The following is a 72,089-nucleotide window of genomic DNA, read 5'->3' as shown; positions in this document are numbered from 1 at the left end:
ATGTCTGAATTTGAGACATTGAATAGCATAATAATAGGCTTGGTGCTGTTTTACCAGTTTCCTGAGCTGTGCAGTGTCCAGCATCCATCTTTGAAAGAATAAATCTTGGTGTTTCAAACAAAATATTAGAAAATTAAGATTCTTCTTTCAATGGCCACCTAACATGTACAGACTGAACAATCAGTGAAGTCTCCTGAAGTCAAAATTTACTTATTCAAAGCAACTTTGAAAATAAATACTCTTTCTTTAGTAACCCATGGATATCATAGATAAGTATCTTTTCTAAAAATAATAATTAAAAAAAACCGAAAACTCTTTAGAACAACAGTTTCTACCTACACAGAGTGAGTATTATCATGGCCAAACATGATGAAAGAGCTATGGTTCTTTGCAAATTCCTCGGGCTTATGGCTTTATTGCAAGCAAGAAAGAGGACCCAGTCAGGTGACTGCATAATATGCTGAATTTTTTGAAGTTATTCAGATACAAGAAGTCAAAAAGTGTATGCTGAAATCTAACTTATTTTTATAATGCAAATGAGTGTATGGACTGCCAATGATTTTATTACCTATTGACCTATAATATTATAGTGGCATAAGCAAGATTTTTACTTACTCTAATGTATTTTAAATTAACTTCTTTTTTCTACACTTGCATGTTGATAGACATATTATGACAGACTTCTAAGAATGATGTTCTTAGGTAGGTCACTATTATCAACAATTTTGCAATAGTGAGTATTTAGCTTCCTGTCTGCTCTTTAGAATCTATAGGAACTACACACGTAGCTTTTTGTAGTATGTGTCCCAGGTAACTTTTTATGTAACATATGTCCCAAGCAGACAGTGGTATTGTGTTTGTTAATATACAGATACATAAAAATAGGTACATACTAGCAAGTGCACCCTACCATTAATGGGCAGAGGAGTTTCAGCCTTCATAGAATCACAGAGATGATTAGACAGATTAAGTGCAGGAGTTAATATTTGGCCTGTCAAAGTGACATTTACACATCCATAGAACTACAGAATACTAATTCTACTTCAGAAATGTGGAAAAGCTTTTCTTTAAATAAGATCTGGGAAGAAATATTTTGAGAATAAGATTGGCTATAAAAGTTGGCATGGCTTGTCATGAAGTTCCTTCTGGCTGTTGAAGCCTGGGTCATAAAATCCCAAGAGATTTGACAGACTGCCTGCTGGGAAAGTGCACAATAAGTCAACTTGACAAGGGAAAGGTATGGAACTTGCTTATTAAATTCAATTTAGTCTTAGTATGAGGTTTCTAGATCCTTTATTCCCCCCTTTTGTTGTATTTATATCATTCATTAGATCTAAAGAGGCGCTGTTTTCTGATGGAATTTCATTTCACAGTAACATATCTTGAAGTAAAGGTTATAGTAAAATAAACAGGATAGCAAACCACAAATCATTTTTAGCACAAGATGAGGTGAATCTCTACTAGGTAACTGGGACTATGGAAGACTTTTCCATTTGCCAGAGCATTCACTCAAGTATCCATGTACACAATTAATCTACATGAGAACTGTTATCACAAGAGTTAAAAGAGGAAGAAAAGACTTTTAGTGGCTCTGATGACCATGTGAGCTCTCTTACGTGCAGTAAGTTATTGGGAAATATGCCAGTATCACACCGATCCTCAGGGAGGATGCCACAGCATGAAACGTAACTATCAGCGTACATTCTGAATTTTTAGAAAAGATCAGACTATCTCATGTCCTTACGATGGCCAGAGTTTTACTAATGCTCTAAACATGTTTTAAAACTCTACTATAGCCATAATGACAACAAAACCTTTTGAACTAACCAGATATGATATGGAACATCAGCATTAAGTTATTCAAAAGATTGCCTATTTGCAATAGGCAAAACTGAAACAGACTTACTCAGGTGTAAGAATTAGGCTACATCTGATGTAAGTCTATATGACTATGTATTGATTTACTACTACACAGAACAAAAATTGTTTCAAAAATCATTCAGAGAAAATTTGCAACCCTTAAAACAAAGTATTTGAATACATTTGACAATATTCTAGGACAGAAGGTTCTAGGACAGAAGTCACTTGTAAACTTGTGCACTTTTCAGCCAGTAAATGAGTTACTCAAACTTTGTATCCAAACCTTTCTCAAGCAGCAAGATGAGCTCCATCCTTAGTTATACCGAAAGTAAAATTAAGCTGCTAATATGGTACGCTGTTTTGCCATAGTTTGTGTTTCAAAGATCAAAGGCTGTCTACAATACCTTGCAGAAAACAGTAACTATGATTCCTCCTGGCCAACATTTATACAAACACCAAAGTCTTTATAAACTCTATAGCATCAAACACGAGTCCCCTTTTCTTCTTGGGAAGTGATAGACTGACTTAATTACCTGGCAGGTCTTTTCTAACATTATAAGCCAAGAATAGTGCAATTGCCAATTTTTTTCTGCACAGTCTCATTGAATATGTCAGCTATCTCAATGCAGGCATGAACTCAAATTTATCTCTCTGTGGAAATGGAGACTCCAAAGGTCTCTGGGCAATCTAGCCCATGGTTAAACAATACTCATGGGGAAGAACTTTTTCTCTTAATCTACTTACAACTTTTCTTGCTGCAGCTTCTCTGTGTTATTTCTTACCCTTTTGATGTGAATCTCTGACAAAAGTTTAGCTTCATCTTCTCTATCAATACCTTTTAAGAAATTGAAAGTGACATTTAGATCTCCTTCCGGCCTTATTTTCTTCCATCTGCCACTATAGAGCTCTCTGACATTTCTGTCAGCCTATTTCTCTACCTTACTGAATTCTCTCTGAGTGACAGTCTTACGCTCCAATGTACTGACTGATTCCCTAATGATGTGGTGTCATATACAAGCATGATCAGGATTTATCATTTCTAACATTCAGCTCATTAATAAAGAAAGTAATCACTATTTGCCTCATAATAACTGCTAAGGGACACTGCTATTAAACATCTACCAGTTGAACTTTATGCCACCATAACCTGACCATTACCTGTTGGTAGTTGAGAATGTTTTATACATGTTGAGCCTGTATTTATCACTTGGATAGCAGAAATACTATGGGATACCAAGTCCAAGACTGTCTTGTAGTCAGAGGATACTCTGCTCTCCCCTCATCCATCAAGACAGTCATCTCATCCTTAAAGGCAAACTGGTTGGTCAAAGAAAATCAGCCCTGGCAGAGAAACCATCCCCAGTCGGCTTGTTTTTCATATCCCTAGAAAAGTAAAATCAGTAGAATTAACTCCATAACTTTCAGGTGCATGGGTGGACTGACTGACCTGTCATATAAATATAAATGGATTTGCTATTCTCAAGTCATCAGGGACATTCTCAAATGGCCACAACCTTTCAAAGATGACAGAAGGCAGCTTTCCAATGACATCAGGCAATTCCCACAGAATCTTTAAAAAACATAATATTCAATCCTGTAGGCTTACACTTTTTTGGTTTGTTTAAGCAGTCCCTTGCCTAATCTTCCCTCTACCATGAATAGAGTTCATTACCAGAAACTCTTCCACTGGACATAGGATATGGTAGGGACCTAAAAACTATCATTTCCACAACAGAGGCTGAGCCAAAGAAGGTATTGAGTCTTCTATACTCTTTATCAGTATAATGCCTATTCCAGGTCACCAACCCTTTATCTTACAATTTCAGGATCTCTCCAATTTTCAGCATCTCTCTTATACTATTTACAACTTTATTAGATAACCTCTGCCTACTTGTAATTTAAGAAATATAATCATCTTCAATCCTTTATTTCACATGTTCAGTTTCTCTGCACAAATATTTTATGTTACACATTTACTCTTAAGGTTTAGCTAGAAACAAAAATAAATTGCTCTAAGATTACTTAAACAGAAAATTCTCAAGGTAAAGAGATATATATTGCCAGCAAATCAACTAGTAGTAAAATATTAATTTCTTATTCAGGCAGGGCAGTAATTTCTTGTGTACTGTGAAGATAGGAATAACAGTTTCATATCAGGCATTAACCCTAGGTCAGTTTGCTAAGGGAATTTTCTTCAAAGATCTTGAAGGTGAGCTGTTATCAGGAAGGTGTACTTACACATCAGCACAGATAAAGCTATGCAGAGTGAGATGTCTTCCCCCTGAACCGCATTTAAAGGATGTAAATTTTCAAAACCAAATTTTCGAAAACGAAAACGGGGATCAACTAACAAACAGAGAAAACACCATTTACCCTTGTCCCAGAAACCTTAAATTGTCATGCTACTCCTATGCTTATAGACTGTCTTTAATTCTATGATTTCCTCTTCCCTATCAGTCTTGTGCCATTCAGAGAACACAATAGACACTTCACTCTTCATAACAACTAGTCAATATTTTCTCTACTTTTCCTCAGGAAATGCCCCATTGTTCAGGCTTTATTTACTATGCGCTCTGCTCCGATTAGCATCACACAAGAACTGTGTAAGGAGGGAGAAAGAGAAGTGCAGTCTCTCTGGCACTATTCAATTTCTTTAGAATGTGAGTCCTGCAAATGCAAACCTTTGCACAATATAAGTTCCAAATTATTCACATAAATGGAATACATAATCTTCTCTATATACAACCTTCCCTTCAAAACGACCTTCTTCCCAAAACAACAAGAAAAAAACCCAATACATTTTAATCTCTGAAAGGAGGAGGGTGAATGGGAAGAATCAAACAATACCACAATCATTTCTGCAAGAAGAAAAAGAGGGAAATGGGCAAAACGTATTGTCAAGTGGCTTCAAAGCAGCTATTTTGCTCAGGTCTTCTATCATCTTTCTCCTGTGCCATATCCATTTACCACTGGAAATACAAATGAAAAGATATTTCTAGTTCCTCTGTCTCCTCATCTGCTTTTGGTGTCCCTTCCCTTTAGAGCTGTCAAGGGATGCATTTAGAGCACAGGAAGAATCATTGTCTTCCTCACATTTTTTGTGAGCTGCTCTGGTTGAACACCTATCAGTAACCCAGAGCTGCAATCAGTAACCCTATCTGCAACCCAGGGCAGAGGAAAACGATGAAAGTGAGGCAACAGTTCTTTGCTTAATTATGGCTTCAAAATATGGAACCAGCACTGTTTTTGTTGTTTTTTGTTTGTTTGTTTGTTTGTTTTTCTGCATTTGGTTAATTGTAACCATTTTACAGATGTTTTTTTTCCAAATGCTTAGAAGTCAGCCAGACTTTCCTGAGTCAACAAACACTACCACCAAATACAAAATGTCAAACTCACTCATAATATTTTAAGAGAATGTTAGCCAAAATGACCACATTATATATTTGTTCTGGTCTCTAGACAACAAACTGAATGTTCAGTTATGGAGCAGGTAAAGGATCTTCCATGTTGACAATGTTCGGCATATTCCTTACTATGTATTTATTTCATTTCAATTCATTTTTGCCACAGTTGTCAATTGGAGAAAATCCAGATCCCTCTGAGTGAGAGTTTTGCCACTGACATCAACAAATAAAATAATTTCCTTAGATTAAGGCATAAATTATTTTGACAATGCGACTGTGTAGGATACGCAACTGTCAGGAAAAGAATTTGACATCCTATCTGTTTTGTGATATTTTGAGTGTCACTTCGGCATTAGTAGTGGAAAGTACTGCAACAAATACATTTGGCCTACAGCATATAAGCTTATTTTTTTTCTTATAATTATATACATAAAATACAGCTTATCTAGGCAAAGATTATTATATATAGTGTGTGTAGTCATACATGTAATTATTATACATGCTACATATGTATAACTATATGTGTACTGTTACACCCTCCCAGAATCAGAAAGCACTTTTTATATACTTTTTTTATTTTATATAAATATAAATATATATATTTACATTATATATATTATATTATATATATATATATATAATAAGCATATATATTTTCATATATGCTTTTTTTCTGTCAGTTCTAGTCATGATTTTCTCATTCCTTCATGATCTCTAGAAGTAAGGTAATTCCTGAGCAATTTGAGAGATGACTGAATTTCTGCCCATTTCTTTAAGAGAGAAAAAAAAATCTGTCATGTTATTTCAGCCCAAAACTCTTATGGGAAGTCGTTGATTTAAACATTTGTAACACAAGGCCTTCTTAGTTCATCTTATTGTTGGGGAAGGAAGAATCACACACTGAGATATGTAGTGAAAAATATTCCATTCCTAGAGCAAGAAAATCAAGACATCTTCATACTGTTCAGGAGGGAGCAAACAGATGAAATTTCCCTCTGGCCAATATCACAGAATGAAAGAAAAAAAAAAAAACGAGCCATGTGCTCCTCAGGTACAGTTTGGCAGTCAACCAAAGAGGTGAATTTAGAAGGTATGAATATGCTAAAACAATAGACACTTACTTTCCCTGCAAGAACTGTGGGTGGAACTGATTAATTCCCTCTTCTCTCTGTGTCACCTGGTCTTTGTAACCTGGGTAATTCCAGAAAAGTCCTTTCCCTTTCTTACTATCTATGCTAGATGTAAAATTACCAGTAGAATAATTTTGACACATACCTTCCATTAGAATCAGGAGATATAATGAGAGCATAAGGAGTAACAGAGCACTGTTTACACAAACATACATCCCCTGAGCACTCATTTTCTTCAGCCTGGTTCTTTTTTTGTCATTTAAATTACCCAATTATTACAGCTGAGTTCTCCAAGACATATGGTGAAAAAAGAGGGGAGGGAAAAGAGGGTTTAGGGAAAAAGAGGAAAAGAAGGAAAAATGGAGAGGAAGTCGGGGAAAAGGGGGAAATAGTTTTGTACTAAGAAAAATATATTGTAAGGAATATTTGTGTTAATAAGAAGCACAGGTAGTTTGCAAGCTCATTCATTACTGAAGTGTCAGAGAAATATTTCCCAAATTTTGAGACATTTATCTCCAAGTTCTATGCACTGAAGGAGGTTCGTAACTCCATGTTGATTATGCAGTGCAAATAATGACTCATTGGCATTTCTGAGTTGGAAACGTGATGCATGTCTGACACTTTTTTTTCTGTTCTGGATTTTGTAACAAGCATAATTCCACCTCATTCTTCCTCAGAAGGTCTTGACTGTTGGACTTAGCAGCAGATACAGCATGGCAATTTTCAGAACTATTCCTGTATCTAGTAATGTTTTTATTCCTTCAAGTACTATAAAACATATTACAAGATATTTAATATTATATGACCTTTGTAGACTACAGGGTTTCTTTCATATATCTAATAGCAGATTGTATAAATTAAATATGAGATCTTTATTTCTTATATAGATTAAAGATATAAAAAATATCAGCAAAATTTTAATAAATTCTCAAAATATAAAAAGTTACAATTTTTAAATAGGCGAAGACTTTTCAGGACTGAATTACCCTCTACATTTCTATTATAACAAAGTCAAATTGTAAATGAATGAGAAAAATCAAAACCTATTGTATTTGGAAAACCAAATTGTTACTATTAGTAAATACTAGTTTCATGAGCACTTTGTAAAGGTTATTGACACTAGTAACTATCTCCATAATTATAACAAATTTAAGATTCCAAAATTTTAAGTTCTCCACTGTCATACCTGCACTGTATTCAGTAAATACTAATAATTTATCTTGGTGCTATAAAAGCTTTTTCTTCACATACTTCAGCAGTAAACTGCAAGAACTTTTAAACTGGAAAAACTATCAGCAGATGAACTATTACTTAGATAAAAGAATTATGAACGAAAATGACTGACTTCAGGTATGACATGGATATTGGACACCTGCAAATGAACATGATAGAAGTTTTTATGCAGAAAGTGTTACCTGTAGGAAGTAAAGAAATAAAAAATTCAAGTAGCCTAGACACGACTGGAAAAGAGGGTGAAGATCAAATGAAATGTCATGCTGTCTGCCAGAAATTAGGTCAGAAATATCTGGAGGCTATGAATATTCCTAATGAGGATGGGATGATTTTCCATGTTTAGATACAGTATGATTTTTTTCTGGCATGACTCAAAGATGGCTGTGTCAGGTGATGGATACATTATGGTGGGTATGCAATATTCAATCGTAGTTTAACATTCCTAGAGGATGATCAAGGCATACAAGACAGAAATAATTTAGAATATCTGGGACAGAAGACATGCACAGAAAAAGAATTGTTCAAAGGATGGATTCACTTGAGTACAATTGTACTGTACTGGTATAAGGAATGAGAGTTTCAAAACAAGTCAGAACAGTTTGTGGCATGTACAGGTCAAGTTCTTATATAAGTAGCAATGTGGCATGAGCTGAGGCATTCAGGTTAAAAATAAACAGTAGGACTGATGAAAATGAAATCTAGGATTTTTCTGAGTTCCTATAAGAAAACTGAAATATGGTAGAAGGTTTTTTTTTTATTATTATTGCTATTATTTTTAATTGTTTTTGTTGTTGCTATTTCAAATATAAATCCACAATCACTTGATGCTCCATCTTATTCTTACAGCTCACACTGATGGTCAACTGTCTTCTGACATCATCTGAAGCATCCTAGATAGATTTATGAAGCATCCTCTTATTTGGGAAACATCCTCTTCAGCCTGGTTCTTTTTTTGTCATCTAAATTACCCAATTTGAAGCATCCTCTTATTTGGGAAAAAATACATAATGACATTTGCTTTTGTATAGCAGGCAAGATTTTTTATGTGCTCTGTATTTCACTTCACTGTTTCTGGGCTAGACTTCTGAGACTATTTCTCAGTCCCTCCTTGCTTCCCCTTGGTCTGCAGACCAGCACACTGTTTCCTTCTCCCAGGCGATGGGACTGTGAGGCCCCAGAGTTATTTTTCTTATAGAGAACTCCCTTTTATCTCAGATTATGTTAGCCACTATGTTTTCTCTCCCATTTTGTCTTTCTCTGGCTGCTCAGAAATCCCTACTAACTGCTATTCTCTCCATGCTATTTCCCCAGGTTCTTGCCCTAAACTCACCATATCCAGCTGACTTCCCCTCCTGTTCTTCATCTCCTCTTATGCCAATGTACTAATTCTAGTACCATTCCATACACATCATGTTACAATTGCTAGTAGTAATTTGTACTTTGCTATTATAAATCTATCTAGGAGCTACTTAGTAGAAGACTGAAGGCTCCTAACTTTGTAGATGCAGTTATGAAGAAAGTTGAATATCCTCCACCTGTTCCACTAGTAGAAGTTGCCCTTTTCTATCTGCCAGCTGGCACCTAGAAAGACCAAGAATCCCAAACAGAACAGGGATGCATCCAGCTCTGTGACTGTGATGATGCCTTAACTTGTTATTCTACCTGCATCATCCTGCACTGGGTGTATACAGAGAAAAATGCTCTTGCCCATATACTATACAATCCTGAAAACTGCCAATGCACTCCAGTTCCTAGGTCATAACCTTTATGTCTCCACACTTCCCCACCTCTATTCTTTAGCATGTGCTGTCAAGCTTGAAAAGCCAATGGGCTTCTGCTTATCTTTCTTTCCTCCGTTTGCTTCTTCTCCCTTACCTATATAGGCTTATAAATCTGAAATAGGAATGTGGCTCCACATAAGATTTTGGGAAATCTCATATTTGAGTCATAAGCCTTCTCATTACAAGGTACACAAAGATAGCAACAAAGCTCACAGAGGAGAAGGAAAGTAATTGTAATTCTATCAAGACTTCTAATTCAAGCAAACTGCTTCAAATGTTAATAGATTTCCAATGCAATACCAGCTAATCCTAGGCTGTCAATTTATATAGCAGGAGAATCACCTACTCTGACATGTTTAATGTGCTCTTTGTAGCCAACCACCTTAAGCCATGATCTCGTCGGTTCTCGTTAAGCAAATGAAGTGCAGGTGGGTCAGTGTGTGGACAGGAGGTCTCTGGGGACAGCTGTAGTGTTTCCATGTGGAAGCATGTTAAGTCACTAAGGAAACTGCATGGCAGTACCTCCACCATCCCACCCTGCACCACGTCTTGCCACAGACTGGACAAGTCACTTAGTCAGGCTTGCCCTCCCTCTGCTAGGCAGGCAGCAGTGGTAGCAGCAGGGGTTCATCACAGGAGATTATGTCCTTTCCCGTGGGTCTGTTATACCAACACCACAGCCAGCAGTGGGAGGCACTCTGTTAAGAGAGATTCCCTTCCTCAGGATGGGAAATGAAACATTATCCATCTTGTGGCCATTAAAAATCCCACAGTGCCCTTCATAAAGCTTGAGACTAAAGCTGTCATCCTGATCACATTCCAATGTGGAAAATTGTATTGTACCTACTTAAATCCCCCCTGTGAACTATCTGAATTCTCCTGTTGACTTCCTAAGCCCAAATCACCAGCAACACAAAGATTGCTACTGCACACTGCTAAAGGCTGTTTCAGCAAAGCAGTACACTGCTTCCTACATATACAGCATATCAAATTCTTTGTAGAGCATCTTGATGCATGTGAATGGTGTTATATATACATGCAAAATGATCAGTCAGTAACAGGAAAATCATGCAGCATGAAAAGATTTCAAAACAGATTAGTTTACTCTCCTCACAAATCATTATCTTTAGAAAAAAAAAAAACAAACACAGCATATACAAATTAATATCTTGGTCAGGTGAAGAAGTAAACATCTCTCTAATATAACTGAGAGTGTAGGTATCGATTTCTGAGCAGACAGGGTACTGCAGCCTCTAGCAATCCAATGATTAAATCACTAGCTTCAGCTCTGGCATTAGTGTTTCCTTCAGCTGAAAAAAAATGCCAAAGATATCTCCAGATCCCTAGAGCTGTTCCTCTGAGTAAACTGGCAAAATGTAAATATTTCCCAGAGGGATTTTGATCTAGCACTAGGTTATCTGACTGAAGTTGATCATTTTAGTACTTCTTTGAAGGGAAAATAGGTACTGCCTTCCAGATTTGGTTTGTTAAGGATTTGAATGGAAATAAATTAAGAACTAGCCTCTGACAGGGGTTTCTGAGCACTCTGCAGACATTATCTGGTATCACATGTTCTGACCCCAGTCTCCATGTAATTAATACACCCCTTTCCTGGGTTTTAATTACTTAAATCAGGGCTTCCCACTTGGAGGCAGCAGGTGTTGTGGACACAGTACTCACACTGCCAGAATCTGAGCATTTCATATAATAAGCAGCAATTAGCAACAACTATAAAATGCAAAGACTTGATGTTTGAACTTCATAAACTACCTATAGCAATCTGTGCCATAAAATATGCAAGGAAATTTGGAAATTTGATCCAAAATCTACTGAAATTGCTAAGTTAATTTACAGAAAAACATAGTTTTCTTTGTTAAAACAAAGTTTATTATTGATCATTAGTCTTCTAATAAATCAACATCCAGTTCAAGAAAGCTTATCATCATTTCTCTCATCCACTGTATCTTAAGGAACAACACAGAAACACAAAATGCAACAAAAATATTTCTTTACAACACTATGAAATGGCTCAGACCTTCATGATCTGAAGTGGGATATAAAGGGACATATTTTCCATTTTAATTAAAAGAATGAGAAACTGGAACATTAAACCTGTTGAATTTTTTATATATAAATTAAAAGAGGAACTTAAATGACGAGGCCAAGAATGGAGCACTATTGAAACAGAAGCCCCGAGCAGAATGATCTGTTAAAAGGATTAGAGAAGAAATTCTCTACGTATTAATAAAAAAGAGAAGTTACTGGAAATTACAATTCTTAATTTAATGCCATTTATTCCTTATAAATATTTTCTATTTAAGACCTAATATGCATTAAATATAGATAAAGTCTTTATTAAAATAGTTTCACAGTGGCACAATCATCTTTGAATTCCTGCAACATAAGTCTAAGGAGTCCTCAACTGGCAAGTTTGACTGTAGAGAGTTACCAGTCTGTGGGGAGTCTCTCCAGCTGCACAGACCCACAAAAGCAATAGCTGCCCCACACAGGTGAAGGGCTATGTCCTGTAAGCATTGCAGGCAGTGCCATCTGCCTGATTCCTGCCAAGATATTTTGGTCACTCTAGGTAACAAAAATTGACTGATCCAATTATTATGAACACAGTGCTACAGTAAAAAGACTGTAGAATAAAGAAATGTACACTGCAGGGAGCTTGTGCTACATGAAGATTCATGGCAATAATCTTTTGTCAAGAAAATTTTGTTCATACCACCTCTCACTCATTATTTTATTTAAGGAAGCAGCTGTAATTTTCAAATATGTTTTTTATTTTATATATCATTTTCTTTTTTCCTTCCCTGTTTCCTTCCTCCCAAATGTATTTTTATATCTCTATTATAATAACGATATAAAAATACATGCTCCTTCTGAAAGGAACATGTTTTCCCAGTGTTTGTATGCTATTGCTATCAATATTTTCAGCCCATAATTTAGTGTCAAATCCTTTTATACAACTCAAGGATAATCTGTTTGATAACAACGAGGAAAAATAATCCATTTTTTCCTTATTAGGCATTAAGGTAAAATCATTCTGAAATTATCAGCAACTGTTGTGTTATTTTTCAGAACTCTAGTAATCAACGTTTTAATCATTTTCAAAGCATTCTTGCAAAGGTTCTTAGAGAACTGTGAGCACATCCTGAGCATCTTTCAAGCAAACAGAAAATCATAGCCAACTGACATGATGGTGGGAAACTTAAATTTAGAACTTTGAGATTTTTTAATTATTTTTTTTAATAAACAGAGAAACACAAGTAGAAGAATCTGGCTTAGTATTTATTAGTCTCAGTGTGTTCTTGCTTTGTGAACTGTGTAGCCGAATAATACAACAGATGTCAGTAAAAGCTTAAATCACTTATGCTATTGACCTTGTCTTCCTACCATTCGTCATAGGAAAAGTTTTCTTTTCATGTACATATTATAAGCTTGTCTTCAATTTTCAGTAATATATTGATCAGACGAAGGAAACAGAAGAGTAATAAGAAACACAACAACATATTTCCCCTTCCCTTTTGAAATTTCCTGAATACTCAGCTTTCAAAACAATAAGTTTTCCGGGCATGTCATAGAAAACAAGAGGTTTTATGCTCACAGCTTTAGAAACAGATTTTCCCACTTCATTAGTCACATAAATTTGGTGCCTACGTTTTGTAATCACTCAACAGGAATAATTATTCTATCCCTTATAGTCATATAATGAGCAGAATTGCACTGTTTGAACAGAGTGAATACATCTATATCACCTTACTATATCAGTAGTAAAGCATTTTGCTTTAGTCATTAGATGGAAGAACACTTAAGCCTGCTTAGTTTGCACTGCTCCTCATGTCAGAGCATTTCAGTCTGAGAAAAGGCGAGCCTCATCAACTCAACTGCTATTTCAAATGGTTTCCCCTCTAGGAAAGAAGTAAAAAGAGCACCCACTCAATTCAGCTGTTTGCTAATACCCACGACTAAACTTTCCCCAATACCACCAAACTTTCTGACAGCTCTGACCCAAAGAGTCTCCATACAGAAGGCAAGAATCACGGTTAGTTTTCTGGAGTAGAACCTCAAATTTAAACAAGTTTTTCAGTCTGTAGATTCTCATTGCTATGGCAACCAGGGACACTCAGGAAAATCTTTTGACTATGGAGTAGATGCACACTTCATATATTATTGATAGGATATCTCCTAAAGGAAAGTCTAGATGACTGAATTCCATTTTTTTTTCTTCTGTGTGTAGCTTGGCTTATTTTCTAACATTTTCTTCTGAGTGCCCAGTTATAGTCCAGTTAAATTACAGAACAATTAAAATACAGCCCTCTCTCTTTTCCTTCCCCAAATATACTTCCTTTACTTTGGTCTCAGGTTCAGGACAACCTTAACTGTCCTCCCACATAGTTACACAACTTGTAATCATTTTTGAGCGGTCCCTTCACGTAATCCCACACAACAACATTAAGATCTTGAAAGTTCCTCAAGCACATGGTATTTAAGAAGTTGAGCTGTCTGGAATGAGAGGGGAAACAGGTTTTCATCCAAGTTTCCATTCTGTCATGTCTCAGCTACTGCAGTTTCCACCCCTCTGGCCTGAATACCATATGTCTTCACTTCTATCCATCCAAGTTTTTCTGCCAAAATTATTGTTCTGGCTCATAGATTTCTGGCACCATCCTCCTCATTTATTTCTACAAATTCCTCCCCAAGTATGAGACATAATTTGTGGCTTAGCCATTTAATACCCACTATCACCAGCACTAATGGTGCTGAAGATAGAATGGTAGAAATGAATATTGAATAGCATCAGGAAGAAGCGGGGTATAATTTTGCGATGCTTACAACTCCATTCAGAATTTGTTTTGCTCAGAGTGAAGATGCAGATCCTAATAAGGCAGCATAACTCAGCTGTTTTACCCTCTTTTGCCTTATTACACCTATGAAAACCTCACAGCTGTAGGGCAGTTTTTGTGTTGTCTCCGTGGACTAGAACATTTTTCAGAATTAGTTCACCTTTGACAAGTTGTGTCACATTACAACTAGATTGGAAGAACAGTTATTTTCTTTCTATACTTGTGTGGTATTTGTACAGAAGATGAATCAGCCTCAATGCTTGAATCCTTAGGTTCTACTAGAAGATAAATAGCCATCCATAGCAAAGAGAAAAGGCATATCTGCAACACATGGAGCTTGTGTTCAGGGAATGGAGAAGAATCAGAGTAAAACAACACAGGTGGATCCTGCAAGGCACAAAATGGATCACTTATTCCACTGTGCCTTAACGTTCCACTGATCACAGAAAAATTGTTGGTTTTTAAGTGATGTTGTAATTTTTTAGGCATTTTTTTTTTCCCTCTGCATATTTGATTTTCTTGCTGAGAACAAGGAACTATGCCCAGAAAAGCATATCCTGCTTTTTAACCCATTTATAATACAAAAACTGTGGAGGACGGGTGAAGAAAAAACTACGTAGAGTGAAAGAAGATTATAGGAACTGTGGATCATAAATATTCTACCTTTGCATAATACATTAAACTCAAACTTGTACTGTGGCTCTGTAGTTCTGCTTGGGGCTTTCAGTATTAAGTAATGTTCTATGTGATTATATTAGTTAGCTTAAAAAAAAGTCTAACATTTTTGTATTAGTGTCAGATAGTTAACCTCCAAAAGATATCTTAACTAGTGAACTATAAAATTCTGAGCTCTTTTAAACATTACGTGGAGAACTGGAAGGCATCTTTCTTATTTTTAATTAAAAAAAAAACAACAACCAACCAACCAGAAATTGAATATCCTGCTATACTTGAATAAGCAAATAATGAGTGCTGCTTATGTAGCTAGCTCATCCATGTGGTCACTTCAAGAAAGGGCAAGAATGAAATGAACGAAACAGTATACGTGAGCAAAACACTGGAAAGACATTAATCGAACTTCAAATGCAACATGAAAATCTGTAGTTGTCATACATTTAATAAGAAACCAAAACTATACAGCTGTGCTTTTTTAATTACAATTATTTTTTTGTTTTATCTAAAGTCATAACTGTGTCATCACATTATATTATCACAGTCCACTAATTTGATTTGCTCAGCTGAACATGGATACCTCAAAGAACTCCAGGGAAGCCTGCATTACATTTTATCTCCTAAGTTTACAGTTATCATCATTGGCAATTCTTTTATATCTGTGTATACAGACATAGACACACTCACAGCTCAATGTTGATCACTGCAATGGCCCATTGATAAATATTGAAGAACAAAAGCATTAACAACAAACAGATATAGTTCATTTAATATGGCCTGTTTTAAACAGATGAAACTTCCTCAGGAAAATAGTGTACAATGAAAACTAATTTTCTCTTCCTTGTTAAGTGTAAACTATAGTTTCTGATAAACTACCAAGCATACAGGGTATGTAGTGGTTGAAGAACATATTGCATATTAACATACCCTTGGATATGACTACCATTAAAATACAGAGTAGTGATGTAATTGTAGAAAGTATTAGAGATCTACTGAATTAGAATTGCAAATGTATTAAAAGATGTAGAATAAGTTGTTCCAGAAATGTGTTCACATTTCCTTAATTTGAACTCACGAATTTGTAACTATTTACAGAAATTATTTCTTCATTACAATGGCAAATACATATATTATGGACCAAAAAAAAGAGACAAAATATATTTTCTCACTACCACAAGCCTTTATCACATTGTGCCATCCTTATACAAAGGAGAAAAAGCCTACTTATTTTATCTTCTTAAGCAGAAACAAGGACAGCTATTCTGCCTCTCTTGTTCTTAACCATTCCACTGCATTCTTGTCCTTTTTGCCATTAAATCCCAGATCTCAGATGAAATCTCAACTTATCCTTCATGCTTTTCATGCTTTGCTCTAGATATTATTTCTGTAAGTAAATTAAGGAAATTAGTAAAGCATTTGCAGGGTGAATTCTTACGAAAAGATGACGCAACAAGAAAAAATACATGCTTTAGTGTGTAATCCAGGTTTTCCACAGCTACCTTAATATAAAACATAGATTTAAGTAACTGCAATGCTAGCAGCATAGTTTGATCTCTCATAAAAACAGGATATTTCCCCTCTCCTGTTTTGAACAGAATCATCAGTAACTAGAAATAAATGAGCTAGTTTTTAATGCAAATTTTAAAAACTACATCATTCAGTAAAATAATCTACTCCTTCTTAAAGATCTTTTCTTCTGTGAGTAAATATGGTTTAACAGAAATTTTTCCCACTTCTGCCTCTGGACAGATCCATGCATTCTATGCTTTCCATGCTATGTGACCATAGGCATAAAATGTCTTCAAAAAAATGATGTATTTTAATTCTATGACTTCAGTGCACTAGGATATCTGGCTTTTATCAGCTAAACAAGACATCTCAGTAGCCTACATTTCCGATTCTTGAATCCCAGACTAATATGGATTATCTTATTTAAATATATACACACACATATATATCTTTAAATGCATAAGTATATATCTATAGTTACATATGTATTTATATAAACTTACACTGGAATCCTGGTTATTATGGAATAACCTTGCAGGATGACAACATGTATAAATTGCTAATGGTACTCCAAAACAGTAATAATATACATATCATAGCATATTCTTCTTTCAGCAAGCAAACTTCTAACAGACAGCTGTCCACATGTCAAGGAAATTGCAGATTACATGCCTGAAATTCTGCTTTTTCTTGCAAATCTCATCCTGGTAGTATCCTCTGGTTTTATAAAGTACTTTACACAAATGAAATGTTCACTTGTACAAACCAAGCTTTTGTTGGAAAATTCTATGCATTATTACACCATAAAAGCATTGCATATTGTAGAGACATGAGACCATGGCAGGATCCTCTTTTAAGTTCACTACTGCTATATGTTATTTAAGCTATTGTCCTGAGTTTAAGGTTTTTTTCCCCTCTCAGTTCACATTTTTATGCTTACTACATGAAATAATGTAATTTTGTTAAAGGAATCATCCTAACATGATGGTATACACATTGTTCTCCAACTGAATATACTCGTACTCCACCAAAAGTTTCCACGAACCCCAGTTCACATGTACAGAGCAGCAAACTGTTAGAATTCAAACCATTTCCAACTGTAGAGACCACTCAGATTTTCCATGAAATTAAGCCTTTTAGATATGATGTATCCTTTCCTGCAGTCCAAAAGCAAGAGCACAGACACTGACTATGCAGAAAAGAGAATTACACCATTTATTAGCATATAACAAAGGAAAGTAAGATACTCAAACATAATTCTTCCCTAGATGTCATCCCTTAACACTATCAAGCAAACTTTAAAAGCCATCTCCATTTAATGTCATAAGTAAGCAAATCTTCTGTCATCTGTAGACAATCACTTTGAAACTCTGGACACTGAATTGTATCCTGGAATAAATCAAAATAAATTTCAATTGAGCCCTAATTCTACAGAGTGAGGTCCATGACAGGAAAAAGACAATCTCATATTAACATCAGGTGCAAAGATATCCAGACACACAAAACAGAAACATCAAATACTGATGATTGAACATGTAAATAAAACAAGCAAATATTCATAGAAATTCTCAGAGATGGAAAAAAAAAAAAAAACAACTTCATCTTCTACAAAACATTTACCCCTAAAGATGTTTCACCCCCAAGCATGTAAGATTTTGGCCCACGCTGGGTTTGGCTGGCACTGAATTTCTTAATATACCAAAGATAGCAATGGATTCCAGTTCAGAAGTTGATTCTACTGAAGAGCTGGGAGGATGCACAGAACAACAGCAAATTCAGTATTTTTTCCCTTGTAAAAAACAAGTTCACTTGTTTTACATTATGAGGCAACAGAACAGATGAGTGAGAATTATAGCTGGATGTGTATGAGTCTGCACTTTCAGTACTGACAGTGTTAAAGTAAAAATAAAATAAAACATTCACAAGTTCCAGGATATGTAACTAAAAGAAAAGCAAGTAGTAATCAATTATCTGCATGTTGAAATCTCCATTATCACACATAGCTGTTAGTGAGTACAAATTATAAGTTTCTTCCTAAAATGTAGACTTTGCTCACTACTTAAAATGACTGGCTTTATATTCCACATGACACATGACACAGTGTAGTTAATATATCTCAGTATTTTTCCTGAAGAGGGTTTGAAAGAGACCACAGCACATATTGCAGGGACACGGCAAAGTAGATAGTGTTGAGAGAAAGAGAGGGGAGTGATCCAACCAGTACCCTGACTGAATTTCTTATAAAACTCTGGAGAAATTATGGCTTATGACTTAATCTTTACAATTATACATTAACCTACCAAAGCAAACAAATCTGAAGTTATCACATAAAAAAATATTATTCAGTAGAGAAGAAACAACATATTTAAATACTAGTGTTAAGGTTTTTAAGAAATATATACTGCAATAATTAAAATCAATAAGAATCAAATATATGAATTTATTTTCTTTCCATTTATTTAGTTGTTTTCATCTTCTTCATCTTGATCTTCCTATTAATTATTTTGCCAATTGGTCATAATTAATGATTCCAGCTGTCACAGATTAGATGACTGTTCACATGGAATGAAGGCACGCAGATTTTCTAATGAAGCTATTCTCTACTTTCTTTCACTTGCAGTTCAAAAATTTCCAGAGCAACATAATCTTTAATGACTTAATGTATAAGGAAGTTTCTTGCTAAGAACTCTTTCAAGGTTTTACAATACAAAGAACAAATCTGAATTGAGACATAATAACAGTAGAAAGCAGTTTCCAGCCTCCTGAAGAAAAATGCATTGAGCAGCAAAATATAAGAAATAAAACATAATAAAAATATTTTAAAAAATCCTTTTCACTTCCCAGTATATTCAGCTGCTTTCTCCATATTTGGCTACATGAAGTGACTAAGGCTACAAAAAAGTTTTGCTTGCAAGGATGGACTGAAATTTCTGGTAAAATTCTCTCATATATTGGGTAGCAACAGTTCATCTGCAATGACAGTTAAAGCAACAGGGAAACATTCAATCTGAGATATGACAGTCCTAGTGTGAACTTTCTAGGGAAACTTCTAGGAAAATCCCACATTTCCACAACTGAATTCTGAGAAATAGAATAAACATGTATAATCAATGAGGATAGAGGAAGTCATTTTTATGAATGAATTTTTCCAGAAGGATCAAAATCTGAGAGAGACACATGTGCTAGTCAAAAGATACATCCAGAAATGTACACATACATGCATACACTTCCTTCCTCTCCCCCGCCAGTATATTCATTGGTTGAAGTCCTTGCATGATAAAAAGTCTCTGTTTAGAGGGGTATAAATTATATGGGATAAAGTCCTTGGATGCCACTGAAATCAAAGAGAGCTTTACCTTCAATTCATTTCCAGCCAGAATTTCACTCATAGAAGGCAAAAGGAAGAATTTCCACCAGTCACTCTAAGACATCTAAATTGGGCAGCTGTATTTTCCCAACCCCACCTCTCATTTCTTATATTATCTCTGAAGTTTTCACTATAAGTTTTCTTGAATCAAAGTTTCCTCTAAGAACATGACCCTTTTACTCTACAAAACACATCTAAATAAGATGATGTATTTAGACGGTAGGTAAATCCTTACTGCCAACACAAACAGCTTCAGAGAAGAGAAAATGTCGATTCATTCTTAAAAGGATAGAAAATACCAACTGATAAAATGGTCAAACAGGGCTTGATCACAATTTATTTCTGACCTTTTAATGTCTTCTGTTCGCAGTGATTTTCTGTCATTTCTGCCTAGCTTGGGCCTGGGCCCTGTCCCAGAGGTGTTTAGCTTTATGTTGCCACTTAACTTTCAACCTCTGTTTTTAGAACTGAAAGATAAGTAACTAATTGTCACTGTGATATCTGAGGGTTTATCAGCTTTTCAAATCTACCAGGCTGGAAGAAACCTTACACTTGAAAACTTTGCTGTACTCATTTTATATGAAAGCTAACTTTATATTAACTTTATATTACAACTGCTATGGCAATGTCAGCATTGTTATCTAACACCACAATGATGCTGTTTTGCTAGGTGACAACAGCTTTAATTTTAAGTGTATCACTTCTATCTTGAAGCAAAACAGAATAGACTCCTTTAAAAATGCACTAAGTATGAAAATAAATGAACATATACCTTTTTATTATGACCTTCCTCTTAAAGTGCTACTGGATGCAATGTAAGGCAATATATTCAGATTCTATTTAAATATGCCCACCTAGCACACACAATATTAGTAGTGTAAGGAAAATTTATTTACTGGTGTTTATGCTACAAAGTATTTTGTCTTGCATCATCTTTCTTTTCATTTTTTGCATACAACATCTGAGTGTCAAACAAAATGTTACAGAAAGGTAGGAAGAATGATTTGAAAAAGAATTCTGTGTTTTGCTATTAATTTTAAACAGTTATTTATACAGAAGTATTAAACACTTGAGAAAAATGACAGTTTGGGAGAAAAAAAAAAAGGTACAAGCTCATAAAAGTCTACCTATATACAGAGATTACATCACAATAACAAAATGCTTAGGTATTATGCTCATATTTTATAAAAAGAAAAAAGATCACACATCCATCAAGTATGTTGCTTATCCAAAGCAGTTATTGCCCTTGAGTTACATTTCTAGACCTTATTGAAGAACAAGCGATACATTGTTAACGTCTAGATCAATAAACAATTATTGTTCTTTGTGAGATGCTGAAAGGGGATTTAGAGAGTTTATAGGTAAGAGGCATAATTTACTAGTGGCTGTCAAACAACTGCAATACATTCCTTCTCTACACCACCACCACCCCTTCCATACACACACCTTTTTTATTCTTGTGGGCCTCAGTAGAGACCTGCTCAGCTCTTGTCCTCACTGTGGGGCACACATGTGCTCATCGTGGGTTCTCTCAGCTCCTCACAATAACAACCATGGCACCAGCAGAGATTTTGTATGCTTCTTATCCGACACACCCCAACAGCTATTATTCACCATAATTATTGCTTCATCAACATGTAATGATTTTTTAATTATTATTATTATTTTAATAAATAAAACAAGAAGACCAATTGTCAAATACCATATTCTGGTAAAAGTATAAGCAATACTAGATGATAGAGGTTTTTTTTCCTCCTAAAATGTAAAAACAAAATACCTCCTCTTTCTTCAGGAGTCAAGTAATTAATGTTGCCAACCACAAGTGCTTCGTAAGGAAAGATCAGATTGAAATTTCTCTACAACCATTATATGTCCCCAAACTCTGTGTCTGTTTTTCTTATGCATACCACAATATACCACTTTTACTCTTGGCCTCTTGAAATTGCATAAAAAACTTCTGGATTGGGAAGTTTCAGCTTTCTCTAATAATAAGGATATTGATTGGCTCAGTTTACTAACGCCAGTATTATGTTGTTTTTCTCCTAGCTTTCTTGCTTGCTTAAAGAACACATTCTTCTTATAAAAAAAAACAAAACAAAACAAAACAAAAAAAACCTGTCCCATTCCTCTGCCTTTTTACTGTCTTTACAAGACTTAGTTTAATCAATTTCATCAAGAATTAAGCCTAGATCCATGAGCGTGGTAGAATCTATAAAACAGATCATAAATTGTTTCTGAAAGAGCTTTTAGTAATGGTAGTTTTCTAACACCAGTTACTATTAAATACTCTTCTGATTTTCAGAACTACTACAACTAAATCCCAGAAAATCTTAGTAACGTATCACCAAAAACGTTTACTATGAAGTGTGTAGAATGGGAACTTAATTGATGTTCTCAGTAGGTCACTAATGCAATTAAAATAGCAGCTAACATTCTCAGACCAGATTCTGTCTTCCCTTAGTCTGATACATCTCTGTGAGGTCATGAAATTTGTACTCAGGTTCTTCAGAGCCATTTCCTGAAATTAAATCAGAGTCTTGTAAATATGTAGCAATTTGCACTCAAGCCACAATCTCAGCGTCCTATACAAACATCAAAACTGCAGTTACTTGGTAAAACTAACGTTTTTTAGATAATGGAACATATCAGAAAGAGACTTTGTAAAAGTTCTGGATAAGAATCCAGGAACTCTACCTCATCCAAATGCAATCTCCAAACATGGAATCCACAAAAACATCACACACTGCAGCTAGCTGGGAGTAATCCATCTTCCTCCCATCCTAAACACATTAATGTGTTAATATTTGCACTTCATCTTGCGATTAAATGTATTTTACAAGCACTGTATGCATATATATTTATATGTATATATATATGTGTGTGTAGCCCAGTACTCTTCTGTGTTTATATCACTAGTAAATGTGGACAGTGTGTTATATCAATACTCACTGCCTTCCGTAGAAGCCTTTAAGAAACAGTAAAGAGCAACACATTCTTTGCTAAGCACACAATAAACTTAAGGTAGAAATTATCTCACTTTAATACACATGTATTTTAAAATGTCACAGGTTAGCAGCTTTCTTCACATCTCTTTATGACAGTCCCTCAGCAATCAATAACAGTAATTTAAAAATTAGCAAACTGGAAGATTAAAAAGAGAGGCAATTTTATTTTGAGACTTTAGAACTTTTGGATCATTTGAAAGATTCTGAACAAATAATGAGAACCCAAACTAAACTCATTAAATGATCACATGGGTTACTTGCATTCATGCAATGTGACAAGTGAGAAAAAAGGAAAAAAAAAAGGAAAAAAGATCTGATAACAATAATATTGAGAGTTACAAATGCTACACCAGAGTGTTCTGGAAAAGCAACCTGTTTTATTTTATTTTATTATTTATTTATTTTTATTTTTTAAATAACATTACTGTAGTTTTGAAATAATTTTCTGATAACTGTGAGAACGGACTCAACCTTACTCCTCTGGTCAAACCACACTTCAGATATCTCTATTAAAAGAAATGAGAGCATGCAAAATGCCTGATGAGAGTGGTCAGAGAAAGCAGCTGTGGCTACACAGGCACAACAGGTAGGGGCCAGCAAACCTGCAGAACACAGAGTGCCTTGGAGGAGAACAGCACCTGCACAGCCTGCATCTCCTCTGAGCTCACTCACCTACTCTCAGCCATTTTTTGTTTTGACTCCTTGCTAGTGCCTCACACTCCTTCTAGGCTCCAGACATAGTTACACATACCTTGTCCTTGGCCCTCTTGCACCAACCATCTGTAGGAATGTCCTTCTATAACAAGAAGGCACTACAGAAGAAACCAAAGAGCAGCAGTTGATACTTATTCATACACACTTCAATTGGCTCAGACTGCTTTATCACCTTTCCAATGCACACCTCTTCCATCTCAGTGAAGAATCAAAGGCATTCTAGGAATATCCTTCTGGTGGTTTCAAATATCAGGAGTAAGGATAAAAGCAAGTACCTTCCTTGCGAAGCACTGCAAATACTAACATTTTACATTTATGTAGAAATGTGGAAAATGACTACAGTTTGATAACTTCAACTTCACCTAGAAATAATTCTTACCTATTTGATCTGCAACAGTCATCTCAGATTAACTTGATAGATAAATTAACACTAGCATTAGTGCCTTTGATATATTACTATGGAGTTTTGAGACACTCTGAAATATGAAAATAACACATACTGTTAATTGGTCAGTGATTCTTGAGAAGCAGGTTCAGCTCTGTATACCACCACCTAGGATCTGTTTCTCAAGTCACATACAAATTGCTTCCAAACCCTGCATATTCTACACACAACAGCAGAACAGCCACAGGGACTACATGAGGATGGCTTATATTTGGTAGAACATTCTTTTGGCACATACTCATTAAAAAGTTTTCCACATAATAAACCTGCAAAATTATTTTAGATGTCCACATTTTTGACCTGCACTTTAATTTATTTTGGAAAAATCTCACTACATAGTTTTAATTTCATGAGATCATCAGGCACTAGGATATTCCTTTTCCTGAGATCCAGAAGTCCTGAAATTAACACGGTACACTTTTCAGCCATTTGCAGTTCTCCATACTATCAGAATGACTTTGAACAAAGAAACTGAAGGATAGCATCTAGTCTTGGAAAGATTAAGGCTACCTTTTCAAATTTTGGTCAGCATTTCACATACATACGTGTGCATCAGAATGGGTTTGGAACCATATCTCTGCATATTGCAGATAATTCTTGGAAACACAGGCATTTACTGCTGCAGTTGCTCTCAAGTATTTGTTTCCACCAGCTACGCAAAGAATCAAGTCATATTTCCTTTCTGCATCATTTTTATCCTGGTTATCCTCTTTCTCACTTGTTCATAGAATAAGTGGGATGGGAGCAAACACATGCGATGCATTTCCAACACTTTTTGCAATGGATAACACAGAGAATCTTAAACATTTTATTTGCATCAAATATATCTTGACACAATATAGAACAGATTGCTTAACAAAAGAGAAATGAGCAACTTGAGGATGTTTCACTAGTGTAAAAAGTATCTAAGACTTTTAAATGATAATTTTTGTGTTTTGGCATGAATGATTTTTGAAAGTATATTCTCCCTCTTTTCCCTTTTTTCTCTTTTATACAAGCTTAGGAAAGGTTGACTGCTTTATAATACGTTCTTCACTGTAGGCACAGCTGAAGATATTTTCTCCTGTCTAAACAGAATTCTTTTAGCACTGATATCTTATTTCCATTGTTAGAAAAATCAACTATTTCAAAATCAGAATCTGAATTTATGATTGTTTTGATTGCTATGCCTTTTCTTTTAATATTAAACTCTTCTACGAAAAAGAAATAAAATATTTTGTGCACATTACTTTAACATTCCACACTTGCAGAAGTATCTAAATTAGCTTATTTTCTGACTTTGAATGGAATTTCTTCTTGGACTCCTCTTGCCTGTGACTGCCAGCCAGTTGAGGATACTGGGAGAGAGGCAAAGTGAAACACCATCTCTGCTGAAATCACTATCAAAACTTCCATCAACTTTAATGAGGATATGGATTAATATCATCCCAAATAGCTATCAGAAGTGCCCTTTTTCCAGTCACAGGAGCCATGAACTGAAAAGTATCTGTTTCTAATCAGAGTTGTAAGCTACTATTGAAGGTTTCATGAAACTTTGGCTGAAGAAATCTGTGTCTTGCTATTTGTCCTTTTCATCCTTGTTTCTCTATCTTCTTTCTACATTAGAGAACTCTTCATAACAAAAGCCTGACACCCTTACAGCTGCTAAGAGGTTTGTGACATTTCCTTTGCAATGGATGGAGTTAGAAAAGCTTCAAGGTCATTTTCAGCACAAACCTGATCTTTTCCCTCTTGTCGTTAGCAGGGATGATGATAAGTTGTGAAAGTGTAATGTCTGTGATAATCTGCTGCAAAACAAAATGTCTTGTATAGATTTCTTGATAGAAGTACATCACAGATACGATACACATTGCTAAATTTATATGATACCAAGTTCTGCTGCTTACATTCTGATTAACACTAATAATTTAATGTTAGCAGAAACAGGACTCCTAACAGAAGTGCTTTAATTATATTTGTGACACCAGGGTTGTTCGCATGCTTTACTGTCTCTTTTTAAAAAGAAAAAAAATTTTTTTTTTTATTGTGATCAGGCAAACACCTACTATTCACAGTAATTCTTACATTCTAGAAAAGAATGATTTTTCTTGACTCTAAAAATTCTGCCTTTTGACCGTGGTTGGTTTTATTTTATATATATAATTGTGCACTCACATCAGTTGCATCACCATAATCATCTTTCATTGAACAGTAGAAACACACTTATCTGACATCCAATTTAAAGAAATGGTACATTTTTCCCAGTGAATCAAGATTAGGCAAAATGGTAAGTGAAGAGCATCAAGATGTCTACCTAGTGAGAAAAATACCAAAATAAGTCTGAGTTCCCAAGGCTTTTCCATATTCTCATTGCACTTGAATTTGATTTAAGACTTTAAAAGAAGGAAAAATGGTTTCTATTAAAAGTGTTTTTTTCTTTAAGAACATAGGTAGGAATTCAGACAGTTTTCCCCTTTCTTAGAGATCAATGACAGCCTCTCAGACTGGATTTATTCACTTTCCCATTGGAAGAACTTTTCTGAACAGTAGAAATCTAAATCAAGTGATATGCCCTATGATGACAAATGCAAATGTAATGACAGCCCTGAAATGACAGTAAGATACTCAACAGCTTTTTTAACATATGAATAAAAGTTTCATTTTGCCCAGTCTTTAGGTACCTGTATTTGAGCTATACATTTGTAAGATCTTCAAAGGCAGCCGTGAGAATGAGGGATGCAATTGACCTTGACTTAGAGTAGACATCTAAAATAAATCAGACTAATCACAGTCTGCTTCTCTCTAGAATCCAAATAGGCAATCAAGAGAGCTTACTAACAGAATTAACTACTATATTTCAAGCAACTGAAAAGAAAGTCATTTCACTAAGCCCTGAGAGTACAGCAATTGCAGCTCAGTGGTTGTATCTGTCACAGTTTGGGAAGAAATCCAAACATTTTTCTAAACTTTTCAAACCTAGACACCCAAATCTCTTCCATACAATACTGCCAGCCCAACAGAAAACAGGGATTGTTGACATCAACATAGGTACATAGTCTGAATTCTTCCCAGAGGATTCAGGCAAAGTGCACTGAGTGAAAAATTGAATGTCTGCTGTAAAACACTGAATTCTTTGTCACTCAAAAGTTCATGAGTAATCCTAATTGGACATAATTTTTTCCAACAGCTACAGGCAATGCTAGGGATTAGGGTGGCAGAGGCTGAAAGATAAAGCTCAGGCAGCTGGCTGGATCTGGCACCAAATCTCAGAAGGAAGAGACAACATTTTTGGCAAGTGGAGAGCTCTGAAAAGCTTGCAGCAAGGTGCATGCATGTGTGATGGGTGCTAGGCATGACACATTAAAAGAATTAGTTTGGATTTCTAACTGAAACTAAGTTCTCCAACAGTGATATTTTAACTACAATTTCTTTCTGTGCAGTAGTCTTGATTCCACTTTGACAAAAGAAAAAGAAAAGAAAAAAGAAAAAAAAATTAAGAAGTATTTGTCCTCTTCTTTGTGTCTTCAAAATGTTTTGGTTACATTACAAGAAGTGAGCTTATTAGAAAAAATAGTCACCTCTTGGGTTACTCTACACTGAACAGAGAAGTTCATCTTCCCAGTATCACGGACTGATGAATACATATGCTACAGTTGCTCTTCTGCTTCCCACAGGAGAGCTGACTAAAGTTAGGAGATGGATAAATTCTTTGAACATTTAATGGCTTAATGAGTGAAAAATTACCTTCGGTTCAAAGATGCAAACTATGGCTGTCTAGTTCTGCTGGAAGAGGAAGCCTGACCAGTGCTAAAGACTGCATTTCTTTAAGCTCTGAGATGTTAGAAGGGACTGTTAGAAGAAGGGGACTGTTAGAAGAAGAGACTGTTAAAAGAAGGAACTACTTTCCCCTTGAAGGACAAAGCACTTTATTTATTTATTTATTTATATTCTTTTTTCCTTGCACACTCTAACATAAATTCAGAGCAACACATGCAATTTAGAAACCCAAATCTCCATCAAGACATAACACTTCACTGTCCATACTATTTCTTCTGAGGAGACAACAGGAGAATAAACAGCATCTGACAGATACTTAGTCACTTTTCTTAATGTGTAAAGTCCAGCAATCAGAGAGTGCAGCAATAGTGATGATGAAAGGGGAAAGGGTTAGGAGAAGGAAAGTAACTGCCAGTAGTGAAGTGTCAGAAACTAGATTAATCTTAAAAGAAGTAAAAAATAACAGTGCACTTTGACCTTCACTGAAGATTAAATATCTTCAAAAGTCATAAATTTTCCTTTAGGGATCATTTTAATAAAGAAGGTGTTGTGCAAATACAAAAGGAGAACCAAAACATCCTCCCAAGTACACTTCATAAATTTGCTTTAAAGAAAATTTCAGAGCTGAAATACTTTAAAACTTGAACACTTATTCTCTTCCAGTTTTTGAGAAAATCAGGCAAGAATTAAGTAGCTTTTGTTCCCCTGAAAGTAGATTTATCCCAAAACTACAATTTAAGTTCACTCTATTCCTGATGTACAAAAAGTCAGAGACAAAACAATATTTGCTCAGAAAGCTTTTATACTTCCACCTGACTCCTAATCTAATATTCAAGAAAAAATAGCCAGTTCCAGACAACTATATTTAAAAGATTTCTTTGCAATATTAATTGCAAAAAAAAGAACAGGCAAGAGAACTGTTCTCTTCAGGGCACTGAACTGATCTGAAAGCAGAATGTCACTAGTACATTTCTGAAATGCACTAAAATTGGGCAGGGCATCCAACAAGCTGCTTTTTTTCTTATTGCTGGAATCTGCGTTACAGATGTAGATTTATGTCCTCATCAATGACTAACATTTAACATTGAAAGCTTCCAATATAGATGACTTTTAATTGACAGCTGAATTTTTGGCCAAAATTTGGTTTTTAGTCTACCTATTCCTCAGTAAATATTCAAATTTCCTGCGTGGAACACATATATGCAACCTAAATTTCAAATTTTCAATGTGTACATGAAATACTCCACAGCATCCCTGCCGCACATCTAAGGAATAGTTGTCTTCTCTAACTCACATCCTCCTTATCGGGCATCAGTACTGTCAGTGCCCTTGGGCTGCCCTCCACCTGGCAGCCAGTGGGGACACTCCCAGCTCAGAGTGGTTGGTTGGGTCCCCTGGCTATGTCCCTCTGGATCATTCTCTTCTGAGACACTCAATGCCAGCTGGCAAATTTTGCTCTCTTTCAGGGCTTAATCATTCCAGACTCCTAATCCCTTCTGTGCTTGGCAGACTACATAGGAAATAAATGTTATTGCCTCACATAATGCTGAACTGATCAGAGGAGAGGCAAGGATCTTTTTTTGCAAGGGAGGGTGTGTTCGAGACCAAGGGGACTGCTCCCTTGTTCCGGGGCAGGATGCCAGCACCAGGGTTGAGTGACTCTGTCAGTGAATGTTTAAATGAATGCAGCAGGGATAGGAGCAGGAGAGTACAAACTGAGAATGGCTTGCTTCTCTCTCCTTCCTCACATCCAAAGAGAAGATTTCTAGCAAGAAAATCAATCTAAGTCTCGTATTATTGGTTCTAATTTGAGTATTGTCTTCACCTGATATTTTGTAACGCGGATGATATAAATAAAATGCATTGTTTGCACAAGAGATTCCTCTTCCATGTAAAATAATATTATTCCTACTGCAAATTGAGGAGTCACAATAAACAGTGTAAACTGCCCTTTAAAATCCACTTTTCCTTCTATAGGTTTTATTCCAATGTTATTGCGCTGCAGTTTCATTGGTATAATTCTTTCAATACTGGATACATGGTTGTCACAATAATTTAAGCCTGTATTAAACATACAAAAGACCCATCGACATCAAAAGCAAAAGAGATGTTTAGTTCCAAGATACAAATTAAAAAATATAAAAACAGTATACTATAAAAAATAAGAGGTTTTTGAGAAGATATTCATTTGGTTTTATATATTTATTTATTTATTTATTTATTTATTTTGCTATACTCACACAAAAAAAAAGAGATTTTTGCTTTACAGTGTGAAGACATCACTACATCAGCAGTAAATTTTTTACAAATTCTGCAGTCTTTGGAATAGTTAATTATATTTTTTCAGTTTTTCAAGGCAAAAGCATTCCTCTGACAGTGTCAGCTATAAGATATTTTATGAAGAAATGTGATATGGCAAAAGTGACATGGCTGCTGGGGATTATGGCACAGCAAGGAGTGTCCTGTTTGACTCAGCTGCTTATAATCAGAAATAAGTTCGTCTGACATGACCATGAAATCATAAGCTCTACAGGGATTTAAAAAAAAAAGTTAGTTACTTCTTTAGGGGAACAGTCTGAATATTTCCCAGAGGTACATTTCTTATTCAGGAGAGTGCTATAAAGCATCTGAGCCTAGCAACTTCCAGACAACAGATTCTAGTTATTTTTATCTTCCCCCTTTTTTTTTTTTTTTTTTTTTTTTATAATGCTCTATATAAATGCTGCTGCTTCTTATCATGAAGATGATAGCTATTTTAAAAACAAACAGAAAACACACATCCTACAGATTTAGCTAAAATATTCAAAGCTAAGTATTAAAGACAGCTCAGTGAGTATCACTAAAACAGAGAGAAAAATGTAAATCAATTCCAAAGATAACTTATTTTTTCTTCTCTTTTTTTCTTTTTCTGAATTCTTCAACTGCTGGAAAAAATTCAGAAAATATGAATAGACTTGAAGCACTTCCATTTACAACTAGCTTCTCATTCTTAGAATTAAGCACAGTGCCCACAGAAGTATAATCCAGATTTATTCGGCTATAGTACATCACGAAAGCATAAACTGATTTTAAAAGTCCATATTTCCACACAGGTAACAAGCATATCAGGCTTTCCTGACCACACAGTATATCAGAAAGCACAGCATCAAAAGAAAGAGAAAGAAGTCTGCCATGGTTGTTGTAGGTCATGCAAGTGTAGAGCCTGATGGAGGTGAAATACTCTATTTGCAATGACCCTTCTTTAGACTTACTGCCTCTATGACTGATGCGAGTAGCAGTATTCTGTCCTAAGATAAATGATTGTCACAGATAAGATGGAATAAATAGACAATCAGCTACCTGATTGAAATTCATTCTGCTTTCCACCCTCCCCCCACTTCCTGGTACTGTTTAATCACTGATTGATTGACTGGTTGACTGTACGATTCAAAAGCAGGGTCAGTCTCTGTCTTTGCATTGGGTAATCTTTGTGACAAGAGGGGCTCAGCCATCGCTGGAGGTATCTGAGTTCTTCTGACCTGTATTAAGATTCGAGAGTCTTATATTCCTGATTCTCATCATAATGAGCTAGCTAGATACAAACAATGCTCATCTTCTGTACAGATGGATACACTCCACCGTCATTAGAAAACTATTTTCAAAAGCCAAGGATATTGAATGTAATAACAATAATGTCAGCTCTCATGATTTAATCATGAGGCACATGAGTTTTCCGTTTAAATTTGATGTTCTCATGATCTCAATATTTTTCATGCAAATCTTGTTTTTTCTGCATCCTTCCACACTGTAGCTTAAATTGCTTGTCAACTGCATTGCTCTCCTTGAGTGTGGTGTTTCTGAGATTCACCAGTATGATTTTACACATCTATTTATAACTATTACTTCAGCGTTTTATCTTTTAAAGAAGACATAAATCATCCAGAATCTCTTAACTGAGCCAGATGAGTTGGAAGCAATATTCCTTTCATTTGGGAGAAGATGGATACAGAAATAGCTTAATTATCAATATTTAAATGATCCCAACATAAGGCTGCTCAGAAGAACTGAAGAGAGCAAAAAGGGCACCAGACACAAAAGAAGAGAAATACAACCTACAGGAAGTTAATTGCAGTGCTGTTTCAAATATGGCTTATAAGAAGGAAAGAAAAAGATATTTTATATTTAGTGCACCTCAAAGCAGGAGTGCCTCTGGGTCTTAAATTAGCTGTAGTTCCTCTGGACAACACTTACTTTTGGAAATTTGCTGCCCTTCCCATCCATCTAACGATCAGTCGGACTTCAGTGCCTTAATACCAAAATGCCAAAGTCTTTATTTTCTGTGAAACTAAGACCACAGCCTACATATCTAAGTCTTGGCAGCTATTTTATTTTTCAAAGCAAGAGTTTATTAACGGTCTGTAAGGATTTATGTTCAGGTTGAGTCTAACTGAAAAGGAAGACAACCAAGATGCTTTTCACTCTCATAACGTAAGAAAACAAGGTATGTGTGATCTTGACATCGCTCAGCCTATTTGTCAGTCCTTAAAATAATAACAAAAGAAAATCCTATCAGTCCGTATCAGCCAAATGGGCAGAAGACTAGAAATTTCCTGTGTTCTGCAGATCAGAAATGTAAATTAGGACACAAGGCTGCCGTATCCATTCAATGCTCATCTGCTCTGTTTGGTCTATCAGCTGCCACTCAGCAAATGTGCAGCTCAGCGCCATCTGCAACACATGCTGCTTTTTGCCCAGCCTGTGGTTAGAAAACACAGAAGGGAGCACAAGATATTCCAGGGATTTAGGGATGCAAAAGTCAGGGATTAGAGAGAGAACAGTACAGGAGACGCAGGCAGGGGCTGAGATTACAGTTGTCAGAGATAGCACATAAGACATGAATACAGACACAAAAAAGAAGATTCTTGGTTTCCCTATTCACAGAATAACTTATTTTAAAATAGCAGCAAACCACACTTTGCATAGTATGCCTGAGAGGTTTCCACATCCTTTGCTGTCATGTCATGGCAATCTTTCCTATTACTTCTGGATAGCAGTGCGTTGTTTTTATTGATGACTACTTGTAGAAATAAAATTTAAAAAAATAATAATAAAATCCAAGCTCAATTTTTTGTCATGGAAGTGTTAAGAACATACAAACACTGGCTGCATAGTTTTTCATTATTTTAAAGGAGAATTATGCTCTTGTGCAACCAGTACACTTCTAAGTAAATTACTGTACAAAACACATCAGCACAATTATAAATTAACAAAAATGCTTACTAAAAGAGAAACAGAAGTTTTAAATACATATATGCACACACCACTACAAACCTCTTCGACAAGGCAAACATTTTCCATTAAAAGCACTCTATATGAATAAAACCAATGATGAAAAAGGGGTCAGAGGAAAAATAAAAAAGCAGTAAAATTGCTGAGTAGCAGCAAGAGATAAAATTACTTATTTATATATGGGCCAGAATAATTATTTTGTAGGCTCCTTTTAGGTTTGTCTAAGCACATTCTTTGAACAGGTACGGCAAAAGAACAGCAGAATACTAAATCAAAGCACACACCACTAACCCTGTTGTGGGGCGGTGGTGTAAGTCTGATTAGGTTTGTCCCGCTGCATAAGCCTAGTAAAATTGATCTGTCACCCACATGGACTTTTCTATTACATTTCCCTGCTCAAGTCCATGTGGAAAAATCCATGCCTTTCATGGCAGTTTTGGAAATAAGGTAGGTTAGGAAATATAAAGCAGACAGAGATCTGTTCAGTTTGATTCAGATATTGAATGATTCACGTTAAAACTATGCATTTGAAATAAAGGCAACAATAGTTCCTTCCCCACCCTCAAAGGGCTGATAGAAAGCAAGCTGGATCAGAGCTTGTAGATATACAGACAAAAGTGATTTCTGTTGCTGACTGGTGTGTGCATGCATGGGGGGAGTAGTTTTGGTTTGGGACAAATCTATCCTACCACAAAAAGGAAAGATTTAGAGAAAAATAGCAGAAAGAAGCCAATGAACAGCCTAAAGTCTTGTAAGGATGAGTCTCTATTCTCCTGCCATCAGTGGAGCTAAATTGGGGTAAAAAGGATGACAGGCCTCATCTCTTCCATCCATATGGCAGGTCCCATCCTCAACACCAGAAGTCACAGAAGCACATTTGCCTGCACAAATGGCACCTTTCTCAAGGTGGCAAGACAGCCAGTACAGCCCCTCAGAAGCAGACTTCTCCCCAGCCTCTGCTGGAAGAGAAAGGGAGGCAAGCACAGAGCTGCCCTCATCATCCGGGAAAGAAATAGGACAACAGCAGGGCAACGTAGCGTGACAGATGAGGGGGAGTCTGCTCAGCGAGATGGGACAATGGCTTGTAGAAATCTGTCAGAAATATCATAAGGAAAAGTATAGAGTTATTATCATTTGTATAGCCCCTAGAATCCTCTGGTGGCAGAACATTTTCAATGATTGGTTCTGTTTGGTGGAATCAATTATCTCTTGATAGATTCTCTTTCCAAGTTTAAGACTGCATTTAAAACTCATCTGCTTTCTGAATTCTAATTGGGTATGCTTTGAACTGTAGATTTTTGGATGAATATTTTGTTTATGAATCTCTTTATATTTCCAAGTGGTTGCCAAAGCCATTTATGTGTCTGCACAGCAGAAACTGTTGTACATGTAGTACACAATTTAACTTTGAGATCTGATTTATTAAGAATGGTTTGATATGCTATCAAAGCGAGAAACAAAAAAGACAAAGTTGAGAAAAATGAAGCTCATTAATGTTTATGTATTTTTAAAATCACACGTGTGCCTTGGAAGCTTGATTTATTATTTCAATAGAAGTTCAGACATGCTGGAAACACTATTATTATTAATTTCACTCCAGACAAAGTGAAATTGGGAAAAAACAGGGCAATAAAGGACAAAATTGCCCTTTTTAGCTGTTCATTGCTGAATCAAGCAGCCTTCTATGTAACTGATATTATACGTGCGTAACACAATTCATTCTGAAGAATTCTTAAATGCTTCATAAAATATGAATAAATCCCAAATGACATACTAATGCTTTCTTTACTCAAGCAAATCACTTTGAAAGTTGGTTACCATTTGTCCAGTTAATTAGAAAAAACAGCTAAATCAGGACCTAATTCTAGATGAGGGCATAAGGTCGGGCCCATCTGTGCATGCATGCGGCTGATGTGAGATGCTGCCCTGTGTCCCCCAGCAGAACCTGCTCTCATTACAGAGCTTGAGGTGAGGAGCATGTGGTTTTCATGGACCATGCTTCCCCCATCTTCAACACAATACAGCAGCCAATCACCTTTCTCAGCTCTGTGTCATGCTCTTGTCATCTCCAACTCTGCCACCTCTCAGAAGCAGAAAGTGCATTTGTATGTCTCTTTCTGAAGTCCACTAAGAACTAGAGTAGGTACAAGCTGAAACATTCGGGCAGTCTGTAGGCACCCAGGGAATATGTTATGTGGCACATTCACTCATAACTGGTGTGCATGAATTTATTTTACAGCTGCTATTTGTAAAGAACTTTCTGGATAAGGTAGGGGAAAGATTAATATGAAGACAGAATGTAAGCTTGGGGGTTGCTGTTTGAGGACACAGTTAGTCCTTAACTTCTTCAGTTTTGTTGAAGAAATTGTCTCCTTGCCCATTCATCAGGGTTTATAACTGGGAAGCCTTTAACTAATTAATTTCAAAAAGACCTGTGTTAGTTGCTGTATGGGAACTGTTGAGTCACTGATTGATCACTTGGGGAAAGGATCGGGTCAGCCCTGGGAGCACAGGTGAGGAAATTCAGCTGTGTGACTGGAGTCTGGGAGTGGAGTATGGCTACACCTCTCTTAGACTCCATTTAAGGGCTGACTGACCCAGGAAGGGATTTCTGGTTGGAGATCCCTCCCTTGTGGAGTTTTGCCTGTGAGCCTAGATCTTGGGAGATGGGTGAGCATTCTTTGCCTGTTTGTCCCTTTTGCCATTTCACTGTTGTATCACTTTTCCACTGCACTAATCTTTCCAACTGTAACAATTGCAATCTGCTGCATAACTACCAGCATTGGTACAAACTCTGTTTGTGGGGTATAACATGGAAAGAACAACAAGACAGCAGAGCAGCAAGATCCCAGGCTGCAACAAATGAGGATCTGCCTAGACTAGACCCACTACTACAATAGCAGTGGGCACGGAAATAATCTGCTCATCTTCAGAAGGACTGCAAAGTCTTCAGGTAAACAGAGATCTCTAGATGAGATATCCTCACCCCCCACTGCCAACCCTTAAATGAAATCCAGGAAGGGGTGGATCCTGGCTCTGCTCCCTTCCAATCACTCAGCTGCATTGTTTGTGCCTGAGCTCTCCTCAGTTGGCTCTGCCTTCCTACCACACGCTCAATCATTGGTTCAAGCCATGACTCAGTATTTCCTGAGGGTTTGCATTCACTTTTACAGTGCTTTCTGTTCCCAGAAAGCCACACTCTACCTGAGGAATGCAGTCTGCATTCAAGTTACTTGGTCAACTTCCACCCCACGCAGGCTGAATTGCAGAATAGTTATGTGTTGTCCGATTTGCCCAACACCATGTAAACAATGGGAGCAACCAGTGCCTGCACCTCAGCAGGCCTGTGCTCCACCTTCACGTGCCTCTCAGGCATTACTGCAGCATGCACGTGCAGGCAGATGTGCAATACAGCACACGCATAACATTTCAAAAATAAAAAAATTATTCTTGCATCATTCCTGCTACTTGATGTATCCAGTCCATCAGCTCTTAGGACAGAAAATCTTATCACTCGCTAACTCTCCTTCAGCATTCAGGACCAAATTGCATCAGAAAGATCTGACAGTACAACTGTTTGCCAATTAAAAGACACTCCAGTGCATCTTGATATGAAAATCTTCTATGCCTCTTCACTAAGGGATTTATTATTTCCTAGTCCCTTCCTCTACACCATAACAATAATAAAAGCTTCTGAGACTCCTGGACCTTTCCTAAGGTAACATAATGCATAGAAAACATCTATTTCTTCACATTAAAAAAACAAACAAACAAAAAAACAACCAAAAAACCAAAAAAAACCCCAAAGATTTTACAGAAGAGAAAGGAAAAGGCAATAATACTAGACAAAGAAAATAATTGTTTTTGATTTAAAAAAAAAAAAAAAAAAAGAAAAACTGAATTTGAGCACATTACATTTCAGGCTTGAAAAAATACAAACATCTATGCTGAGACATAGAGCCTCTAAGATGCTTCATTATTGGCACTTAAAGATACTTCCAAGAAACACTTGGACTGAGTAAAAAGTGTCAACAATGCCAGAGAGAGTGGACAGTATTGGAGATGAGAGTATTATACATTCAATAGCCTTTTTAAAGCTAGAATCTGCATTATAAGCAAACCACTTATGACTTAAGCATCCTAAAGTACACTGTTATTAGTGTTAGAGCTCTTCTGTAGGTCACTCAATTCTCAAACAGTATCACTCCTCTCGGAAAAACATGGCTTGTTTTTTAATTATCATAATATTATTATTTGAGATAACTTAAACATTCATAATTCCAAGCAAGCTCTTCTGTGTGTTCTTCTTTGTCATACTATTTTTGGTTGTTTTTAAACAAAACACAATTTTCTCCTTCCCAACAGTATGATTCCCAAGACGAAGTCCTTTGCTTCATACATGAAATTTGAGGATGAAGAAGTTTAGTGGTCACTGGTTTGCTTATATTCCTATTTGGATTACTGCTCCTGAAGTCTGAGCTTTCTGCAGTGTTACTGACTGTGAAGAAATTGGCAAAATTCAAAGAAGCTGCAAGCTTGTCTGTTTCCAAAGTAGTCTAAAATACCTGATGAGTCATTTATACCTACATACCTTGGGCTTTCATTATACCCAAGAAGAACTTGCTCTGATCTAATCAATAACACTAGATTGTAATTCTAGATTGTGACACCCAGAGACCAAGATTGGGGGGGGGGAGAACAAAACAGAATTAAAGAATTTGTTTACGTAAGACTTCAAAAAAGAAGGAAAGAGTACATTTATCAGATTCACATCCCACTGATTTTTACTTTATCAACATGGTCTTACCTGTAAGGATGTCCAATAATATGTGTTACAGAAACAAATACAGATCTATAAGTATCATTTAGGTTAAAAGCTTATTCCACAGAAATATTATTTTTAAAGAAACTAGTACATGCATGTTCACCATTTGTCTCAAACTGTGGGCACAACAAGTGTTATTCTGACTAATCAACTGGTGCCCCCTTTCCTCCAGCCTTAATTTCTCATCAGGTACAATATATTCAGGCTGGTTTCTCAAATACAGGTGAAAGCAGAACAGAAGAAAAAGGCTCAGCTTGAAGTTACCTTTTGCAAGTTGGAGTACTGGAGGACATTTTCAGGACAGGGATGGATTCCTCCAGAAGGTACGAGAATGGATCATGTGATTTTGTCTGCAAAAACACGCATTTCTGAAAGCATACAGAGAGACAGAGGAACCAGTTTAGTCGTACTGGAATGCCCATATTAGTAGCAGCAATCACCTATTAATTATTTTCAGTCTATCCCAATTTCTCTCTATGTCACAAAAGGTCTAAAGAAAACAAAGCTAATCACCAATAAATGTTGTGGCCTTTTCCCATCCAACCAGAAGACAAGGAAGAATCTTTGTATTTAGTACCTAATTTGTATTTTGAATTTAAGTACTTAATAATGGGAGAACAACAACAAATCCTGAGTAGTTCCAGAGAATTGACTTTATTTCTCATCTGTGTGACTGCTGAGCCAACACAGCCCTTATTCTCCGTAAATGTTTGCTTGGATCTTCCAAACATGACTTCATTTATTTAGTCAATTCATCGACTTGGGTCAGGTTCAGACATAAGCCTGAGTCCTATATCCACACTGTTAATATGCTTAAAAGAAAGAAACAAATTCTGTACTTCTACAGAGGCAAAATGAATACAAACCCTCCTGGAACACCTGTGTATATGCTCACTGAGCTAGAGCAATGCTCTGAAACACAATAATTTATCTTCATAGTTGGCAACACTCCACAAGTCTATCACATTTTTAGTCTTCCTTATATTTCTGTATCTTCTCATGTAAAATGCGCAAAACCTTGAACTCTGGGTAGCCATGCAAATCATTTGATGTTTTTACATTCTATGTTTGGATTTCTTAAAAAAGTTGCTCCTTAAAACTAAAAATTTATCAGCATACTGAATTTCAGTCTGTTCTTCAGTTAATTAACCGTAAGTAAACTCTGTTATTTCTATTCATTAGGAATCAGTATCATCTTGAAAATGCAGATGAAGCAAGAACTACATACATTTGGGCACAAACAGCATTTGTAACATATATCTGCAAACATGTTCATGCCCATCACAAATCTTTGTAGTGTATCGTAACTGGACTGCATGCTATTGATATTTAATTCAGGCATCCTCTATCCAGACTATGCAAGTATGCAGAACCTGGCAATGTAGATTCGAAACTCATTGGAATAGCTCTGCTGAAGTGCAGTACCGAAGTACTTGAGACATACACACTGGGCACACAGGGAGGCCTCTCTGTAGTCTTTTATCAAGATTTACCGTCTGTTTGATATAGCAGCACTAGAGAAATAATCTATTTCAAATTCAAGTATTCTGCCTTAAGAAGAGAAGGCAGAGGAGTGGGGGGTGGAAACAGTCTACCTCTCAGTAAGCAAAATAGATCTTTCTGCAAGTTTGAGGTTCTGGTTTTCATGTTCCAAATCAGCTTGAGAGGGACTTAGGCTGTCCAAAGTCTGCTTCTTCTGCCATCATTAGAGGAGTGCATTAAAGGATTTTGTTCTCTAAAGTTCATTTTTGTGCCTATGGAACTTCAACCCCTTTGCACTCTGACAGCAAATCTAGTGAATTGGAACCTATACTAGTTTCAGCAGATGCTGCACAGCAAGGCTCAGTAAGAAGCAATGTTAGCAGCCACCAGGAAATTAAGGAGAAGAGTAACTACTACAGAGGGCTGAGACTGCAAATTTTAACTAAAAATGTCAGAGACAGATCATATTTCAGGGGATTACAAACACAGAATGAGCATCAAAGGACAAGATTTTTTTTATTTATTTTTTTTAGCCAGCATATATTTTTTTCCAAATTTGTTTTAAATGGAGAAAAAAGGAAGTGCTGGTGGGGCATTTCCTTCTTGGCTCGAGTCATACATCATTTGGACCTTAGACTGAAGCATTACCTAATAATGGTGTTTTTCTACAGCACTGCCTCATGGTTTGCTTTATGTATCAGCAAAATACAAAGATTAGGCAAGTTTTTACTACAGTTAGATTTACATTCCTAGTCGTTTACTTTAGCATTCTTTCTTCCAACATACATTCTTTCCATCTTTCAATTAAAAGTACACCATACTGACATGAATCCACTTAAAAACAAGCAAACCAACAAACACAAAAAACAGAAGAAATGAGTCTGAGAATCATTTCTTTTCTCTTTTATTGCCTTTCTCTTTAACATTCCACTCTTACATAAGTTAAACGCTCATTGGGATCAAGACAGACATTTATTTTATATTTTTACATTGCCTCAAGCAATTGGTTTCAACTGCTCCCTTGGCGCTAATATAATCTATTTGCAGAAAGACCTGAAAAATAACATTTTCAAAAGCATCCCAAACATACAATTGAGTAGATGTTTCTTAAAAGGTTTTCTAAAGAAACAAACAAAATCTTAACATGAACTGTACAAAATATACGTTTAATTTCATAAATATTCATTTAACTTTTTTTTTTTAAAGTGTTTCTCACACAAATGTTAATTAACTCCCGTAAACAGCCTCTTTAGGGAAAAGATTCAATCATTGATTCACTGATCTGCCACATTGCAACACTTGGCATTTGTGCATCTACAGACAGTGTATGTCCTTTATGTTTTGAAGCATAGAACAAAGTCAGTGGCACTAGTGCTTTGTGTTTTGGGTATTTTTGTTTTGTTTTGTTTGCATAACAGCACAAAAAAATTGTTTCAATTACCAATATCCTCATTTACATTCTCCTGGAAAGGACTGCAGGTGCTAAAGGAGCTAGCTAGGTTTCAACTAAAGCATACCATGGATTTATGCCTGAAATTACACTAGAATAACACTTAAATTACAATAGTAAAAATGTATTATTGTAGTCTTGCTGTTTACCTCAGTAATGATTAGGAAGTCAACTGATTAACACAGATCACAGAACTTGCATGGGAACTTCTCAGTTTGACTGAGTTCTCATCTTGTGCTGGTAAAAATCTAGCATAAAACGGGGTGAAAAAGTTTTCATTAATTTTTTTTAATCCTACTACATCACTTGGAGGCATAAAACATTATTTACAATTTGACTATTATTCTATGATGTGCACATCTTGACTACTTAACTATGTACATGTACTGCCATACCTCTGCCTGGAGTTTGAAGGACAAATGTAATAGTTTTTAGCTACCCTCCACCTAGATACTCTTGTGCAAAACAGTTGCCAAGCATTTTCAGAACAGAATATCATATAGTCGTCCTTACTATATGAAAAATCATAAGATATAAAGCATATGAACATCCAACACAGGTTTGTCTTTTAGCTCTGAAACATACCAACAATTTCAGAGTCAGCAACAAGCTAAGTGGCAAAAGAAAAGGTAGACTGGAAGAGAGGGCTCATTGTGTTTATTCAGACTATATAACTAATTAGAACTCATTATTATGTGTTTACATTGATTAGTTACACTCATTTATTATAGGTAACTTTTTTTTAGTGATGTACAGGCATTTGCTGACAAAAGAAGTTTAAAAGAAATTGAGTTGGACAGTACTAATTATTTTGCAGGGACAAGAAAAAAATATTGAAGACATTAAAAGCAAAAAGAGAAGGTATGAGCTATGTGATGGAAATAGCAGTTGGAAAGGAGTTGTATACAAAAGGGATGTGGGGTCAGAACATGGAGAAGGAATGGGAAGAGCAAGAACAGAGGCTTCCCTGAATGTTTGGAGATCAATTGCAAAAGAACAGGAGTTCTGCATATTTCAGCTGACCAGTTCCAAACTGAAGTTTTCCTCTCAAAGTTTCATGGGCACAGAATATTAGAAGAACATTATAAGAATACAGAAAAGGTACACTGTTTCACAGTAGAGTCCTGCAAAACAAACAGCAACTAGTCTACAGTGGTTTCTGCTGGCTGAACCAGTGCATCCAAAGACAAATATTATTACAATTTAAATTAAAAAAAAAAGAACCTTTTATTTCTTTACATTCCCTTAAGGTGAAGTAAACTAGTAAAGTAACTCATAATTAAACTGATGCCATAGTCTTTTTCCCCAAAATTACTCTGTTATGAATTCCTTTATTACTGTCTTTTGCTCTAAATGCACTGATCATGCATCATCTTGAGACTTCCTTTGTTATTGTTAAAGGTGTTTCTGAAAATAAGACCCCTGTTCATAGCCGGTTTAAAAATTTTTCTGTATTAAGACCTTAAACGACCTCTTCTCTTTTTGGAGAGGAATAACAACAATGAAACATGCTGTTTAAACATCTGCAGCATTCCATGCAATTGTACTGATGATGCCATGCAAACCCTAAGTGTCTTATAATCCCTCCAAAGTTCCCCTTGCCTTTGGCTGATTTGGTCTTTGTTCACTTTGTGCATGAGATGGACCATAACAAAGATCTGTGCTCTGGGGCTCCTCAAAGCATTATGAAATGTTTCTTTACGACTGTTACCTCTCAAATATTTTATATATGGATTTTCTCTTCCTATAAATTAAGGACAAATCTAAACATCCTGGTTTAACTTTTATTTCCTCCAGTTGACATCCTCAGCCTTATGATGTGATGCGATTTTATTTTACAGTTACACGTTCTACTTTTCTAAAGCCAATTGTCAGTTTGGTAATAATATACTGATTTCATTATCCTAGAAGCTTGAACCAGTAATAGATATCACAGACAACTAGTAAGCATCCATTCTTATCAGACTAGTTTTTTCCCTCTTCCTTCTCTTCCCCAGAAGATAACCAATTTTTTCAACTCTTGTAGTAAGAACAGAAGTAAACCCACCAGAATATGTCATTCTATCACCAGAGATAGCACTGTTACACACCAAGAGCTAGCCAAGGACTGTACTGGCTAGCTTGCTTGTACACCAACAGATATGTCACTGTAGCTGCATATGAGACAGTGCAATCTAACATACCCTTCTCCATGTTAGGTTTACAGAAGAGTGTGGATAAAGGAAGCTAAGCCAGCCTTTTTGTTATTCTTGGGTAGGCAGTGGGTTTATATTAACCAGATAGCAACCAAAATAAGAGTACAAACGAATGAGTATCTAATGATCTCTGACCTACATAAACTGAAGAAATGGTCTCATTTTGCTGTGCATATGTGGCAGCCCACAACGTACACTTGTGATTGTCATTTCAGGCTCAAAAAGGAAAGAAAGATTTTCAAGTTGAATTGCTGTCTAAGCTTCATGTCTCAAATGACTGGGTGTACGTGATTTTTTCTAAAGGCTGAGTTCAAGATGGCATTCTTGTAAACATTTCTGGACCTCAACTGCAGTTTGTGATCCACAGATATGTGAGCAGCTCCTCTCCTCTCAACATTATACAGACTTTTGTTTTCAAATGACAATTGACCCAGAGCAAAGCTGCTTACTTTTGGGACTGGAAGCTTCTTGTGAACTCTCGTGTTTCTTAGATTAGGTCATGAAAAAGGGCACAACTTTGCAGCCTTGCAAGGGGATGTCAAGACAACTGGAGATGGATACCATAATTCAGGAAAACAACATGAAGGGAAACATGATAGGATGACTAGCAGCTTTCGCTTCACAGCCTCAAAAGTATCATCATGTTACAAAACACCCAATCATGCTATATTATGCACTGATTATCTGGATACGAGGAGAAAATCTATAAATACTATCCCTCAAAATTGATTATAACTACAGAAACAACTATAGAACAAAAAAATGACAAAAATAACCTCAGCAATACAAACATTCATGAGTAGTACATTGAATATTTATTTTCATATAATAATCTTATCACTGATACATTTGCTGTATTTGTCAATATTGATAGAGCTTTCTGCTATTTATTCCAGAGACACATTTAACTATTTCTCCTCCCACATTTTTGGGGTGGTATTGGAAGTATTATTTATTTCTCCCCTTCCTCTCCAGTCCTTCTTTTTAGGAAGTAGCACATCCCATCAGAAGTTTAGCAGTCATCATCAAGATACATTAGTTTTATGATACTTTACATGCTTACTAACATTTGAGTTAACAGGAGAAGGAAAAACAGAAGGGGAAAAAATAAAGAAACAAGCAAACAAAACAAAAAAAGCCTTCCATCTTGGAAGGAAAACAGTTTGAGAGTGGGCCAAAGTGCCTAGCCACCCAATTCTCTGTCCTGCCAGCAGACAAGCTATGGAGTCCCAAGTAAGAGCACTACTTGAAGGTATATTGCCTCAGAAGAAGTTCAAATAGTCTCCCATTGCCATCACTGTCATCAGTTTGCTGGTACACGTTCATAGTAAATTAGTTACTCCCATCTTTGCTGAAGATATAGGAACAGTGCTGCTTAAGTGAGCTTTCTGCTGTCCCAGGGAAGCAATATGTCCCAAAATAAAAAATGGCTATGCAGCAAAGGAGCATTGTTAGGAAAACACACTGCAAAGTTTGTCACTATTGTATATTAGGCTGTAAAATAGTCACTGAAAAATAAATAAATCAACCACAGTTATGTGTTATGACTCTTAATCCATGTTTGTGTTCATTGCCACAGGCCTGCTGTACCCTAATAGGGACTGCTACAAATGAGAAGATCTGAAATCAAGAGTGATTAAGCTAATGGGACTATTAGAACTAGTTGTAGAATGCTATAATAAAAGAATTACACATAAACACACATAAACCATTCATTTCCATGCTATGCCATAAGTTATTTGTTCCCAAATGAAAATTTTCAGTAGTTGGTGTTTGTTTATGTTTTGGAGTAGAACATAATTTGTTTCATTTCTGTTGCAAAAGCTTCCCTAGAAAGAGAAAAATACATTTACTTGTTTTAATTGACCCTGCCTTGAAATCAGCATGGGATTTGCTTGTTGGCCAAAAACATTTCAACAATGCTTGTGATTACAGAGCTAAGCGTACAAATCTGGGAGCTGTTTTTTTGTATGATTTTTTGTTGTTGTTGCTTGTTTGTTTTAATAAATAAGAGCAGTTTCCTTGAAGAAAATAAACATAACCAACCAACAAAACAAGCAAACAAAAAGCTCCTCGACCAACACAGTCCTCTCTTACAAGCCAATTTTATTTTTTTTTAATGGATTTGCAATTGTATTCAATGAATCTGTACAACTGGGTCTCATAACTGTATCTAAATATATATATATATATTACTGCATACTATGAACAATAGATTTCTGATTTTATTTGTGTGCAGAGAAGCGGTGTACCACAAAGTACAGTTGGGGGAGAATAAAACCATCCAAAAAAAGCCACATTGTGACAAATCAAATCAATTAAATAGACTCATCACTTCTAATTGTTTCTGCTTGCATATAGCAAATAGCACAACTCTGAGCCATAGGTCTCTAAGGGCTATTTATACACTGATACACTGAAATACTCTGCCGGAAGAGGACAAAGTCTACATCAGCAAAACAAGGTCTCGCAAGTCAGCTCTTGTCTTGTTTTGTTAGTGTCAGGGAAGCCTAAGGAGGATCGACATCTTCATGTGATGCAGAGAATTAGGATCAAAGCAATCTTTCCGCTGTCTGACACTATTTTACACTCGGAAGTACACTGACCCTTTTAAATTTGTTTACTACTTTGACCTTCTTAAATTAAGCCCTTAACTATTTTTTTTCTTCACCTGAACAGTAAAGCACAGGTACACAGGAATGGAATAGAGCTGGAAGCTCTTTTAGAACACTTTCCTGAAAGCACAAGAATTCTCCATCCCCCAGCATAAGAAATCAAACAGAGAAGGCAGGAAAGTGGCATGGCTGAGCAACGATCTGCTGGTAAAACTGAGGGAAAAGAAGGAGAAAGTACAGACAGTTGAAGCAGGGATGGGTGGCCTGGGAAGAAAACAGGGATACCACTTGGACATGCAGAGATGGGATTAGGAAAACCAAGGTGCAGATGGAACTGAACTTGACAAGGGATATGGAAAATGTGGGATTCCATAGGTATATTTGTCAGAAGAGATAGGCAAAACAGAGTGTATCCTCTCTGATAAATGACAAGGGAGAACTGGCTTCAGCAGACATGGAGAAAGCTGAGGTACTTCAATGAATTCTCTGCCTCAGTCTACACTGGCAGTCAGGTTTCCCATTCCTCTCACGTCTCTGACCCTCTAGGTGAGAGTTAAGGCAGCAAAATTCCCCCCACTGTAAGAGCAGAACAAATCCAGGATCACCCATGAGGCAGAATGAATACAAGTCTATGGGGCTGGATAATGTGCATCCAAGGGTCCTGAAGGAACTGGCTGACACGGTACCCAAGCTGCTCTACATCATATTTGAAAAGCTGTGGGTTGTGGCTGTCAGGTGAAGTCTCCAGTAACTGCAAAAAAGGAAGCATGACTCATATTCAAGAACAGAAGAAAGGCAGACCCAGGAACTACAGAACAGTGAGCCTCTCCTCTGTGCCTGAGAAGATCATGGAGCAGATCCTCATGGCTTTGCTTTGGCAGTGGAATTGATCAGAATATCCTTCCAGCCTATGTTAGTCTATGTATTACCTACATATGCTCTGCCTAACAACACAAAGGAGACAGAGCATCAAGCCTCCCTTCTTCTATGACACAGAATTAAGCAAGCTACACATACATCCTCTACTAGTTTAAATACCTTGACAATTATATTATCAAATAAATATTTGATAATATATACAGTTAGTTATAACTATAGTTACAGTATATTTGCCTCCAAAAACTCAAAATGGGAAAAGCAATACTTATATTTTTTTTTAAATAAACATTTTTAAAAATATTTGAATCCCGAGTTTCCAATGTAAAATAAATAAATAAATAAAGATGGAAACAGCACTTCTTCCCGATATGGACAGCAATGACTTCAAAGGGCTTTACAGTCACAAAGAGATGATTACAGTATGTGTCAGACTTCTGTAAACTGCACATTTTCTGATTGCTCTTATTTCTATCAATACAACTTGTTCTCATGATTGTGTGAAAGAACGACTATGACTTGGAGACAAACAGGCTTAAAATAGGCTGGTCACACTGCTTTCCTCCTTGTGAAAGACAGCCTTTTTGCCTATGTTGTTCTATGATTGCCTACAGAGAGATAACATTCTCTGGTATTTTTTCTCCTAGGCTTCTTTGGCTACCAAAACAGTGACTGCCTGCATCCTTCTAGGATCACAACTTCCAGCACAGCACAAATCCAACAGCAGCCTGGCAGTTCAGACATGGGATCCTCAGAGCTCAAGGCACAACTGTGCGATAGCACACAGACTGCATGCATTTGGGTGCCTGTACAATACAGCGTGATGATAAAATTGTCTATGGCTGAAATACTTTTGGGTCCAAAAGCAGAAAGCCCTGCTGGGAGGCAGAGCTTATTGGGCTAGGTGCAATGCCATGAGAACACTGTTACTATACTTCCTCTGCTGAAGCAGGTACTGCCACATACTGCTGTGACAGTACAGACATGTGCATATACGGGTATGCATATATATATGCATGCACTGAACCCTTAGAACTAGTTCAAGGCTTCTTCTACAGGTCTTTAGTACACAATGAAAAAAAAATACACCATCAGCTTTTTCAGAAAACACGGACTTCTTGTTACCTTTTGATATTTAAACACAAGTCAATCAAAGCAAAATATCAGACTTCATGACATATAGCTTGAATAAATGAAAATATTATGAAATAATGCACTGTTGTTTTAGGAAATGATTGACAGGAAGAAAAAAAGTGGTAGGTGACTCAAATTCATTTGAATTATGTAGTGTTAACTATGTTGATATCAGCATTCCTCTAACCAGCGAGCGAGGATTCAAATCATAGGCAGACAACACCTCTAAAGGCTGAGGTCACTCTAGACTTATCCTAGATTTATGAAGTTACAAAAACAACACCAATGGAAGACACATGGCTTCTATATTAACATCACTCAGAGTGAGGCTTTCAGTAAGGTAATATTCAGCAGCAGATGATAACTGCAAGTAGAGAAGAGGGAGAGGCAAAATTATAAAGAACTCTGAACACAGTGAATAAGAGAGTATTAGATTTGTGGAAGGCAATCTCTTACACTTTGAAAATCTGCTTATTCTACTCTGACCAGTGTCAATGGTTTACAGGCTGGTTCAGCCTGGTTCCCATGACCAGTGGGCTAGAGGGACTTTGCAAATCATGCCAAAAATCATAAAACCATGACAACCAGTCACTGCTGGAATCATTTTACTAACTCCAGAGAGGTGCAAATAACCAGCTTCATGAGAAAAAAAAAAGGGCAAGATACACACGTTTAAGATTGGAACTGCAGGAAAAAAATCACTCTCTTGCCCCACAGACGTGCCATTCGGGATGCATATTATCACTACAATATCTCACTATTATTAAATATATTTCAGCTTTGATTATATTAAGTTTTTAAACTCTTGTTCTGTTTTAGCTGAATGCTCTTCTAAAGCGAGTGGCAAGCTTATAACTGCCTGAAGCAACAAGTTGCACCGGTCATTGGTCAAGAATAGGGGGATAACATTACTGATATACTGATAACACAGCTTTACTTTGTGCACACTGGCATTCCAGACCCTTCCCAGAAGCATTGGACAATCAGCAGAGCCACAGGAGGATAAAAGCAAGCATCAGTTGCATCACTTGAAAGCTGGTATGGCAAAAATCTATGCAATCCTTATTTTCAGTTGGTCCAAAATGAGCTTCATTTTGTCATTTGATCAGAAGCAGATTTATGTGATTTTGGACAACATTAAACATTTGAGGTAGTATGCACACATGTACTGCATTGCTTCATAAAGGTCTCTAAAAACAAAACAAATACTTAGTATTTAAAGAGCAAAATACTAACAGTGGATCTACTCAAGCAAATGATAGAGAAAATATGTATGCAGACTGCATAAGTTTTGTGTGTGTTTTTTTTTTGTTTTGCTTTGTTTTGTTTTTTTTTTAAAAGAAAAAAGTCTCCCCACAATACTCCCAAATTTTCTTTCCTTTATCAGATTGTGCCAAACACAGTTTCTCTGTTATGACAGCACGCTTCAGTCAACACCTATGGTGTGACACCATATTTACTTCTGCTGGGCTGAGAATTTGCAGCTTCTGTGGGAAGCTGCAGCCTGAGCTATCAGAAATAGCAGGCTGGGGGAGGTTTGCAAAGTCCTGGAAACAGCTTCTTGCAGCTGGCACATTCCAGCTTGGCAATAACTGTTTAGAATAAAGTACCCAGAACGTCTCGCACTACTCCCTGGTTCCAGTTCAGCATCTATTTAGAGGTGAATCTCAAGAAAAAAAAAAAAAGGAGTTCGTTGCCTATGGCTGAAGGCAAAATCCAGCTTTCCCTCATGAGTATGCTAACTTGACATGAATATCAAGTGGCAACTACAGTTTATGTTAATCTCACACCAGAAAAATGCTAGTAAGGGAAAAGCTTGCAAACACTTCAATTTCCAATCCTGTGTCATGTATGCAGACAAGTGCTATTTCCACACCCTCTACTGTGATTTAAATCGTGTGTGGGTCAAGCAATTTGCTAGGATGGAAATGCCAGTATGCATACCTGTGATTTTACTTGTAATGAGAAACATTCACTCTTTGTTCTGATGTCAGAGTTACATCATTACATCAGGAGCAAATCCTCAATCATTTTTTTGATTGTTTTCAAGTGTACCTGCAGGGAGACTTACTCTTACAGTTTTAAGAGTTTATATATACAAAACCCTGCAAGAATCATAATCATCTTGGCTCATACTTTGTCAGCAAGGGCAAATTTCCTTTAAAGAAAGAGCTAATTACATCTGCTTCAGATCTCTAAACTCCCTCAAGGTTGCATTTTAATGAGATTCAAAAGACTCGCCAAAACCAAGTTGAAAGCATTTGGCATTTTTTTTAAATATGCATTCAGAGAAACTTGATAAATCTGTTGATATGCTGTTATCTATTACTCTGTAAGAAACCACAACATGCTGAGAACCTGCCATCAAACATGCCGCACCTTTAGTAGAAGAAGGTAGTGCATTCATCTGGGACTGACAATAAGATGATGTTAAAGGAAAAAAAAAAAAGAAAAACGGGAAATAAGTCAAATGAAAATGCAAATGAGGCAATATGTAATAACTTCCATCTTTCTTGGACAGAAAACTCACCTGTCATGAAGTACTGGACTTATGTGGCAAGATTTTCATAGCTGGGGAGGGCTCTGCCAGCAGCGCCCAGGAGATGAACCGTGAGCGACCCTAGGAGAGTGGAGTTACTGAATGGAAAATACTGTGCAGCCGCAGCTGGGAAAGAGGGGTGAGAAATGTGGGAGGAACGGCCCTGCAGGCACCGAGGTCAGAGCGGCAGGAGGTACACAGCAGCAGCTCCCTGTAACTCTACTAGTAGAGGCCCACGGAGGAGCGGATTGCCCCCCTGCAGACTGCAGGCATCACACAGAGCAGAGCTCGCTGCATGGCGTGGGAGATGTGGCCCATGGATAACCCACAAGAGCAGCCTGGAGCTGCAGCTTGGGATGAGGCTGCAGTGGAATAGGAGGGCTGGGAGAGCTGCAGCCTGTGGTAAGCCTGTGTGAGACCAGGTCAGGAAGGACAGCATCCTGTGAGAGGGACCCCACATGGAGCATGGGCAGAGAGTGACCGTGGAGGAGCGGCAGGGACAAAGCGTTACTTACTGACGGCAACCGTTCCCTTCTGCTGCTCAGATGGAGAGACAGAAGAGGGTGGATGGTGGGGGAAGGTGTTTTCTGCTTGTTTTTAGTTAGATGAGACTGCTCTCATCAGCAATAAGTTACATTTATCCTCCTATACTATGTTTTGCTCATTATAGTAATTAGTGGGCAATCTTCCTCTTTGTCTTAATCCTTAAGCCCATTTTCATCATATTTTCCTCTTACTTTGAGAGTTATGGTGGAGTTGCCCATTAGGGTGAAACCACCACAATCACAGAATCACAGGGGTCAGAAAAGACCTCAAGAGATCATTGAGTCCAACCCCCCTGCTAAAGCAGGTACCTTGCCATAGGTCGCACAGGTAGACATCCAGACAGACATCTCCATAGAAGGGGCCTCTACAACCTCTGGGCAACCTGTTACAGGGCTCCATCATGCTTACCGTAAAGAATTTCACCCACATGTTAGTATGGAACTTCCTATGTTAAAGTTTTAGGCCATTACTCCTTGCCCTGTCACTACACACCACTGAGAAGAGCTTCACCTATTTGCCTTCCACCTCCTTTTAGATATTTAGAAACATTTATCAGATCTAGTCTAAGTCTTCATTTTCCCAGGCTGAACAGACCCAGGTTACTCAGCCCATGTTATATGGGAGATGGTCCAGGCCCTTAATCATCTTTGTGGCCCTCTGCTAGACTTCAAGGAGATCCCTAACTTTTTTGAACTGAAGAGCCTAGAACTGGACACAGCAGTCTGAACACTTAGGTCCCTCTCCACAGAGCTCATCTCCGCAGTCTATGCTGTTCAAAGCAGTATCACAGGAGAATAATCCCTGATATAAAAGCTATGCTTAAAAGTGAGTGGGAGAAACTGATATAGGCTGGTTTGCTTAGTGTTATGTTCATTATATTAGTTCAAGGACCAATATCCTAATTCAGCAAAAAAAAAAAAAAAAAAAGAAAATGCTAATTCTATAACTTTTCAGTTCAGCTTTGCTTGGTGTGTGAACAGCTTTGTTTTCTTTTAATTCTGCTTCATGAGAAACACCGAACTCATAATTGGCTACTTTTATCTTTTGCATGCACCAGGTGCAAAGACACCATCCTCAGATTTCACATATATTGTTTTGTAAGTTGCTCACTACAGCCTAACAAGCATTGGAATTTGCCAAATTGGGGAAAAATAACTTAAGGTTAGCCAAAAGTCTGTGTTGTCTGTGTTTAAGCTGATGGAGGAAAAACAGGGTTAATTAAATGGGCTTACAACCACCCTAAATGCAACTGCGAATGCCCATGGACATTAGGGACATCAGCATATACTAATGAGTTCTTGGAAAATTATGAATATGTATGCCAATTTCATATATATGTCTTAACTGTTTAAATGTAGAACCTGAACTCTGAAAGGAAGCACTTGTTTTGTCAAGTCACCCGGTATCTACTGTGAGGCATAAAGGAATGCCACTTTCTAACACTGCACTGTAGTCAGAGAGTTTTCTTTCCAGATTTTGGATGACAAAACTATTAATGTTCTTGGAGAAGTGTTAAGTCTACTTGACTGTACAAATATGTACTTCTGTGCTGAGTGATGTCTGTACAACAGAATCTTTATATTCGACAGGGTTGCATAGCCATTCATATCGCATTGAGTGCTTTACTGGATTTTGTTCTTATTACATTCTGTGCAAATGGCTGATGCAGGAGCGAGAGTGCTGAATCCTATCTCTCCTTGAGCATTGTTTATCAGGTCCCTCACTAACACCCAATCAGTTCCACTCAGCAATTCTATTGAAGGCAAAGAGTTTCCACAGGTATTGCCACACAACATAATTAGAAAGCAGTTTCAGTTCAATGAGACTTTATTAGCTTAACAAGCCATACAAGGCTTATAAGCGTGTAAGAAGAGGTACAACATTCCCAGCTCTGTCAAAAATCTAACATCCATTTAGAAGAAAGTCACTTTTTGAGCATGACATTTAGTGTCTTATGCTCCCTGTCAGCATCCACAGTGCACTGGAATTGGGAGATCTTACTTGGTGTATTTTTGAGCATTTAACATGCTTCGCATTCCTGTTCCCTGTTCAAGGTACCAGCTAGAGGAGCCACAACACAACAACTGAGTTCAAATTCAACAAGCACACTCTTTCACACCTTGTATTTTATAAGAAACAGCATGCATCTGTCACTCTTCTTTTGTTTCATAATAACACAAAATGTGATGTCCTTTTATATTTTGGTTAGCAAAGCTAATCATTTCAGCAACCTGTCTGAATGTTTGCTGTTGCACTCCAGTACTCCCTTAATGGCATTGACAAACCTTGGAGTCTTGGAATGGAAATGAACATATCAGCTGGGCTATCCATAGGACTTTCTAAGGTAATACACTTTTCAATATCATGTATCTTCTACACATGAATGGAAACCATGGATGGTCATAGTAGAATTATTGCACTGTGTAAAATACAGACCATTATGTATCAGGCTTTTATGTATTCAGGAAAACTATTGTACTTACTGTAAACATAAGTCTTCAGCTTTCAGAGATTTTACAACCTGTTTTTCATTCTTATTTTTAAATGAGCATTTTAGGAAATACTTGCAAAGGTTGCTGAATTTGTAATTCCACCTTCTGCCAGTTTTATTCACTGTATTACAAGGTATTCTTTACAGGCTTATGACATTTTTGTATGCTTACTGAGAGCTATGAGCATTCAAATGCTTTGATCATCAGGTATGATCAGCACTGGTTCATTCATACTAAGTATCCACAAGTTTAGTACCAGACACACTAGACAATACATGGGGCAACTGAGTTGGTAAAGACAGGACTTTGGTCATTCTCAGCACATCTAGATCCTTCAAGAAACACAGATTTTCCCCAACAGATCTATGTTGAGACTTGTCAACTGCATTAGTACTGTATGGGAACTGTTGAGTCACAGCCTAAACCACTGATTGATCATATGGAGAAAGACCAGTCAGCTGTGGGAACACAGGTGAAGGCAATTCAGCTGTGTGACTGGAAGGGGTGGAGCCTGGCTGTACCTCTCTTAGACCCCATTTAAAGGCTGGCTTCCACTGTTGAAGGATCTCTGGTTGGAGATCCCTCCCTTGTGGAGTTTTCCCCCCCCATGAGCCTAGATCCTTGGAGACAGACAAGAATTCCTTTCCTGGTTGTCCCTTTTGCTATTTCACTCCTGTGTCACCATTCTACTGTGCTAATTTTTCCCAGCTGTAACAAGTAGCAGTTCAGGTAGTCACTGAAATCCTTCTTTTTTTTGTTTTTGAACTGTTTTTGTTCTCAACCTTACATATCCTTCTACCAGCCCTCCATATAAATGCATCTGAATTTGAGTTACTGTATTCTATGATTCTTAGCTCACTGAATCAACTACAAGAAAATGTTCTTTATATCATGATTAACATCACATAGTACCACAGCTTCTTATTTCTGGTTATATCCTTCTAGTCTTATTCAGGTATATGCCTTCTGAGCAGTCTTGTAGACAGTTGCCTTCTAAATCCTTTAAGCAACCCATCCACTCATTTTCTTAGGTGTATCTGATCTTGTAGTCACATGCTAAGACAACTACCTCCTTTCTCCCAGTTGCTCATTCATCCACCTCAGATGAGTTTTCTCAGCAAAATTTACTCCTGTATGATGATTACCTTAAAGATCTCTCCACCCTCATATTTTGTCTTCCATTACATTGTTTTTTTTTATTTTATTTTATTTCCAGGTTCAGTAGTCTCCAGATTAGCTTTATATGAAGGCCTTTTCCAAGACAGATCTTACTACTGTTTACTTATTTTATTTGTGGTTTACCTATGACATTTACATACAAATATATTGAAACCCCAGACACTTTTTTTGTGAAAGCAGACATGCACCCATGCAACAGACACTATGGATCTGCATGAAAGTATAGATAAAGAATGAATCTCTAATTTAAAGAAGTCCAGACAGACTCAACTTCATTCACTTGCACTGCTACTGACCCAGCCAGCACCCAGAGTTCCAGCATCAACCCAAACCAGCTGCACCTTTGCCCCTACATCCTTCCCACTTCAACATCTTCTGACAATTACCTCATCACAGGCATGTGAGAGATGGAAATAATCAGCCCAGTTTGCATCTTAAAGTTGTAAAGTGCTTACAAAGTCCTGAAGTAATTTTCCCATCATTATTTTTCAAAAATGTTATAAGTTTCTTACAAATTAAATAATGCTTAAGACTTATTAAGAAGAAATATTATGCTTGGTCAAACATGCATAAGCACTAAAGAAGAGAGATATTTCTTTCATAAACAGTTACTGTAACTTTCTCTCTTCCTATTTTTTTTTCCCTTGAAGTGGAGCTAAGAAACGAAAACAAAAATATCATGTAACACAAGGAACTGTTCCCACAAACAGCTAACAGCTTCCTACCATCTTCCCACTAAAAATCCAAATTTATTTTATAAACAAAAGTTTGTCCACCAAATACCATTTCCTTATTTTAAAAATTGATAGCTTCTTTAAAGTGAAATATGCGTAGGTATAACTGTGAAAAACAACATTGAAAATACCAGCCTACGAAAACGTTTAGCTAAATTTTTCTGTTGAAGTTTAGAGAAGGAATATTATTGGCAACTTATAGACCCCTACATTTATGTTTTGAAGTTCCATATGCCACAGTCATTCAGATCTAGGATTTCAAGTTTTGATCCTTCAAATAATACTTATTCCACAGGATAAGTTTGCTGTGTATTGAATGTTGACCTGTTACACACTTATCCTGGAAATAGTTACATACATGCTAAATATAATGTGCTGTAAGTAATCATTGCAGTGACCCTTGGTGCATATGAAATTAAGCAGGTGTGTATGCCCTAGCAAGCTCCAGTCCATAGTTTGTATTATCACATTTTTTTTTATTAACTTTAATTAGATTAGGAACAAAAATCTTTTTTACATATGGACAAAGATTAACTGTTAAAATTTGTCTATTTCTAAAAAAAAAAAAAACCAAAAACATGACTAAAATTATGCAGTATGAAGTGCCTATGGACATCCCTTCATCAGAAGGTTTGCCCATGAAAAATCCCTCCGTGTTTCAGTCAGAGGTCACCAGACTGTCAGACTCTGAGTATAGGGATCTGCTTTTGTGGAAATCACTACAGCTTGAGCAGAACATTTGGAACTGAAACACTTTTGTCTTTCCTTGCAATTTCACCAGAAAACAAAGGCTTCAAGTTTGAAACAAAGTCCTGAAGGCTTGGCATAGGTCCTGAGATGGATGACAGGGAAGAGACCAGTTTGCAGCTCTTTGTTTTTTTTAAGTATTTGGAATCTCAGATCCTGCCAGAGGGAGAACCATCTCAGGGAAGTATATGATGCTCTGTAGCACAGACATTTCAAGTGGAAGAACTAATATGTCAGGAACAGAAATTAAAATACATATTATCTGCAGCTGCTCTTAGGTAACATGAAACAGTGTTGTTGAGAAGAAACAAACAAAAAAAAAAAGAAAGAAAAAGAAAAAATAAAAAGCTAAGTTTCCCAGAGATTTTTTTTTTTCCTTAAAGAAGAAATAAGCTGTATTGTTTCCCACTTACTCAGGAACATTGCAGCAGGTGGAGAATGAATGAGGAAATGATATGAAGGACAAAAAAGGTGGGAAAAGAAGCAATGGACGTGGGTTACAAACATTGCTTTCCAGTCTTGCACGGCACTGAAGTGTGGCTCTTTTGGTTTTTCTATACTTACTTGCAGAGCATATAGAAAAGACAAAACAAAGTATGTGTCACTTACTATGTAGACGGATTATACAAGGACTCTTTTTTGAAATAGCAAGTGTACAGGAACTGTATGAGAACTGTTGAGATCCCTCCCTTCTGGAATTATTCCTGCAAACCTAGATCTCGGGAGATGAGTGAGCACCTTTCTTTGTGTAATATCATCTTATCTGCACCAGTCTTTCTGATTGTAGCACCATCCCACCCACACCCATCCCATCCATGCTAATCTTTCTAATTATAACAGCAAGGCAAAATGTACCACTTGTAGGAACTGTTGTGTTTAACTTCACAATGAATACTACTGTACTTAAGTATCCACTCAAGTCTCTTGTGAACTTCTGCAAACAGACTTACATTGTAAAGTCTAGCAGAGTGCCAAGTCTTGAAATGATTTGTACAAATTAGAGTTCATTAAAAGCAAGACCCTCAAAGTGTCCTTGAAGACCTAAATATGTCTTCCTTATTCTCTAATGAGGAAAGAACATCATTTTTTCAATTTTCAGCTTACTTACTCTTTACAGGTAGTGAATAATTGCCTGTTACAGCAAGGATGACAGTAGGTTTGTATCTTTGCCTGTCCAACTTATGGAACTAAAATTACTGAGCTCCCCTGGCCCCAGTGAGAGAGTGTGATGTTGCTAGTACCCTTCCAGTTACTTCCTTGCTATGAACATCTCCCTAGAGAAGCCTCCATCTTGTCACCAGCAACACTAAGTGCCTAGGTTCCCTGGCTTCTCCATTTTAATATCCCGACCTTCCTTTCTTGATTTCCCCAATTTAAGACCTTCCATATGTGAAGTAATCAGTTTATAATACCTCCTCATCCTTTCCTTATGGAATCCTTTGTCACCTAAAGACTTAGAAGCAACTCTGAAGTGAAGCAGCAAGTGTGTTCTTAAAATTCATATGTGGATTGCAGTTCATTCTTATTCAACACAGCATTTAAGCATGTGTGAAAACTTCAGCTTGCGGCTAAATTCTCCTCAAGTCAATGGGTTGCAAACACACCTTTTATGTTACGCAAGCACCAAGGGCTGGGCTAGGCTACATTTACTTCAGCATGATCTCCTTAACCTCTGGTCTTGGCATGACTGTTCAGTTGTGAGCAGCCACTGTCCTGCTGTGCTTAACAGAATACAAACAAGCATATATAGATAGATAAATGCACATACGTAGGTTACTGAAAGTAATGCTTCCTATTTACTTCTATGGAAACTAAAACAGATACAAAATACAAAATAACACTATTTGATAGAGCAAATTCTCACCTACAAAATACTATTTTTCAGGATAGCTATTACATATAACCAACAAATATTAAGATGCTATAATCACAAAGAAGAACAAGAGAGTTAGGCAAAGTGGACTATGATAGCAAGAGAACAAATAGAAGACTTACCTGTACACTAGGCTCACCCACAAAAAACACCAGAAAAGGGGATCTCCAGAAGAGATCCCTCCCCACTGGTAGCCAGCTCTTAAATAGGTCTAGGAGAGGTGGAGCCAGGCTCCACCCCTTCTGACAGCACAGGAGAATTGCCTTCACCTGTGCTCCTCTGGCTGATTCACAGCTCGCCACAGGTGATCAATCAGAGGTTCAGGCCGTGACTCAGCAGTTCCCATACACATTACCACTAGCTGTGCATTTCAGCCAGTGATCAACAAGAGCCTGCATGCCATGCTCCTAAGAATCTGGATCAGTGGAGGTGATGCACTGCTGTTGTACAATATCATGCTAATATTCACTGTTTGGTCTCCATAAACATTCAGGAAGCATCAATGAATATCAGTGGGGGCCATTTTTTTTCTGCATGGAGGAATTTAATGACACACCTTTGCTTCATATGCACTTCCATGTCAGACAATATTCTGTCAGACTGGCCCTCTGCTGCCATCTGTCACACAACAAAATGTAAAGGAATATTAGTGGGAAAGTTCAGCCTCTACTTCCATACTACCAACATCTGTCTCTGATATCATGGACAAACATAATAAAATAGGAGGTATTACCTCTGGAGCAGCCCTCATATGGAGAGGATCAGAGATATCAGGAGTGAAAAAGATACTTTCTAAATAAAAAAGCAAAGACAGAATAAAGAGATACACAGATGAAGAAGGAAATTAGATAAGAATAAAAAAGTGGCAGGTATCTTCAGCAGTGTTTTGAGCAGTTTCTCTGTTTCTGTGATTTCTCATGCTCTTGTGTTCCAAGCCAAGATCAATTGAGATTAATCAGTTGTATAGAAACCATTGTAAACTCATTGCAGGCTTTTAGAGTTTAAATTTGTTTATTGAGCACAATTTGGTTAGCATCAGGTGCTGAAGTTACCGACACCAACACTAGCATAGAAATTACTTTATTTAGCTCCCAGTTGTAAGTTTCTATAGCAACCTTGTCCTATAACAGGAAGCTGAGTTTCTGGCACATGAACGCTGCTACTGCAGCTAGACATTGTTAATACTGTATTTTTTTAGCACTCAGCTGTTCCTTAATTTTTCTAACATCCCCCCCCCCCCCCCCTCCCCACCTTTTCCTTTTTCCTGAGGTTTGTCTTCAGTATAAATCTGACTGCTTAGTCATGCTTGTAATTGCACCTTTTGCTTTTATACTTTCTTCCTTGGCTGTAACATAAAGTACCCACTTCAGTGGAGGCTCAGTTGCCCTGAAATTTTTGCAAGGTGTGCCATGCTGCATTCACATATACTTTCCAAATTGTGCAGAGTGGTAGAGCTGGAGGAATAGGACCCGGAGCTGTCAAGACTGTCCAGAAAAATTACAGTTGCCTCTTTCGGAGAAACTACTCCCTGTGGCTTCAAACTCTCTGGACAAAACAGTGTAATGGCTGCTCAGTCCACAAGAGTGAAATCTCTAGTGAACTTTAAGGAAGGGCACATTCTGCAGATGCTCCCCATTTTCAAGATCCAGAAGAATATCATAACCTGTAGTAAGCTCACATCTTTTGAGGTAGGGTCAAGAATAAAACTGTCACTGACTTCTTGTAAACGTTAGAGATCTCATTGAAATTCCTACATTTATTGGAAACTCATGGCTGAATACCACATTTAAACATTGAATTGTAAAATGAATCCCCCTGAGATACTTTCAGACTTAGCCGAAAGTTACTGAGCTCTTCTAAAAGGTTGCCTGTGAACTCCATGAACAGGTCTGTATTATTGTAATATGAATAAATTTATCATATACATATATATGTATATATGTATATATGTATATACACACATTTGCTCAGTGTGACTCAAGTTTTTCTTTGCAGCTAGAGGTTTGTTTTTGTTTTTTTGTTGTTGTTGTTGTTTTTTTCTGGTGCACACTCAAATGCTTGTGTAAAGTGTTGGACAAACCATAATGACAACAAAGAACAGTCATGTAAGTACTGTAGGTGTTTGGATGGCTTAACAGTAATTAGCAGGCATTTTGAAATCCTATTTTGAGTTGTTCTTTTTTTTTTTTTTTTGTGAAATTACTTTGTATGTTGCTACTTGTGTGTAAAACAGTGTTTGGCAGAAATGTTAGATGTTTATACTTTCTAGTTCTGTTTTCAACTTCTTCAGTTCAAGTACTTTTACATCAAAGAGAAATGTGTTGATCTACCCAAAACCCGTTGGGAATGTCCCTTCTGCTGTCCTGGAGCCCTCTATCCTATGAGGAAGAGTCCGAGCTACCTCAAAGCTACAGAAAACAAATCCTGATATCAATGAAATGCAAATTTGTATTCTGTGACTCAAGAACAGCACAGACCATATGTTTTGAATAACAATAGCATCCCCAGGTAGGCTGGCCACTGTAACCAGAATTAATTCTTGTGATTCTTCACACATGAAAGGAGAAGCTGCTGTAGGGTCTCACTTCCTTGCACTTTCTAGCTGAGGCAGCAGCTATTCTCTTTAGAGAATAGTGAGTACTGCAAGATCACCTGGCTGTAACTGTAAGAAAGCTTTAAGAGCCCTGAGCTCTGCATGGGCATCTGTTATTTTGTTGCAGAAAAACTTCCAGGAAGAAGTACATTGAGCCTAAAGTTAACTACTATCAGGTTCAGCTCCAGTCTGTGCTGGCAAAGTCTAGATGACTTGGATATTTGTTGTTTGCTTCTGTTATCTTTCCTACACTTTGGTTGTCTCTTATCACTTCTAATAGGCACTTTTGCTTTCCCATCTGACCTTAACAAAATGGGATTGCCCTTGCTCAGGTTTCTAGGGTTGCTATTTTTAGTGCTGGCAGTTTGAGAATATCTATTTGTAGAAGACTTTTCTTCCTTCCCTAGCCTCGGTTTTCGCCCAGCCTGGGGGTGAATTTACTGTCCCACAGTATTCAGCTGGATGATACGCAGAGTGCTGCAGGTTGGCAGGGGCATCTGTCTGTCCAGGTACATTCTGTCCTTGACAGCTATAGACCACCTGTCTGGTGGCATATCTATCCCAAGTATCAACCATTCTCTAAATTCCTAAAAATTTCCTGCTGTGTTTTTAGGAGTGCCTTTGGAACAGGGATCAGAGCCCCAGAGCACAGGCTGAGGGCAACAAGAGTCTGTGAGAGACTGGTGAGAGGATAAAGATATTGGAAACCGTTGTCTTAAAATCATTGATAGTCTCTCCAATGACTCATTCAGCAATGCAGGCAACCTCAGCAGGACCTATGTTGCTACTGCTTCTCCTGCATAGAGATCCCACACAGCCTGAATAGAGCTACCATCTTTTGCCAAAACACTTCTCCCTGCAGCACTAAAGGATTTCATTCTCTTCTATTTTGCTATCCCAGGTTTCTGGATTCTCTCTTAACAAGCTTTGGAGAGGTTTTTCAAAATGGCAGTTGCAAAAGTAATCTTTTTCTGTGTTTGCCTCTTTCTCAGAGACAGGAATGATGTTTTACAGTAGAGATGGAAGACAGCTTTCCAGAGAACTAAAAATCAACATCTTCAAATATTTTCTCCAGCCTGAAACAGCTGAAGAAATGAGTGGGAGGAAGTAGGGGGGGAATGGGAACATAGATATGTGAACTATATTGAGAGTTTCCTGAGCTGGGCATAGCTATTGGAGTTAGGAGGATAGCACACCTTTCTTTTTACAGGTAAAGGAAAGAAATAACAATTGTACCATTTCTGAATTTTTATAAACATATTATTTTCATTCGTTATTCTACAGTGATTATATTTTGCCTAGTTTAGATCATACTTCTGTTATGCTATCAGATAGCATACATTATATCACATATACATATATATGCCCAGGTCTGGAGCCCCCAGTACAAGAAAGACAGGGAGCTGTTGGAGAGGGTCCAGAGGAGAGCCACGAAGATGATCTGGGGACTGGAGCATCTCCCCTATGAAGATAGGCTGAAGGAGCTGGGCTTGTTCAGCCTGGAGAAACGAAGGCTGCAGGGTGACCTCATTGCAGCATTTCAGTACCTAAAGAGAGCCTACAAACAGGAGGGGAATCAACTCTTTGAAAGGGTAGATAACAGCAGGACAAGGGGAAATGGTTTTAAGTTGAGGGAGGGAAGATTTAGGTTGGATGTCAGGGGAATTTCTTTACAGAGAGAGTGGTGAGGTGCTAGAACAGCTGCCCAGAGGCGTTGTGGATGTCCCATCTCTGGAGGTGTTCAAGGCCAGATTGGATAGGGCCCTGGGCAGCCTGGTCTAGTATTAAATGGGGAGGTTGGTGGCCCTGAATGTGGCAGGGGGTTGGAATTCATGATCCCTGAGGTCCCTTCCAACCCTGGCTATTCTGTGATTTTGTGATTCTGTGATATGAGAACAGAACCCTATAATTTATTGCACAGATATTAAATTCTTTAGATTAGTTGACTAAGAAAGCACTTCAGTAATAGAGCATAGAAACTACCACAAAATATGCACTTTTAATCTAAGAAAAACAATCAGTGAAACACTATGAGGTAGAGATACTTCTTTATCTGAAAAGATTCCCCTTAGTGTTTTCAGTTATTGTAATCTTGTGCTTAACACATTTCTAATGGAATAAACAAGCTCTGAAACAGACAGGAAGAAAAAAAGGGGGGAAAAAAAGAAGCAAATGTGATCTCAAGATCTCAAGAGAAAATTTCTGTTAGATCTGGGGCTCTGTGCTCACTTCTTCCCTTTGTACAGACCTCTCTTTTCCTGCACAATTACCACAGGTATAAGAAGCAGCCTCCAGCAGTCTGTTGCTATCACTCCCTTTTATAGGCATTGTCTCACAATCTCTTCAAAAGAATCAATATGACTGCACAGAGGGGCAAGTCCTGTCCATCCTTCACATCTCCAGCTCCCACCAGCATTTATGCAGTTGCTTCAGAAATCAGATTGTAATATTGATCCACCTGAGAATATTTCACTTGAAATTTTTGCAGCTGGATTAGTTTTAACCTAATGGTCATGGCTTTATGACCAACAGTGGCTCTTGTGGCAAACCAGCATAATGGGAAGGATCTGACAGTGTGGACTTACAGCAACGAGCCTGCTCCAGTGATGTTTTATTAACACTGTTGAAAAATTTGCTTAATTAAACAGGAAAAAATCTTATTTGGTGCAACAAGGATATAGACATCAGACTAGATTGAGATGTCTAACAACAGTTTGCATCAACATTATTTCCTTGTAATGAAGTTGCACTTTAAAAGCATTTTACAATGTGTTTTCTTACAATAGACAAGACTGTGATATTGCTGTCATATTTCATGCATGAAAGCATGATGTTTCTTTTTGCTATTCTTACATCAGAAGCGGCTCCACTTTTTAATGTTTAAAACCATTATTTAAATATAAAATGTTGATGAGAACTACAGAAAACTCATATTAAAGTGCACTTCTTCTAAAAGATGACACATTTTTCCACGAGAAGAACAAGAATCTGGTTTTTTGCATCTAAAAAATTACAAAAAAATAAAAGAAAAAAAGTATTTTTCAATTCATATAATCTTTTCTCAAACTACATACTCTATATTTAAGAAAATTGAAAAAGTTGTAAGTATGTACCCTCACCAAAAGCAACTTAACACCAAACCAACCACATATGTCATCATTTTAGAAAAATATGGAGGACAGAGATTATTTTTTGAATGGGTTCTATGCTTTAGGAGTCTGGGGTAACAGACTGAGGCTCCAGCCACTTTATATTTAAACAGCACTTGCCAATAAAAGAAACACATCTTCTGATTCCAGATCATAAGAAAATAAATGGTTTTAGAAGTACTGAATATGTAAAATAAAGATTTAAAAAAATGGCTGTAGAAATATACAAACTCAGTGAGAAAACCGGAATGTGAGAACAACAGTTCCATTTGTAACTGGAAAATAATGAAGAAGAGGATCATCACTGGAAAAATTGGCGTGGAACAGGACATGGTGCTGAAAAATCCTAATTTCTTAGAATCAGTGGAAAAGAAGCTGCGATACTTGTAGGTATTTTCTGAATTGCCTCTGTATGCAGCTGCCTGGAGAACATGTGGATCAGTCCAGAGATGACAAATACACGGATGATTATTTTTCAGTAGTGAAGGTTAAATTACTTGTCTCAATAAGTTTAAACGAAGTCCAAAAGAGCCGGAGCCTCCTGATACTCTTTGTCCTGCTGTAAGCATGAGGCAATGCTACTTGAAATTAAACCAACTAGGCAAACCTGACACTTTCAGTGCACTTTTTCAGTCTTTTCAGTATTGTGGAATTACTGATAGCTAAAATAGTATTTAATGGAATTTATATGGAATTAGACAATTTAGGCAAAAAACTGTATTGAAGGTGTTGACCTTTTGAAAATGGATTCCTTCAGCACATTGGGTTTTTACTTCCTCTATCTTGTTTCTCCTTTAGCAATTATTCATCTTTTATGGCCTCTTTCAGCTAAAAGCTCCAGCAACAGGAACATTTATTCAGAATCAGAATAGAAGATCTGCTACTTTTCTGTACATTAAAAAAGAAGAAAGTTCAATTTTCCTTCTGAAAAGCACAAGAAAGACCATTTTGTGAGATGTAAAGACAGAGAGAAAAAGGGGCTGAATTCCCAAAATATTTGATGGCAGAAGTAATAATAGCAATGAATGAGGACACATAAATGATTCATGAGACTCATTTTTTTTCCTATTGTTACTAAAAAGAGGCTCATTATTACTCAGAAAAAAAAGCTTTGTTGGTGATGTAAAAAGAAATCAGTATTTGCTATCAATTACTTTCATTAACACTGAGCCTTTGTACACAGTTTTAGAAATATATTTTATAACAATATAATTTTGTAATTTCATCCCTACTGTGCTTTCAGCCTTCTGAGGCCCACAAATCTCTTTAATACCTCCACTCCTGCTGATAATAAAAAGTCTTGTGGGTGTAGTAACAGCTAAAAATACAATAGTAAATGATTCCTATATTACCATTTCAGAGGTCACAATCAGTTACAGAGAGACCACAAGAGCATAAAATAAACATCCTGCTCTAAAGCATAAGCAAGTTTTAGCTGCAGGATGATCACTTTGAAGAGATGTGCTTCCTTTAAGGACGTTTTCTTCTTTGGTTTGAAGGCTGTTAGAAATGTCTGAACATATGTTCTGAGGCAATGAAATTTCAATGGGATATTTTTCGTTTTAAAGCCCAATCCTTAAAACACTGACTTGCAACTTGAGACAGCAACAAAAAACAAGTTAACAGCACATATTTAGCAGAGAGATGTAAGGAATGAATGGAACTAAACCTGGGCTTTTTGATTTTGTAAACAATGTGTCATTATAAGCCAATGAAGACAATAAAGAATGGGATTACCGTGCATCCATCTGAGAAATTTCAATCAACATTTAAATAGTTTTGGAGAATTTAATGTAAAATAGAGAGCTTTCTCAAATAAGCAATCAAAATAATCCATTAAGGCTCTAATCACCATTATGCTTGGGTTTTCCCGTGCTTTAGAATAAACCGATACTTTTGAAGTAGTACCTCAGGTATTTACCTTTCTATTTTTTAAATGTTTGTTCTTGTTGTTTTTGTTTTTAATTGCTGTATATTATCCTGCTTGATCTTCAACTCCAAAAATATTATTCCTTCCCAAACCTAGTTAACAGAATATCTGAAAAAAACATTCTTGATAAGGCTATAAATATGTATAAATGACTGTAAGGCAAATGAGGCCAACTTCACATTATTGGAATACAAAGACTGCATCTGTGTAAATCATGTCTCATTACTATTACAGATGAGACTTGCTGTAAAAAATTAATACTGATTTATCATTAAAATCATGCTACCAAACCTTCAGAAATGGGGGCTAATGTAGATACTGTTGTCCATTTTGCCCTGCAGTGAAGATGTTGTAACAAAAGGGGTGTCTGGACCCCATGGAAAATTTTACAGAGTGCTACTGGCTTTGCAATCACACAAAGGTGATAAACTTAACTGATGAGGCTAAATATTCCTGCAGAATATTACAGATATATAGTATATAGTATAGTATTACAGATATCTGATGAAAGGAAAGCAGCATAAGAAATTTTTGCATCTCACAGAGAAGCCAGAAGGTTTGAGCAACTTGATTTGGATTAATCAGATAGGGGAGAACACTTGCAGGCAGAGACTGATGTAGGTAATACCACTCAAATTCTTTCTAAAATATTTTTGCACTGCTCTGTCAGGAACAATTTTGTAGCTCAACAGCAAGGAATCTAGCACTGGTTTTGCAAGTTATCTGTGAGCAGAAATGCAAACAACACTGAAAATGAAAGGATTATGAACTTTTTCTATTCTTTTTAAAATAATTACTATTATTACTATATGTATATATATATTTATGAGGAATAGATTTTACTTGCTATGCTTACACACTAGAAATAGGGAGGAAGTCAGGAGAGTAATAAATGGATAGATTTTTTGCTTTGAAAGAAATATATAGGAGTAAGAACATACACTATTGTAATGACAACTAAAATATGAGCAACTACTTTCAAAAGGAGAAATTAAAATCTGGCACTTCACATAACTTCATATTTTGAGTATTAATATTAAAGCTGTACAGCACAGATGGAAGCTAGGATCAGTGCCAACAAAGAGGTGCTTCCTGTCATGGAAATGTAGATTGCCACACATTTTTCATTTTTCAAATTTTATTGTTCAGAGATTTGCCTTTCATGCCATTAAAAATTCTTGTTATGATCCGACTGCTCAGTTTGGATGGAACCGGTCTTTTCTGAAGGCCTCACTTTCCAGAAACTGAAATACCTATATATTTATCCAAATTGTTGGACCAGCACTAACATCCTACGTAGGAATGACACACTTAAGGTCACAGGAAATTTTTCAGACAGAAGTTTCCCTGTAAAGTGCTAGAACTGCAGGCGTTGCAGACAGCTAATCTGGTTTGCTAGTCTGGAGAGTACTATCATTACGGTTTTGATTTTTCCTTTAGATTCACATTTATTTTGGTATAGGTACTCCACAATGCTTGGTCAGTTACAGGCAAATTTTATGACAAAGATGCTGCAGACACAACTTTCTCATGGAAACACATTTCATTGTGTTCCTTTCCTTTTCACTTCTTTTTTTCATGGTTTGTCATAACATCCCTCAACACAGGAACACACTGCACCTTCATTTTTCTCCAACTGTAAATACAGTGTCCTTTTGGCTGCAGTCTGTGCTCTCTCGTAGTCTTAATTGTACATCTGAGTAGCTCAGAGGTCTATGTTATTGTCTTTAGTTCATAGGGCCATTATATCCTGACAGAGTATGCTTCCATGATCCACTTGTTATCATTCTTCATCTGTTGGTCTTTAATGAGTATTATCATTGCTCTAATTCTATATTAATAAGTACTTTGAGTGTCAATTGCTAAGCAGCAGTGGAAGAACGGGAGAAGGTGAGTTAGGATGTGGTGACAATGTCATCATCAGTTACAGAGCTGTATTCTATGGACAGTTGAAAGAGTTCTTGAAACTGTGAGTCTTCCAGGCACATCGTCCATTTGATATGTTGATGTGCTCCCAGATCAATAGAGTTTCCTCCCCAGATGCCTCAACTTCTAAAATTTTGGGATAGATAAAATATGTATTTCAAATGAGCATCAATCAAGCATGAGGGAACAACTTCAAGATACAGTAGAAGTCTCAGAAACTTTTATACTAATTGGAGCTGATGGATTACAGACATAAATTGTTGGGCTAATCATGAGAACATATCAAATTTAGCTGAAAATTTACAAGTGGTCTTTGTCTTTATCCTGAAAATAATACAAATATTTCCTGTAAAAGAATTATATTGTTTAGAAAGTCACACTTTGTTGGAGAAAATGTAGTTACCTTGCTTTTCTGCTCTTTCCCTACTTGGTCTGTTTTCTCCATGAAGGGGAAGGTGAAGGTTCGGTGAAAGAAGACTTTGAATGATATGGAACCAGAACTGTGAAAAATGATCTAGAGAAAGGAACTGGCTAATTACATTTAAAGTCTTTGGAGGAACACTTCCAATTTAATCGTTTTTTGCTGGATAAATATGTCAAACAATTTATTTTTTTTGGATTTATTTATTTATTGTTCTTTTTTTTGCTGTTGTTGTTGCTGTTGATGCTGCTCTCCTTCATTAGAACCAGCTATCTCTTTTATGAAATAAAGCCTGAATCATTTAGCTTGAAAAACTGAAGCACATGTTTCTAGGCACTGTGAGCAACCCAAATGTCTATAATACTTTTGATTATGCAGACAATTAAGGACCCGAGTCTCTTAATACTGTGGATGACATCTTTAATGGGCTATATCCTGTGCAGCTAACAAAAAATACTGGTCTAATGACCTAAGTTATGTTCGACATAAAGAGCTGGATAATTGACTACTGTATTGAAACTGTAATATGTAAAATTTCCAAGAAATGACTAACTCATCCATTTATGCTCCCCACCCCCTTTACTGGAAATTACTAGTGATGTTACAGCTATAGTTGAAAAGAAGAAAGAAACGGATATTGGTCTTACTTATATCATCGTTACACGTAATTTATGATGTTCTGCATTAACATGCAAAATCCACAGAATTGATTTTGGAGAAGAATGGGAATATTTTGTACATGGAATGAAAACTGACAGAGGGGAAAAATACAAAAGAAGAAGAAAGTGGAAGTGAAAGTGGTGATTTAATTTACACCATAACATACTACACAGGTGTAAAAGATAAGTGGAGTGCATTATCTTTTATTGTTCATTTAACAGAAGAAAGAATCTGGAAATTGAAAGAAAGCAATTGTGAGTAATGTAGTCAGCTTCAGAAGCAGTTTGCAAGCTCATGGTAGAAAAAGCATTGTGTAACAAGACTAGTTTAAAGTTTATGACTAAAAAAATAAATCATGAATTTGCAACAGAATAAAAGATCAGACACTGAATTAGCTAGCATCAGAGATGATTTTTTTTTAACTTTATTTAAGCTTAATCTATTTATATATTATCTGTGCGAGCTAAAATATCAATTCAGTAAGTCTAATTCAACAGTAGGGATATGAAACCAAATACTGTTCTAACTATTGTGGCTGGATTTATTTTAAGTAGGGAGAAATTGAAGACCTAGAGGTTTATTAAGCACATTTAAAACAAAAGCATCAATAGGAGAGATCACATATCTGAAAGGTATCATAAAACATAAAACATTTATTTAAAGAAAGAAGCCATAGGCGTAAGAATTTTGTCCTCTACTGTAGAAACTGCATTAGTTTATCTGTTTGCCAATTAAAACCAGTAAACAGAGAACCTGGTTCAAACACTCACTAAAATCTAGACCCGATATTATATTCTGAAATAATTTGACCACAGGTGAAATAATAATTTCATGGTCAATTTTTTGTTCAAATTGAAGTAGCAGCCATAATCTATGCTAAACTATAATAAAGCAATTTATTTTGAATCGTTCTTATGGCATACTCATAAATGAAAGCAGTAGGACTACCTATGAAATCATTTTTAAAAAGCCCAGGTTTATGAAAAATAACAATATTTAGGAGCATTCCAAATGGTGTTGATGGAAACAGTTGCAGAATAAGTTACATGGAAGAACATAACTTCTGTGTACAGAAACAGAATAAGAAAGAAATTGGCCCTTTTTTCTGAAAACAGAACAAAGTAAAACCCTCAAGAACAAGTGTTTTTATTGCTAGGGAACTTAAAATAAAATAAAAATCTGTAGTTCCTGTAACATATATGATAGAATCATACAATATTCCAGTTTGGAAGAATCCTCAAGAATTACTGAATCCAACTCCTGACTCCATGGTATTTAAAAACTACCAAGAAACCAAACCATATGTCTAAGAGTGTTTCTTGAGCTCCAGCACTGGGGCCATGCCCACCACCCTCAGCTAAGAACTGTTTCCTAATTCCCAGCTGCCCCTCCCCTGACACCGTTCCATGCCGTTCCTTCGGGACCTGCCGCTGTCACAGAGAGCAGAGCTCAGCGCTGCCCCTCTGCTCCCAGTGAGGAGCTGCAATCGTCATGATGCCTCCCCTCAGCTCCTCTGCCTCGCGCTGAACCAACCAGGGGATCTCATAAGTCTTGCCTTCCTGACAGTTCACCATCTTCTTACTTCTCCTTTGGATATGCACTCACAGTCCTCTTTGCATTGTGGTGCCCAAAGCTGCAACTGGTGCTCGAGGTGAGGCTGTGCAATGCAGAGCAGAGTGGGAAAATCCCCTCCCCTATAGTTACAATGTGTTAATATAGTTTTGCACTCATCATATGACAGTAGTCATGATTAGCTAAAGAGCAGTGCAAGTAGTTTAGGACACTTCAATATTTGTTTGGATTTTGCTCCTGCAAAAACAAATCACAGCATTTAAAGGAAACTTAAGCCCAGTTTTCCTGAAGCAACTCAAAATACTAAGAAAAATAACATCAGTCTTAGATAAAACTACTTCAACAACGCTTAAATATCTTTTTCTTTTTAACATAAATCTGCAGGAATTAAATAACTTTTTGAGTCATGGATTGTTACCAGACCATTATGATTACAGGGAAAGTAGCTGATGTTTTGAGTCAGAATTCAAGCCAACTTTGTCTCAGAACATCGCTGCTTCCTCATTTCCATTGTTATCCTTCATAACTGCCCTTTGTGCAGTAGAAAGTTTAGAGATGAGAAATGTGTGTGTCACATTTCTGAAAGAACTAGGAATCTCCTTAGAGAAAACATGTTCCCGTGAGACTTCTAGAACGAGCAAGACACTTTGTCTAAACTTTGATGTTTTAATTAGGTTAGCTAAAGTTTGGAGTTAAAGGTTTCTTTCCAGCTGTGAAATGTTTTTACTAAACCCATCAATAATGTGCAAGTTATTCCTGCCTAATACAACTCTTCCTATCTAATCACAGCTATGGGACACCACAAGAAATTATTAGTCAGATGGGAAATAATACTGCAATTAAAGGTTTTGAGTTTAAAAAACATTGAATAAATAGATTCAAAACACATTTTTCTAATTGAAAACAATTATTAAAAAAAAAAAAAAAGCAAAACATTTACAAAATGAAGAATGATATTGTGAAATTGTCTCCCAAAGGGGAGCAAGTTGTGTGAGTCAACACAGGCAAGCAGTAGGAACAATCACAAATACACAGTTGAAACTCAAATTATAAATTTATTTTTGTTATCTCGCCAGCTTGGGAATTCCTGAAGCCTCAAGTAGAGGCACACACGCAGGGACACAGGCACTGATGAGCTTGATCCATGCTAGAGAATCATTGACCTGCTGTTTATGTCTGTTTATAAAGAGCTGGGGTATTAATAGTTTACCATCATATGGTGATCTTCATCTCCATACCAAGACAGGTAGGTAAATTCTATCCAATGTGGTGCCTCCAAGTCACACCTGTGTTGTCTATAGAAAGATGTTCTACTTGTCAAACACACAAAGGGTAAACAACAGTAGCTATGATACATGTGTTTGCCTGTTCAGAACTTAAAGGTCTGGGAGAAAGAAGTAACAATTTGTTGGGTGGTTTACACTTTGCATTTCTAAGAACAATATGTATGTGAACCCCAGACCCAACCACACAAAGCCTCTTCTGCTAGAAAACTGGAGTTAAAATAGCCATCTAGGAATGCTGGCCTAAAAGGCTGCTGGGAGCATGTGGGCAGTATCTGTAACAATGAATGTACCACCCTCAGGCATCTAAATGACACCGAAGGTCACATGAAACTACAGAGCAGTACAGCCTGAAGTATCTATCACCACGATTACAGTAGTTTTGTGATTCCCTGCTTCTTTACCCAAGTTTTGAGCGTCACTGAGTTGGTGAAATACAAGCTCAGTCTCAAATGCTGAGTGTGTGAAGTGTGGAAGATAAAGTAGGCATCGTTTTTGGTTACAGCAATAGCCGCTATGAAAATGATAAGACATTTTAAGTAATGCTGAGGCAAATAATGGTATGTCAACAGGAATTTAGCTTGATAAAGAGTGGAGAAAATTGACATGTTCTCTGGAAAAGACAGGAAGAAGAGCAATATTAGGAAACAGTATTCACCTAAAAATATACTAATATTTCCTCATGATCTTTGTACATCAGCACTGTAAATATGAGATCACATTGATGCAGCCAAGCATCTTAAATGTAAATAATTGTCCAGAAAAAAGAAAATGCTCCTATTTACAAATTTGGATGTACTACCATACTATTTCACCAATCCTATCCCTCATATAATGTTCCGTGAAGTGCCATTTCACAGTTTGGAAAGTC

At 36.8% G+C, this 72,089-nt stretch overlaps 1 long non-coding RNA gene across 2 annotated transcripts; it reads right to left on the bottom strand.

Annotated features, from left to right (window-relative positions):
- Window positions 1-15,454: 15,454 nt before the first annotated feature.
- LOC125688213 (uncharacterized) lies at window positions 15,455-57,844 on the bottom strand. 2 transcript variants are annotated; one of them, XR_007374653.1, is made up of 4 exons: window positions 57,807-57,844; window positions 40,904-41,002; window positions 38,087-38,190; window positions 15,455-16,317 (listed from the first exon to the last, which is right to left on the bottom strand). It is a non-coding gene; the product is annotated as an uncharacterized LOC125688213 (long non-coding RNA). The 2 variants fall into 2 exon arrangements; XR_007374654.1 differs by lacking the exon at window positions 15,455-16,317 and adding an exon at window positions 37,146-37,495.
- Window positions 57,845-72,089: the final 14,245 nt, after the last annotated feature.

This window comes from Lagopus muta, chromosome 1 (genome assembly GCF_023343835.1).
Source record: "Lagopus muta isolate bLagMut1 chromosome 1, bLagMut1 primary, whole genome shotgun sequence".
NCBI classification, from domain to species: Eukaryota; Metazoa; Chordata; class Aves; order Galliformes; family Phasianidae; genus Lagopus; species Lagopus muta.
Note: the sequence above shows the minus strand (reverse complement) of the source record. Positions and strands in the feature narration are given on the sequence as shown.